The 72,089-nt window shown below is 44.1% G+C and overlaps 3 protein-coding genes and 1 pseudogene across 3 annotated transcripts; all 4 read left to right on the forward strand.

Moving 5' to 3' along the window:
• The first annotated feature begins 2,249 nt into the window (after window positions 1-2,249).
• LOC123080887 (60S ribosomal protein L38) lies at window positions 2,250-3,536 on the forward strand. The gene is made up of 3 exons (XM_044503829.1): window positions 2,250-2,390; window positions 2,492-2,675; window positions 3,306-3,536. Exons 1-3 carry the CDS (start codon window positions 2,388-2,390, stop codon window positions 3,326-3,328), a joined length of 210 nt encoding a protein of 69 aa, XP_044359764.1. The 5' UTR covers window positions 2,250-2,387; the 3' UTR covers window positions 3,329-3,536.
• A 13,328-nt stretch (window positions 3,537-16,864) lies between these two features.
• Window positions 16,865-17,624, forward strand: LOC123080883 (abscisic stress-ripening protein 1). Its single transcript, XM_044503825.1, has 2 exons — window positions 16,865-17,118; window positions 17,232-17,624. The coding sequence occupies exons 1-2, from the start codon at window positions 16,990-16,992 to the stop codon at window positions 17,394-17,396; spliced, it is 294 nt and encodes a 97-aa protein (XP_044359760.1). The 5' UTR covers window positions 16,865-16,989; the 3' UTR covers window positions 17,397-17,624.
• Window positions 17,625-27,095: 9,471 nt separating this feature from the next.
• LOC123075845 (abscisic stress-ripening protein 1) lies at window positions 27,096-27,937 on the forward strand. The gene is made up of 2 exons (XM_044498352.1): window positions 27,096-27,448; window positions 27,539-27,937. Exons 1-2 carry the CDS (start codon window positions 27,311-27,313, stop codon window positions 27,701-27,703), a joined length of 303 nt encoding a protein of 100 aa, XP_044354287.1. The 5' UTR covers window positions 27,096-27,310; the 3' UTR covers window positions 27,704-27,937.
• A 2,825-nt stretch (window positions 27,938-30,762) lies between these two features.
• On the forward strand, window positions 30,763-30,901 carry LOC123081193 (uncharacterized; annotated as a pseudogene).
• The last annotated feature ends 41,188 nt before the right edge of the window (window positions 30,902-72,089 follow it).

Raw genomic sequence — 72,089 nt, forward strand, 5'->3', positions numbered from 1 at the left:
CTAGTGGCTATAAATAGCCCACCCCCTACACCATAAATTGGTGGCTGCTCAGAGTTCGTGCACGGCTTTTGTTGTTTGAGAGCAACCCACCTCCGAAGCTTTCGAGAGAGAGAAATCCTTGCGAGGACAAAACCCAAACACCCAGAGCCAAAGAGTGTTAGGCATCACTAAAGTCTTTCTGTCCGCGTGACCTGAAGACTTGTTACACTTGACGACTGTGAATCCTCCAGCCGGTTAGGCGTCGCATTCTGAGCATCCAAGAGTCATTGTGGATCGCCGGTGAACGAAGTCTGTGAAGGTTTGGAAGTCTACCTTGAAGACTTACCAGAGTGATTGGGCGAGGACTGGGTGTGCTTAGCTCAAGGGGGATAAGGTGAAGACACGGTCTTCTGAGTTAAATCTCAGCCTCCCTAACCAGATGTACAGTTGTCACAGCAACTGGAACTTGTCCAACAAATCCTTGTCTTCACCAAGCGACTGGTTCTATCGTCTCCCTCTCTTTACTTACAGTTTGTCTTCGTGAAGTCATTGCCTGTTTGCATTACCTGTTTGACTTCACTGTGTGACTATTATTGTTGTTTGGCTTCATACTATCTTTCATCCTGATCCCTACTACCTAGCTGCTATTAGTCTTCGTGCTTTCACTTCATTGAATACTTGACTATGGCTTGTCTAGTGTAGTCTACCTTCCGCTGCATATCAATAGGTTCATTCTATTGTTTGTCTTCAAAACTCTCATGTTTTGAAGACTTTCATAAAAATCGCCTATTCACCCCCCCTCTAGTCGATAACTAGCACTTTCACAATCAGTTGGCAAAAGCTTAGCGATACAAGGTGGGCAATTCTGCAGCCAACAGCCGTGCTACACTGTAACCTCCCATAGTTTGTGAGGCAATCTGCTACCTTGGTTTGGCTTCTAGAAAATTTCAAAGGAAAAAACTCTCTACCGACTAAAAGAAACTTAATCTCTGAGATTAAATGACCTTATGCTGACCAGTCCAAAATATCTGAGGCTAATGAAGAAAGAACCATAGAGGAATAAAACTGTATTACCACCGGTAGGTTTGATCGTTCCATGGTGATCGCAAGACCTTCTCTCAACGCATCTGGTTCCGCTTGAAGCTCATCGTTACAGAAGAAAAGGTAACGATAGGCTGCAAAGATCAGTCCACCATCTGAATTTCTTAGGATCATCCCTGAACCCGCGGTTCCATCAGAGGAAAACGAGCCATCCATCGACAAGGCGACTTGCCCAGTAGCCGAAGCATGCCATGGATTAGACCGTGAAAGTGTTTTATTCCTCTGTTCATGTGCGAACTCATACTCCACCATCTTGCATCTTATCATCTCCTCTACGCTATACTTCTTTGCATGCCATATAGGGTGCAAGTAGCTGTTAAGAAAATCAACAGAAATATGTACCGGGACGTGGTATTTACCATGTAGCACGTCCGTCCTCAAATTCCAAATTCTCCATATTAAAATAAGGACCATGTCTCGCACTCGTTCATTACTGTTTGCAAGCACATTAAGCAACCATTCCTGTCCCGAATCAATAAGATTTTCGTTACTTGGGAGCGGCCAGATCGTCCGCATGCCTTCCCGTAGTTGCACTGCTGCTATACACGACACCAAGGCGTGGAAAGAGCTCTCATCTTCGACACCGCACAACGGGCAAGTTCTGCGAGTATGAAGGTGTCTATATTGCATGCATTTAAAAGTAGCGAGAGCACCCGTCGCTGCCTACCAAGCCATAACTTTCATTTTTTTTGTGGGACGTTTGCTTGCCAAATAAGACTCCAAATTGGTCTTGTACCACCATGTTGAGCACTAGAAGCGCTTGAAGAAAAGGTCTCCTCATGATTTTGCATAGCCAAATGGTAGGCACTTTTCACCGTGAATTGCCCACTTTTCTCTGGCTGCCAGGCAAGGAAATCATCACGCTGCCTCGACGAGGTGCGAATCTTACGAATTTGCAAAATATCCATAGGCCAGAAGTACCCGATGTGCAATACTTAGGGCATATCTAGATATCTCTTAGAAAAACCATTTAAAAAGTAAAGTAAAAAAATTAAAACAGAAAACCGAATAAACCAAAAATAAACAGGAAAATAATCCAAGCGAAGGAAGCTTATGCAATGCTCCCAAACCGAAAGAACATTCACTGCTGCATTCCCTTATATGGGCCGTCCCCGTCCCGTTTAAGAATACCCGGCCCGGGTTTGGCCCATCCATACCACGGCCTGATGGCCCGAGGTTTCTCTAGGTATAAATTCGCTCGCCAGGCATCAGCCGTGCCTTCTCCTCCCCCCTCTGCTCCTTTCCCCGCCGCCGCCGCCGCCGCCGCCGCCCCCTAGGATTTGCGCAGCCGACCTCCGCCGTCCACCATGGTGAGTTGAGCCCCTCTCCTCCGACGATCTGCGTGTCTCTTTCGTCCGTAGCTGCTGGATGATGTGGTAACGAACGAGCGAACGAAATCATTGTGATGCAGCCGAAGCAGATCCACGAGATCAAGGACTTCCTGCTGACGGCGCGGCGGAAGGACGCGCGGTCGGTGCGGATCAAGAGGACCAAGGACGCCGTCAAGTTCAAGGTGCGCTGCTCCAGGTACCTCTACACCCTCTGCGTCCACGACACCGACAAGGCCAACAAGCTCAAGCAGTCCCTCCCCCCAGGTCCCTTCCGTTCTCCCCCACCCTCTTGTCCAGCTCTATCTTTGTTCATTGATTAAGTGTTCTGATGAGTTCTTACTAATTACGCACAGAAAATCACCCGCGAGCAGTAAATCTTGAGCGATAATCATAGTTATGCAAATAATTGTTTTTATTTTGCAACAAACCCATGCCCAATCAGCTAGAAGCATGTTGGCAGGCCTGGTTGCACACATCACTGCTGCGCTGGCTACCACCAGTTACCTGTTCCTTGTACTACTTCGTAGTAGTAGTAGGACTGCACAGATCAGTTAACACTTGGTCAGGTGTATGTTGTTCTTGTTTGTCCTAATTTGTTTGCATTTCCAGCGATGTTTTGACCGCATAATGCAAACATAGCCTTGTTAATCTCGTATATCTGCAATGTGTGTGGTCAAACGCCATTCAGTTTTGTACATGACTACTGTATTGGGTAGGTATGCTCAAATTGTGGTAGTACTACGTCCTCAGTTTACGCATTCATTTCTTGCATCTTATATAGTCATTGTCACATGTATCTCTTGTGCCGTTCTTCGCTGACCCACTGTTGCTCAAATCTTACAGCCAGCCATTTTTTGTTAACACTTACTAACTGCGCTGATCTTTTCGCTGCAGGTTTGAATGTCCAGGAGGTTTAAGAAGCATCAAGCCAGATCATGCCTTTACCAGTAGCGGGAATGTTGGATTTAGCAACGTCTGTGTTCAGTAAACGAGTTCGCCATGAGTATGTTCTAGACTGAAATGTAATGTTTGGGACCTGTGAGGATTCTATGTTATTTCACTTGCTGGAGAATGGAGATATGTTACTCCCTTATATCCTATATAAATTGATTGGATTGCACACTATTTTTCCTCCTTGTTTGTTTTGCATTTCCTTGAAGCCATTCATTGTTTGTTCTGAGATGCCATTTGTCTATGGTTTTTGTGGTTGTGATGGTGAAACCAGTTGTTCTTCTGGTTGGAGGATCCAAGGAAGTTGTTTTACTTATCTATGGTTTAAGCCGTGCTATATATGTTAGTTTTGGTCCTAAATGTTTTAATCTACAGGTCCAGTATAATAGTTAAGGAAAAATATACTTGTTTCGTTGCTTGACATACCCATATGAATGGTATAAGTTTGTGGATAGGCCATGTAGATAATTTTGATCACAACTTGTATGGTTTCTGATTTCTTGTTTCTTGGGTATTTGGATTTCATCAGGTATTTTATGTACGTATCAGTCATTTGGTCTATTGTTGTCAAGCTTAATTGTTGTTGGTTACTATTGCGGTTATCAACGAACAACAATGATCTACAAGGATGCCCTACTATGTGCATGTATTGATAATCTGATTTCACTTATAGAATAACGGGCTTGCAAACGCCGTTGTATGTAGTTATGGAGTTAATTGCACAGAAGTACCACAATTGGGGCATCACATGCAGATTGGTACCATGATTGCTAATTTTTGCATGTCAGTACCAACATTGTTCCAGGTTGTTGCAAATAAGGCTAAAAGTGTGTTTTATATGTATTGACGCTATATCCGACAGCTCTGGCCCACCCGTCAGGTGCCACGCTGGCCAATCGGCGCGTGCCCGCGCGCTGACTAGGACGAGCCGCCCTCAACACCCGGTCTGGTCGCACCGGTTCGCCCCCACCGCACCATTCCCCTCCCCTCCTCCTCGACTCGTTCCCTCCATCGCCGCCGCCCGCGTTCCCGAATGCCGGCCGCCACACCGCCCCGCCGACGCCATGGTTTTGGAGGACGAAAGCAGCGACGACCAGTCTAGCCTCCCATACATGCACTCTTCCTCCTCCACCGACGGGCTCAACCAGGTCAGTACGGTGAGTTTAGGGTTAGGGTTTCAGATTTGGGGTTTCTTGATTTGGTTGATTTAGGTAGGTTTTGATTTAGCCATTGTCCTTGTGCGAGTTTCTGCAGGTCCCTTTCAGCCTTGAAGATCCAGATTACAAGGGGCTTGAGCTGGATTTGATGTCCCCATGTGAGAAGCACTGAATGACATCTGAGAGGCTTGTTGCCTTTGAAGGAACAGACACAGGCAGGAGGTTTTTAGCATGTGCACAGCCGGTATGAATTGTAGGCATAGTGATATTTTTCTTAGTTTGTCAGTGGCATATTGAACTCGAGTACAATGGCATAGTCATTTTGGTTCATAGTGGTACTAGAGTAGCTTATTTAGGTCAAGCATGAGTACAGTGCCTTATTTAGCATAATGGACTAAATGAATAAGAACCATTTTCACACTGACCATATATTTTGCTTGCTGGAGTACTCTGCTTGCTGTGAACATTTTTGAACTGACCATATGTTTAAAAATGGTTGAACACTCCTTGATATGAACACTCCCTGATGTACGCATCTTATATTACTCAAAGATTTTAAACTGTTTATATGGAGTAGCATACAGATTTTGCACTACACATGGAGATCTGATAACACTGAAGCCAAGTGATGATCAATGAAAATGAAGCTCATTGTTTCCCCATTATAAATCAGTACTCTATGTATAAGTCAACTATGGCTTGGAGTACCAGTTGCAGAGTTCAGATTCATTAGTTTTTCAGAGTACTAGTTGGTGAAAATACTAAAATGGAAATTAGAGTAATTACCACTAGAGTAACTAACCTAGTCAGTCAGCTACTCAAGTGGCTGCTCCTCTTGTTAAATGTAGTGGTCTTCTTGTTCTGATGCTAAATGTAGATATTCTTGTTGTTCTTGCAGTGATCTTGCTCTTACTCTCTTGTGTAATTACTTGGTGTATGAACTCTTCTTGTTCTGATGCTAAATGTAGATATTCTTGTTGTTGTTTTTGCAGGAAGGTAACAATTATGGCTTTGTTGAATGGGTTGATCACCAGTGGCCCCAACAATGCAGAATGCATTGTTGAAGCTATGGGCAATGGTTGAGGATGCCAGAAGTGCTAGGGTCAATGACAATCTTGAAAGTGCTTTAGCTATTCTCTGACAGAAGAGAAGAACAAGCTAGAGGCCAACTATGACAAGTTAGTCCAGGATGTGCATGAACTTATGAACTTCCAGGAGGAAAGGGTGATTGATTTCAGTTATCTGCAGTCTAACATTACATATCAACAGGAGGTAAGAAAAGAACTGATTGCTGATATGAAGGCACAGATGGCAACTGAGATGGCAAATAAAGATGCAGAGACCCAGAAACTTACTCAGAAGTATGATCTGCTGGTCAACCTGACAAGAGCTCAAGCAACAGTCATTTAGAACTTGAAGTTGAACAATATGAAAGAGAAGCAAGTGCTGATTGAAGCTAGGATGAATTTGGAGCTGAAGAATGCAGAGCTAACAAAGTGTCAGGAGAAGCTCACCCAAGAGAAGCTAGAGTTGAAGCTTTAGGTTGCTGATCTGCTTAAGGGAAAGGAAAAGCATATTCAAGAGAAGTGCCAGTTAGAGCTTCAGAATGCTGAGCTCATGATGGGAATGAAAAGCTGAAGGAGAAGTTCAAGGGGAATTAGGCCATCTTGGAGAAGTGAAGAAGATGAAAATGAGATTAGTGGCATTGCTGACCTTTTGGGAATGATGGTTGTGTAATGACCTAGCATCTAGGAACTAAGGTTGTGTACTGTATGCTTGTACTAATTGTGAACTATGGCTGTGTATGTATGTAGTAGTTATGCTATTCATCCTTTTGTGAGAAAAGGATGAATTATGCATTTGAACTTGAACTCCTCTATGTATTATGAACAATGGTTATGTATGGCTATAATGAGTTGAACTCCAGTAACTAATGTGTGTTGTGATTGCTAGACATGGATCAGTTTCTTATTTTATAGTGCCATGTCTGAAAAAAATTATATGATTGCTAGACATGGATCAACCTTGAATACATCATGTTGATGGATATGCTGATTATGTAGATGGATATGTTGATGATGATACATTATGACAATGTTGCAGCAAAACACTCATGTCATACAAAATAAAAGAGGATGAAGACTGACTCAATCTCATTGCATCAGAAGATAATTTCACTGATCCATTACACATTAAGCAAGAGCATACACAAGACAACTTGGCTTAAACTAGAGCAACTTAACTTGTCCAGTACATTGCATTTAGATTGGCTGCAACTAAACCAACTACCTAACTTAAGATTTTGCCTGCAACTAAGCCAAGCACAAATATAGTGAAAAGAAACAACACATCGTGAAATTTGGCCCTAATCCCAGCAATCTCTGCATTCTTCTCTGTCAGTTGAGCTTGCAGAGACAGAACCATGGCCTCCCTTGTGCCATCATCATCACTGGGAGTTAGCATTGGAAACTGATCTTCAGATCGAGCAACAGTAGCACCTTTAAGCCTCCAGACTTCATCACGCAGATCCCCAATGAGCTCACTCCAAAATTTGGACAATGGATCATCATGCCATTCCACAATCCACAGCTACCGTGCTATTAAGATGCACAAACAAATTTCCAAATATATATAATTTCACATACTATTGCACAGAAGAAAAAGGAAGAAAATTAGGCAAAAAACCACACTCACCATAGCATCCACGCAGCTATAGCACCTCCTACCAGGGTTCAGCTTGCTCCAGGAGATCCATCTTGGCGTCTTCCTCGGAGTTTCGCAGTGGCACATCACTGGAGGCTCGTATGCCATTGGGTTCTCGCGGTAGCGCACCGGCGAGCGCGACTCCTCCCCCTCCTTCCTGCAGCTCGACGGAATTCAGGAGCGGACCCGGCACTTGACGACCACGACATCTCTCTCTCCGCCGCCGGCCCCAGCTCCCCCCTCCACGCTCAGATCTCTCCTTCGCTGTGCTCCGAATTGACACCGCGTGGACGAACCCTAGTTTCGTTCCCCACTCCCTCGATACAAGCTTGTGCTGTCCCATTAATAGTAGGAGAGGTATCGGTCCCACCTGTTAGAACCCCCAAATGTGGTGCTGCATGTTATTGTGATGCCCCAATGTTGGTACTGACATGCAACTAATAGCACCAGTATTGGTACTGACTTGCAACAACTATCCCCAAATGAGGTACTGCTTTGTAAATATTGGTACTGGATTGTGCCAAACAAACAGCCACAATTCAGGCACCACATCAACATGCACTAGCACTGGCAACAGCATACATGCTTGTATATAATAATCAACATATGAGCTCCAATTTGTAGGATTATGCATGGCAAACATAATCATCAACATATGCATCCAAAATATGCATCAACTAGAGTACTCCACCTGAAGTTCAACATTACAATAACCAGTAATGGATTGTGCCAAAATATGCATCAAGTGGCAACACCACATCAACATCAGCATCAAGTTTAACCAAAATAACACCACTTCAGTTCAAATTACATGGCCCCTCTTCCTCTGCTAGCATTGAAGTAGGACATCCATCCAGTGTGTGTACCATCAGTAGGAATGTGAGCATAACTTGAGGCACCATATTGCCTGGGGGCAGTGAATGGCCTTGGAGCACCTCTTCCAGCTCCTCCTCTGCCATCTCCTCCTCTGCCAGCTACTCCTCTTCCAGCTCCTCTGCCAACTATTCCTCTGCCAGCTCCTCCTCTTCCAGATGGTGGTGGTGTAGTAGAAGTAGCAGCAGCTCTTCCTCTGCCAGCTCCTCCTCTTCTAGATGATGGTGGTGTAGGAGCAGAAGCAGCAGCTCTTGCCTGTCTTGCTGTTGGTGTAGGAGAAGGACCAACAACTCTTGGCTGTGAGTTGCTTGGAGTAGCCTTGCAAAGAAAACGAAAACATTTAATAATACTAGAAAGAAATGTACAAGAAAGGAAACATTAGTATATTTCAAGGTGAAAAATTATTACCACATATTTATTCTTCCTCAAAGCTAGCTCAGGCTTCAACTGTTTAAGACAGTTTGTGTACCTATGCCCTTGGAGACCACAATTTCCACATGTTATGGTGCCCATTCTTGAAGTATCTTTTGGCTTTGGTACTTCAAATTTGCCCTTAATCCTCTTTGCTTTCTTTCTTCCTCTCTTGATTTTGAATGCAGGTGATTCTATGTCTGGACCAGGGGTCCTTGTCCAATCATGCTCACCAGGCATAGGAAAGATCATTGGTTCATAAGCTGCAACATAAAAAATCTTTCTTGAAGAATTTGCTGACATAATCCTCTGGTTTCCTTTTAGCCTTGTTTATTGCAGAGATGGCATGGTTGCAAGGTATGCCACTAAGGTCCCACTTCCTGCATCCACAAGTCTCAAGTTCCAGGTTGACAGCATGTGTTTCCTGCCCACTTGTAACTTGCCATAAGTTGACCCCATCCTGTATTGGCTTGCAGTATCTGGCCCTCTCCTTCTCAACCTCTAGATTCTCACTGTAATGAGGTGTTATCTCCCATCTTGCTGCCTTTCCACTCTCCCTGTTCCTGTGCTACCTCACCATTTGCTTATCTTTTATCCCATCACACATAGTCCTTATAGGTTTTCTCCTAACATCTAGAATGTACTTGCTGAACACCTCAGACAAGTTGTTCACTACCAAGTCAGTCTTGCAGTTTGTGTCAAATGCATGCCTTGCCCATGTGTTTTTTGGTATTGCAGTAAGCCACTCCCAAGCTTCCTCACTTTCAGCTCTAAGATCATTCATTGCAATATTAAATTTGTGTTCATTGCAGGCATAGCTAGCATTATCCATGCACTTCTTAAGATCTTCACCCCTAAACCCAGCATTTTGGAAATTTGCATATAAATGTCTAAGGCAAGAATCTTTGGTTGCAATTTGGAAACACAGAATTCACTGCATTCAGTAACCCCTGACACAAACAATTTAACAAGTCTAAGCTACAAGCTAAAGAAATATGCACCAATGAAACTCTAAGCTACTGTAAACACTTGTGCAAAACAGAATGAAATATGCAAACACATACCTTTTGTCTATCTGACATTATAGTATAAGGTCCAAACTGGCCCACTTCTCCCCCTAGGCAAATTTTCAGTTGGTGTAGAAACCAACACCAACTAGGTGTGTCCTCTTGTCCAACTATGCCAAATGCCAGTGGATATATGTTGTTGTTGCCATCTCTACCAGTGGCAGCAAGGAGTTGAGCACCTGTAGTGAGCTTAATGAAGCATCCATCAACACCTGCATAATCAACATTTGCAAACATTAAATACATTCAAGTGAGATACAATATGGAGTACTCTACAATATGTAAATGGTGCACAAGGTTCAGGAACTAACCAATGAATGGCCTGCACCCCTTGAGAAACCCCTCCCTTGCTCCATTCATGCAAAAGAACATGACATGGAATCTTGGGCCTGGGTGGGGTATTTTTGGAGTTGCTACTGGAGTAACAGTAGTGACACTAGTAGAAAACAGGGCTCTGGTCACAGCTCAATATACACATTAGTCCCGGTTGCATTACGAACCGGGACTAATGTGAGCATTAGTCCCGGTTCGTGCGGCTAAAGGCATTAGTCCCGGTTCAAATGAGCCCTTTAGTCCCGGTTTGAGACACGAACCGGGACTAAAGGGTGCGATGCCCTTTAGTCCCGGTTCGTATCTCAAACCGAGACTAAAGGGTGCGATGCCCTTTAGTCCCGGTTCGTGTCTCAAACCGGGACTAAAGGGCTTCGTTTCTCAAACTCTACCCCCCCCCCCCCCCCGTGTATCGCCATTCCAGTTTTGAGAAAAACAAAAGAAAATGATAAAAACTTCAAAAAATAAAATCCTTCGAGATGTAGTTATATTACTACATCTACTAGTTAGGAAAATTTAAAAACTTAAATTTGGGCATGTTTTGCAAAAAAGTGTTATGAAAAAGTAAAACGGCTATAAGTTCTGCATACGATGTCGGAAAAAAAGTATAATATATCAAAATTTTCAGCCCAAAAATCCGCATCCAATTTTGACCGCCGTAGGCCTGCTTCCAAATTTTAGAATCCTTAAATTCTAAAAGGAAAAAAAGTTATGCTCAAATTTCAGTTTTTTTGAATTTTGGTTTAATTCGGTCAAAGTATGGTCAAACTACTTATTCAAGAAGTATTAGTGGTACTAAATAATTATTCAAGAATATTAGTGTTACTTAATAATTATTTTAGTTTTTTTGAATTTTGGTCAAATCTGGTCAAACCGTGGTCAAACTGTGGTCAAACTATGGTCAAACTATGGTCAAACTACTTATTCAAGAAATATTAGTGTTACTAATTTTTTTTAATAATAGTTTCAAACTCAAACAGTGAAACGTGTGATTTCATGCTCAAGCTAAACTCCTGAGGGTTAATAGGATTGACATCTTACTATTGTCAGGAAAACAACAAGTGCAGACTTGGAAACGAGGGGAATAGAACCCGGAAGATAAGAGTACTCAGGCTGGAGTAGTGAGAGGATGGGTGACCGACCGGGAAGTTAGATGATTTGGAATGATGAGGGGTGATTAGAGATTAGAGGTTAAATTGAGCAGTGATGAGTGGTTATTAGATATTAAATTGTAAAATAATTTAGAAATTTGAAATCGGAAAAAAATTAAAATAAAAAATTCAAAAAATAAAATTTTGTAAAATTCCTTTAGTCCCAGTTGGTGTTACCAACCGGGACTAAAGGTGGAGCTCCAGATAGCGGCCACGTGGAGGACCTTTAGTCCCGGTTCGTATAAGAACCAGGACTAAAGGGGGGGGGTGTGCTTTAGTACCGACCCTTTAGTCCCGGTTCCAGAACCGGGACTAAAGGCCCTCTAGAACCGGGACAAATGGGCCTTTTTCTACTAGTGTGACTATTACTCTACTCCCAGGGTTTGTGTCCATGACAATCTGAGCATAGTCTTTAAGCCTAGGATATTGCTTCTTGTGATCTCCTAACACAACTTCAATAGCTATGTTCTTTGCCCTATATTCCATGCACTTGGGCACATCTACACCATATTTTTCCATGCATGCATCAATTATAGTCTGAATACCAGTAGTTATATCAGATCTGAACAGATGCTCATATTTCTGTGCTAGCCACTTAGCACTAACCCTGGTGGTCTTAGTACTACTAGGGCAAGTGTGCTCAAGTCTCATCTTCTTAATTACAAAGGTTTTCTCCCCTTTTATAACTGATGCCACCATAAAGAACTGACATTGTTTATCTGCACACTGAACAATTATCCTCTGATCTGAATTCCTATGATACTTGAAATTCCTGGCCTGAGTGATGTGCAAATTCAACAAAGCATCTCTGAACTGATGCTGATCCCTAAAACACAACTTTAGACATAGTTGTTCATGTGGTTGCTCCATTTTCTCATTGTACCACTTCCTAGCAGGCCTTTTCTTTGCCCTACTCTTCCTTTTTTTTGGTAGGACAAATGAGGGTGGCTCAAAATCATCATCATCACTCTCCCTCAACAACCCCTTCTCTTCTTCATCTGATGATGGTCTGAAATCAGGTTCAACCTCAGGTAGCTTACTGGAATGTGACCTAGTTGTCGGTCCTCTTCTAATTGGCAGCTTCTGCTTCTTTACAGGTACAACTATATTTTGTTCTTCTTCTTCAAATGTCCTATCTTCCTCTACCTCAAATGGGTCCTCAACTTCAGTGTCACCCTCATAATACAGCACTGGTTCCTCCTTTGATTGCTCATCATCTGATTCTTCCTCTTGTACTTCTAACTCTCTCTGTCTCTTCCCCTCTTCCACCTCTACATCTTCATCATCAGACATATAATTAGGCTCACTTCCAATTTGACCATCCTCATCAGAGGCAGAAGCATCACTGTCCTCATATACCTCATATCCTTGATATCCCTCTTCTTCTTCTTCCAAAACAGCTTTCAACTTGGCATTTGCATTCTTGCTTTCTTGTGTGCAACCACCAGGAGGATGGGGTGTGCTAGAGCTGCTAATTGACTCTCAAAAACTACTCCTTGCTGATCAACAGCTAAGATAGGAGGCTCACTCAGATCATAAACAACAGGCTCTTGGTACACAACAGTGGACAGATCTGGCCTTTCACATTGATGCATCTCAAAATCTCTATCAGGGGGTGGACAAGCCCTAACTAGCAAATTAAGCTCCAATTTGTCCTGGATCTTTCTCTTTATCATCTGTAGTTCTGCATGAATGTCTACCAAATCCAGCCTTTTCTCTCCTAAAGATGGATTTTCAATGTAATACAAACAATCATATGCATTAAATCCTTGGGTTTCCATCACTGCAACCAGATTCAGATAAGTAATATCTGAACTACACAGCTTCATCTCCAATGGTTCTCTTGCATCAAAATGGATCCTTACTTGCCAAATGTCTTCATCCAAACTACAGAACGAATTAAATTTCATGTATTCATTACCATAACTCTAAATTTGGAGAGCAACAGTACAATACAGGAAATTTTGGATTAACTTTCCTACAAGTCTTTAATTTACTATTACTATTACAGATGACAGAACATGAATCAATGTAGCTTCGACCATTTTAGCACAATAGCACATTCAAGGAGAAAGACAAACACAGAATACTTCAATTAGTGAAACCCTAATCCCAAATTGTTACTGTAATTGAACTAATTTGATAGTGCACTACACTAGGTTACTAGGTTACTGTAATTGTCCTACACTGCTCACTTTAATTGAACAAACCCTAATCACCAACTGGATAAAGCAGAAGATGAACAAACCCTAAAAATCCCCAATTGGATAAATCAGAGGAGGAGGAGGAGAAGGATACGTACAGCACGCCGCCAAGTCCATGCGTCAACTCATGGCTGCTGCTAGGGTTCGCCACCCACAGCTGCGCCAACCGCAAACACTGCTCCATGGAGAGTAACATCGACTCCTCCTCGTCGTCGCTCGAGTACGCGGAGCTGGAGTCGTCGCCGCCGTCGCCGTCAACGCCAGCCGGGCCGCTAGGCGGCCATAACGGTAGGTCACCGCCGCCGCCGACGCCCTCGCCGCCGCCTGCCGGAGTCGCCGACACCATGGACTAGGGTTCGAGTCGAGGAGGAGGAGGGGAGGGGAATGGTGCAGTGGGGGCGAACCGGTGCGACCGGACCGGGTGTTGAGGGCGGCTCCTCCTAGTCAGCGCGCGGGCACGCGCCGATTGGCCAGCGTGGCACCTGACGGGTGGGCCAGAGCTGTCGGATATAGCGTCAATACGTATAAAACACACTTTTAGCCTTATTTGCAACAGCCTGGAACAATGTTGGTACTGACATACAAAAATTAGCAATCGTGGTACCAATCTGCATGTGATGCCCCAGTTGTGGTACTTCTGTGCAATTAACTCGTAGTTATGCTATGATGATTGCCATTTGCTCCGAGAAAGGCATCGCTATTCCCTATAGGTATATTCAGGTATACCTAGTTAATATGTTGAACAACTACACAAATCTGCCATGTACTAGTAGACATGACAGTTTGGCGAGGTATGGCCATACTAATGAGCAAAGCCAAACAAATGCAGCAGTAACTCGTGACGCGATCCGAACAATGCTCTCCTGAAGATACCTGAGCCTCCTAGACCTGGCCGGGTCCTGGTGTAGTTGATACTTTTACTGAAACCATAGTTATTCTGCTCTCCAGCTTGCACTGAAGGTTCCATCTTTCTTGAGCCCTTCGTGCGTTACAAAATACGTACTCCAGTATGCAGCGGTCTATATGATATTCTTAGTTTGAGTACTGCAATTCTGCTTGTGTCGCCAAGGTTAGGTTCAGGTTAGCACTCAACAAACGAAAAGGAACAAACAAATGTCTCCGTTTTCTTTTGCCACGTGTAAGGTTCAGGTTCAGGTTTATGTTGATGCAGTCAGGAGCCCCTGGTCAGCGCCTTAAGTGCCCAACTCGCTCCTGCTACCCTTCGCTCGCTCTCTAGGAAGGTTGACAAGGTACTCAGCAGTTCACATGTTGACCAGATGATGTGGATAGTTCTACCAGTTGACCAATCGACTATTTCTAAAAGTTCACAAAAATTAAAAAAAATCATGAAACTTGTAAAAGTTCACCATTTCGAAAAAATTCCATGAATTTGAAAAGGTCACAAAATTCACACAAAAAAGGTTAAAAATTCGAAAACTTTCAAAAAAGTTCATAAAACCGAAAAAGTACATGAAGTTTAGAAAAAATGTTCACGAAATTGGGAAAAGTAAAATAATTTGAAAAATAATTAAGACCTGGGAAAGTTTGTAATTTGGAAAAAGTATGCCAAAAAAATAAAGTTCACAAAAAATTGAAAAAAAGGTTTCACGAATTTTGAAAAAGCTCATGAACTTTCAAAAAACTCTATTTCGAAAAAAAAAGTTCATGTGTTTGAAGGAAAAAAAGAAAAAGACTAGACAAAAAGAAAAAAAGATATGAAAAAAAACATTGGACAATAACCGAGTGAAACCAGAAAACATGAAACCATAAGACACATAGAAACGGTTGGGAAGCTTCTGGATACTTCCCAAAACCGGAGGGGCTTCTGAAAAAATGAACTCTGAACTACTCTTATATAGGCTGGCCGGTTGTAAATAACCATGTAAGGCGCTAGGAGGGTTTGATGTCACGGACACAATTATGCCCAAAGTTAGGCCTAGCAAGTATACATGGCCCAACAACTTTGAGGCTTATCAAGCCCTTTTCCCATCTCATGGGCCTCAGGAAGTCTAATCCATCATGCATTTTTGTTTTGTTTGTGATGGTAATCTATCATGAGAAAAAAATCAGGAGATTTTTTTGGGAAAACTTTCGATCTATTCAGCTTCAATCATGGTAGTATGACAAACACCAGAAATAATAAAATTACAACTAGATCCGTAGACCACCTAGCGACGACTAGAAGCACTGAAGCGAGCCGAAGACGTGCCGCAGTCACCGCCCCTTCCTAACCTGAGCCAGACAAAACTTGTTGCAGTAGACAGTCAGAAGTCGTTATGCTAAGCCCCTATAGGACTAGCGCACCAGAACTACAACTGCCGCCGATAAAGAGACACATAGATTGGAAGGATCCAACTTAAAGACACTCGAATGTAGACGAACGAAGACATGATCCGACTAGATGCACCAAATACAACCACCGATCGAATCCTGCGAGATCCATCGGAGACACACCTCCACACATCTTGCGACGATGCTCAACGCACCACAGAAACGTGGGCTGTGCGGGAAGAACCTTATTCCATCTTCAGGGAGCCGCCGCTATCTCATCATCCCGAGCAGGACACAAACCCTGACAAAATCGAAAGAAACATCAAGAAACGGAGCCCTCCCATCGGCAAAGGCCAGGATCCACCCCGCCCCCATGGCCCTAGGATCACCGGAGACGAGACGGACCCGTGGCAGCGCCGGCGGGAGACAAAAGAGCCCTAGCTTCTTTTTGGGGCTTTTTTCCAGCTTTTGGGTTTGTGCATAGTTTTTCCTATGTTTTGGGAGAAAAATTGCGAGGATTTTTTGCGTGGAAAAAATAGGTGCCTCCATCAGAAGTAAATGTGCTTCTCGAAAAGGAATTTGTTTTTTGAAAACCACAGCCCTGCTACCGGCTCCATTTCTTTTCTTCCATTTTTTCGTCATTCATTTTTTCCAGTTCCCATTTTTATCAGTATTTTTTGGTTTTTCCATGAAAAGAGTTCGTCGAAATCTATTAAAATGACCGTCTTCTTGCTGCTACTTTTGAAAAATACAAATAAATTACCGTCACTATTCTTTGTCAATTTTTTTTGCATGGCGGGCTTTTTGTGTGGGTAAACATGGATGGATATTGGAGATGTGACTTCAAATACGGTTCGTTGCTGGGCGTAGTTGGCACGTTGATGGACGTACGCGTTGCTTAGTAACAAGTTAGCCGGGTCGAAAATTCCTTAGCCGTGTTGCACCGACCGGTCGACCGACGCGGTTAAGCAAGCTAGCTGCATGCAGACTCGGTCGTCTTCGAGTATTTTTCGTTTTTACTGCCTGCAGAGATGTGGCCGTGTGCGTGTCATTTCCCATCTGAAGAAAATCGAGAGAGCGATTGATCGAGGCACACTACGAAAGCGAAATATATCTGAGATCGGCCGGTATCGATCCGTATGAACAAAGCTAGCTTTGCCTTAATTCTGTGACGTGAGTACCCAAGCAAACCCAATTACACGTCGAAAATTTAACGCGCAAGAGGAAGGCGCCACTTACGTGCGAGTCAGCGGCATTTCGCGCCCGTACACGATCTTCTCTCTCCATCCTATATAAAGAGACATGCATGCCCTCATGTCAAGCACATATCACAAACACACATACACAGATCCTCATCCTCCATTCCTCCGGTACACACATCGATCACGCAAAGCAAGGCACGAGTGCGTAGTACGCACGCACGGACGTACTCCGTTGAGAGCTCGGAAGGCTAATTGGTGATGGGGCGCCACAGCAGCAGCGGCAAGCCGGAGGCTGGCGGCGAGCAGTACCGGAAGGAGGAGAAGCATCACAAGCACATGGAGAACCTGGCCAAGCTCGGCGCCGTCGCCGCCGGAGCATACGCTAGGGTACGCCCCAAACACCTCAGCTTTACCTATTACTCGTACTTACGCAGTTACGCAATTGATGGCAGATTATTCACGGTTAGCTATAGTGCTGATAATTACTTAACAATATGCAGCACGAGAAGCACGAGGCGAGGAAGGACCCGGAGCACGCAAGGTCGCACAAGATCAAGGAGAAGATCGCCGCCACGGTCGCGGCCGGCAGCGCGGGATTCGCCATACACGAGCACCACAAGAAGAAAGAGGCCAAGAAGAACGCTCGTCATGCCCACCGCCACTGATACACTCATGGATGCATATGCACACATAGACCCTAGCTAGTTATCTTATACAGTATATCTTATATGTACGGCCGGTTACATTCATTCATTTTGTTGTCTTGTTCCATAGTATTGAATTGCTGTTTGGTATGTGTATTCTCGTGACATAGTCGTATAGTATGTTGGTACATTCTTGTAGTCCATGTTTGGGCACATCTCCTCTAATAATAATCTACACGCCTTCTTTTCTCTCGAAATAGCAGGGGTCTCCATTGAAAATGCCCAACATTACAACATTACTAGATGTCATGGACTACTTTCTTGGGTTCGCGTCACCGCCACCCAAGGGCGTGAACCACATGATAAATCTTTGTCTCCATGATTCGTGGTTACTTTCTTCTACCGAGCCTTATTATTTGGTGGAGTGTTGCATTCTACCGTAACATGTTGGTATTGTTGCAAGATCTATTGCCTCACATAGGTTGAAGTAACTTAGTTGTATTTAAACTTTGGAGAACTTATACTTCCACTGTCTCTAAATCAACTAGGAAATTTAAAATATGTAGTCGGCTATTGACCCCACCTCTAGTCGTCATCTTTGATCCTTCGCATGGGGATTCGAAATTTGTGTCTTCTGACCCATAACTAGAACAGTCTTGCTAAGTCTCAATCAACTGAGCTTCGTTAAGTCTCACTCGGTGCTATATCCGTGAGATCTTACATTGAGATCCGTGCAAATTTTTTTTTTAGATTTTCCTTTTTCTCGATTACATGTTATCACTTGACTGAGACTTGGTTAAATCTCAGTCAACTGAGACCAAGCTACACCCAAATTAGAATGAACCAAATCTTGAAGAAAAACATCACCTTGAGTTAAATGAAGAAGCTCACCCATTTCCTTTATCAACATCAACTCTACCCTTTATTGACAGCTAGGACAAGGTTATTACTACCTGGACTATCTAGCTCAAGGCGACTACAATGAAATTGTGCATGCTCATGAGAAAGAGGGTGGAGTTGCACACCCCAACGTTGTATGCAAGCGTTTAGTAATGCGAAAATTCACTGGCGTGGACGAGCTCGCGCGATCTCGGTATCGCGAGGCGTCCGTTTGTTTCGTGATATGAGATGTCGCCGGTATTCCAGGAAGCAGTTGTCAGCATATTTAATGAGCATACGGGACCGGAAGAGACGGCGTTTGGGATTGTGGCGACGGACGTCCAAGCGACATTCGGTAGGCCCACCACATCCACTTAACCCAGCCCATCGTCGGTGTGGTCCTCATTCGATCCCCAATTGGCTCCAACAAACCCTAGCCGCACGCTGCATCTCAATCGACCCCCAAATCGAACCAAGACACCCTAGCTGATAAAGATGGCAGATGCAGTTGCTGATCCGGTCGCCCTGCTAATCGTGCCTTGCCCGGATTGCGGCAGGAACGTCGTGACCTATGTAGCTCGTCACTGCCAGAACGGCGTCGAGCGTTTCTACAAGTGCCGCAGTCACATCGTAAGTACAGCTTTTTGGATGTTTTTCGTTGTTTTTTTCTTCTTGATTGGTTCAATGTCTCATTCCGTAGCTTTCCCCTACAACCAATGGCAGCCAGCACGTGGTGGATGCGACTTCTACAGGTGTCCGCAAGCTTACGCCGGGTCGCTTGCTGCTGCAGCAACTCCGTTGGCGCAAATCGTGCTTGGACAGGAGCAAGCTGCCCAAGCGTTAGGAGTTGAAGTTCCGGGCCAGCAGAACGGACCGCCGGAGGGCACGCAGTCCACATCTTCTGCCAGCGCCGTCGCAGGATACATGGTTGCCGCATCTGTTTGTACGTGAGCAAGAACTGGAAGACACATGGCTAACAGAGCCCCCGCTCGAACTAGGTGCAGGCATCTCTGCTCGCACACGCCTTGATGTTTTTGGCTTATCGTCCTCATTCTTCTGGCTCATATGGTCCACACGGCCACAATGCCCCGGACGTCCGCCGGCGGCGACCGGCCATGGCTTCGCCGGAGTCCACCGCTGGCGATGGAAGCTAAGACCGGCTTCCGCTTCCGATCACTCTCTCTGCCGAGCAAGGACGCCCGCATCTGACCTGTCCGTCCCTGGAGTAAGCTCCGAACCCTCCTCCGTCCCTGGTGGCTGGAGGTAGATGCTAGTTTTTGAGGTCGGCGAAGGTTGGATTGTTGTACACTCTACAGACAGAATGGATCCATTCAGTTCTGTTTCTGAATGTGTTTTTTCCTAACTTCCTATGCTTATTGAGGAGATAATAACAGACCAAAGGTAATGTAAGTTGCAGAGGTCTATGCTTATTAGCAGGGATGCGATTTTGCAGAGGAAATTCGACTCCCCATCTTTGTCTTGGATGGCAATGGTGAATTATGTAAGAATAGGAAACCAAGTCTGCACTGGGTTTGGCAGCTTCTGGTGTTGGTCGATGCAATCAACAATGGACACTGCTGGAAGGAAACCAAGAACAGGAAGTTTGTCTCTGCCTGCTCGGTATAACATCATCTGTTTTAGATGTCTTCTAGCTTGTACTCCCTCCATCCCAAAATTCTTGTCTTAGATTTGTCTAGATACAGATGTATCTAATACTAAAACGTGACTTGATACATCCGTATTTAGACAAATCTAAGACAAGAATTTTGGGACGGCGGGAGTAGTTTTCTTGTAGCTTCTGTGTGGTACAAAACTGAATTTTGGAAATCTACAGAATGAGCAAGCTAAGGGCTGCAAATGTCCACAAGGCTTCAAGGGTGACGGCATACACGGCTGCAAAGGTATCGCCAGTACAAACATTGATCTGCAACCTTGTGGGCAATATTGTTCCATGTTTGCATGTGCTTATGTACTCCCTCAATACAAACATTGTTTCTTGGAGTATATTTTAGCATCATTTGTGTTTCATAATTGGTTCAAGACTGATACTGTGGATGGGGCAATGATAGAAATTCACCATATGTGTAAACTAGCACCGACAAACCTGGAACAATGGCGGAAGTACTGAACTGTTCGAGCTTCTTAATTCAGTAAGATTTGCACTGTACTTGAACTCTGAAATTTGGTTTTGACTGAAGATAGTAAGATTTTGACTATGATAGTGACAAAATATCATGTTCATTCTTCAATCAAAATTCAGTTATCTGATAGTGACTTTGATACATTATGTTTGTTTCACTATTTAGGCATCACCAATTTTCATGAAAAGGATGATGAAAGAGTAGATGATCATCAGGAAGAAAACTTGGCATTTTTCAGTACTGACACAATTCAGGCATGTTTGCATGACATTTAGGCATGTTTGCATGCTTTCAGTACTGTCACAGTTCACATGAAAACTGACAGAATGTAAATTCACATGGCACTCTGAATGTAAATTCATTCATGGACCATTTAATCATTTCATCCCAAGTTCACTTAATAATCTTTTTTTTGCATGGAAGTTCACTTAATAATCTGACTTTCAAGTTAACCAAGTGAGAATTTGACCCCATCTGTCTTTTTGGTAAATTCACATGGAAGAGTAATTCTTTTTGGTGCCATATTTGAACCTTCAGATGGAACAGCTGAAGCTCGAATTATTGTTTATCACAAGGGTTGTTCAAAACTGCAGTTATCATGCAATTTGACTGATTTTTGTTACTCCCATAAAGCAAATGTGAAATACTGCAAGGGCCAAGGAAAACAGTGTCATTGCTTGGGAATGATGTCAAGCTAGAGAGTGGTGTTTTTCTTCCACTTTCTATATGCTATCCTTGAATAAAAGTTTCCAAAAATTATATCGATTGTTTCCAAATACTCCTCACTGATTGTTTCCAAAACTATATTGATTATTTCCAAAAACTCTTCACTTGTTGATTGTTTCCAAGAATCTTTCCTTGTATCCAAAAACTATATTGATTATTTCCAAAAACTCTTCACTGATTGATTGTTTCCAAGAATCTTTCATTGTATCCAAAAACTATATTGATATTTTCCAAAAACTCCTTACTGATTGATTGTTATCTAGGATTACCTACAAGAGGCAGTCTGAGGAAGGAGCAATGATTGGAGTCACAGTAACAGCAGAGGCGATGGTGGGGAAGGATCGATTCCGCCACTCAGGTGGCGATTCCACCAGCACTGCTACTAGCTCGATCCACGGAGTGGCGATTCTGCCACTCAGGTGGCCGGCGGCTGCGGCGGGCAGTGGAACTGGAAGATTAATCGCGTAGGTAGGTGGCGGCGCAGATGGGCGCCAAAATCGCGCTAGTGGGCGGCGGCTACCCCCGGAGATGCGCGGGCGACGGACGGGGACCTATTTCAAACAGTTTTGGAAGTAAGAGTTCTTTTTTTGCTAAAATGCCAGTACACTAGGTGCGCAACAATCTTTTGTCGACGGATGGGGGTATTAATATTATCTTGTGAAATTCTGATCTGAATTCCCTGTGCTTTGTGTAACACAGACTAAGATCTTCTTTTGCCTTCCGCACGTGCCACTTGCACGTGAGTGGTGTCTGGCATCACTTTCTCTATTGCTATCTCCATTGATCTGCATATACATGACAGGATACAATACATTCTATCTAAATAACATACCGAAAATAGAGTCTTATGAACAAAAGAGCCTGCTGGTGAAGCAAAAAAAATTTAGGCATCATTAGCGATCAGAGAATGGGTGACACTCAGGGTGGACGCTAAAGAAAGTTTTCACTACTAGACACATCATTATTTCTCTTATGTGTGAGCACGTTTTGCGGTTGCTTTCCGACTTTCCGCTCATCACGCTGAAACAGCCGTGTACAAACGGAACACATGCAAGGTGGACCACCCACCACCGTTAGCTTAGACGCCGTTGTCTGTGTATGCCACGTTTGTATTGGGCGTATCAATCCTGTTTCTATACGGTTGCATTTAATACAAGCTGAAACATGTCGCTGTCCCATTGGTACGCCTACCAGGAGCAGGCGAGCTCGTCCATACCATCGCCGCTCTCTTAGTAATGCTCTTAATGATTGCAGTCTGGATTATCTTGGATATAGTGGTGATATTTTCTTGTGGCGCTGGGTCATATGCGTGAACGGCTAGACTCGGAAGTGGGCAACAGTGGATGGGTTGGTTTGTTTCCCTGCTTCGATGTGTCAAATGAACGCTTCGACAAATCGGTACCATCGCCCAATTCTGGTGGACATCGAGTTCCAGTTAGGCCTGCAACCAAGAGGGTCTAGTGGAACGTTGTCTTGCCGAAGAGGACCTCAGAGAATTGTCGAAACTGCATTAATGTGGGAAGATGCATGGTGTGGCGCCTCTAGCACAGCTCACATCGGTTATTCACTCTGCGCTACACCGCTAGGACAAGGAGGTTTTGAAGGGGCCTCATACTAGAGTCCAAGAATTAGAAAAGAAACTGAATGAAGTAACGCCCGGCCACTAACATGAAATTCATATGAAATGGAGAACCTGCTAGAACAGGAAAAAAATTACTAGATCCAAAGAGGCGTGCTGATTGCAGCGACGGGACGACGTAAGGAATTTACATTAAACGATTGAAATGTGATCCATGTGATTGGATTGAGGACCAAGACATTATTGACAACGTTAAGCCCAGTGTGACCGAATATATGATTATTTTTTGCGAGAAACAAAATATATAAATTAGGAGTTAAACAAAACTTACACTAGAGATGAGGTTTGAAAAGCTATGTATGATATCAACAAATTAAAGGTACCAAGCCTGGATGGCCTACATGTTGTTTTCTACAAGAGTTTTTGCCACAAAGTCGAGGAGAATCTCATTGATGAAGTGTTGTTGGCAGTAAACACTAGGAAGATTCCGGATGGCTAGAATAATACCACTATTTTTCTCGTCCCTAAGATCGACAATCCTGAGGTCATAACTCAGTTTTTTGGCCCATAAGCATATGCAACGTGGTGTATAAGGTGATTTGAAAACTGCTTATTAACCGTCTGAAATTTCTTTTGTTGGAGATTATTTAGCACCAAAGTGTTTTTTTCCGGGAGGTCTTATATCAGATAATTTGCTGATGTCTTTTGAATCTAATCATGCTATTAAAAAGAAGAATAAAAAGGTAAATATGGAACTTGTGTGGTGAAGCTTGACATGCACAAGGCGTATGATAGGGCCAAACGGATTTATCTAGAGAGGATCTTATTACACCTGGGTTTCACGACATATTGGGTGTCACTTATTATGTGTTGGAAATATGCCTTAGAGACAATAATATTGTATTATTATATTTTTATATTCATAATTAAGAGTTTACATTCTTTGTTATAACTGCTATGATCATGGAATATGAGATTCAATGGGAAACTCGTATGCACATGTGGAATTATAGATGGTAAAATAAGATTCCTAGTCTGGTCTCTAAGACTAGCCGAAGTGTTGTTGGTGATCACGTTTTTCAGATCTTAGGATATCATTAAGTGTAACGATAGTTCTAAAACAAAATTAAGAGTATGACGTTAGAACGATCATATTGAATCGACCCAAACTTGTTTGTTGTACTTTGAGATAATATCATCGGAACAAAACCGGTAGCAAGGAGACCGGTATAGTGAGCATGTGTATATGACTCAAGAGGATAGCGATATACCTCACCTCGGGTTTTGTAAAGTATCACAAAGCAAAGGGAATAGCACATCATAACCAAAGGTTCACTCGAATGTCATCGTGTACTCATAGGGATCGATATGGATGTCCACGGTTCCGCTATCAGTCATTGAACGAAAGGGGTTTTGTTCATGTCTATGTTTTACTAAACCTACAGGGTCACAAGCTTAATCTAATCACGAACTGTTGAGTGTTAATAGGATAGGAGTAATGAGAAAATATTTATGAAATTGTTTCATTAATATTCAGGATAGTTTCGAGAGGAACCAGAAGCGCTTCGGGGTTTCCGGAAGGGTTTCAGAGTTTGTCGGACAATACGAGGTATTACCGATAAAATATATATACGTGGAAAATGTCTCTGGAGATATTAAATTAATAATAAAATACTCTAATAATAGTTATGAGGCTTTTATATTAATTAAATATCAACAGATCTTAAAAGGCCAAGTGGTGGAAGGAGAATTGGTCCACAAGGGCCCAATAGGGGAGGCGCCCCCTTCTCCTCATGGAAAGGAGGGAGGCAGGATTCATCACTGCACGGTAAACAAACATCACATAATCATGCTATAGATGTTCTTGCGAAGGGTGCAACGCCGGTTAGAATAAAGTTACTCTTGTTCTCCCCTTCCTGTGATGAATCCTTACGCGGTAGTGCCACAAAGCCAGAGTTATCATGACTTCATAAGTCCAATCTTGCGAAATTTGGGTTTTTGTTCTCACAGATGCGTTCATGTGGATATGATGAGTTTGTTTTAGCGCCTGGTGCTTTTGTTGGTCTGATCCCTTGTGGCTTCAGTGTGCTTATCGAGCATCTTGGTGAATATTTTGTATTTTGACAACCTACATTTCTAGGGGGTCAACCCGGCCTAAGAACGTTCAACGCACACAATGTTCCATCTTTTCACATGGACGACTCATGGGGATGTCAAAAACCTTTGAAGGTAGTTAATAAGCTCATGCAAGTATACGGTTGGCGGTACCACGACCGAGGTGTGATTGCATTATCTTTACTAATGCCTTGCTAGTAGGTCATGTTGCAAGGATTGTCACCATGGAGAATAAGTCTCCAAGAAATATCTTTGTAATTCATAGTAATAGGAGTTATTTTGTAATTTTCTTGGGTCTATGATCCAAGGCATTGTACCTCTAATGGATGTTGAGCTTCAATAAAACTATTGGTGATTCTTAAAATAAAATTAAAAAGGAAAGCTAAGGGCATCTCCAATGCTGACTCGCAAATTCGCTCCGGCATCTGTCCGTAGACATGGGGACCAGTCCGCGTATAAGGATGCGGGAGACGGCCATCCAACCATAGCCGCATATATTCAAAACATCTGACGAAACATTTGGCTAAATGAACCTACTAAAAGCACACTAAGCAAGGCTATTAAGCACACCACCATGACGGAAGCGAACCTTCCGCCAAATCAAAGCAAGGCTACTAAGCACGCCATGCCATGGCGGAAGCCAACCTTCCGCCAAATGATATGAGCACATTTCGCCAAATAAATGCCTAATTTGATTAATTAAAATACTAATTAGCACATTTCACCAAATGTAAATGTATTATTCAGTACTACCTTCCGCCAAAGCGCTAGCTATTCACTGCAATTATCACATTGCATTCCACTAAATACTAGCCATCATGGGCAGACGCAGAGTAGAGACGATACATGGCGGTTTTTTGTTGGTCATCCAGATGTCAGGACTCTTGCAAAGCCCACCTACGTTTGGTTCCGATTTACGGGAAAACAGACGTCCGGACCCGTCGACGGACCGATGCAGAACCGCGTTGGATGGCACAGTACATCCACACAGCACAGTCCGAACGTATGCGGACGGTTTGAAGGTTGGCGTTGGGATGCCCTAACTCATCATGTGACTTTTTAATGGTAATCCATCATGAGATTACTGGCAATAGAAAAGTCAAAGGGTGTCTAAGAAAAGGCTTCTCGTGAGGAGAGTACTTTGGCAGCTTACCACATGTGCATGTGGCGAAATTACTAGTTTTTTTTATGTTGAAAACAACAACTGCTACTTAATTGAATGCGAAAAATGACCGTCTTCTTGCTGCTACTTTTGGACATAGTACAGACGCAAATGCTCATACATATGTACATACACTCATCCTACTCTTATGAGCATCTTCGAGAGACTGAACCAGAACCTCATCTTGCGATTGACGAAGTCGCTACAGACGCCTTCGTAATCGACGGGAACGTCTCCTCTTCCTGAACACACAACGCCGAAGGACGTGAAATAAATCCATGAAAATACGAGCACCGGTGTCAAATTTTGGACTTGAGTCCTGGTGCGCTAGAGATAATACCGTCCTCCTAACCTTCCTACTACAGGTTGGTTCGCCTTTGGCTCCTTTTTGTTCTATGGATGGATACTGTAGATGATACTTCAGGTACGGATACGTTTTGAAAAGAAAAATGTTACTCCATTTGTAAAGAAATATAAGAATGTTTAGACCCTATCTTATACTTTCTTCGTTTCAAAATAAGTGTCTCAATTATAGTAGTACTTTGTACTAAAGTTAGTAAAAACTTAAGTCACTTATTTTGGGCCGGAGAAATATTTCTTTAGAGAGGAATGACTTTTAAGGTAGATGCACGTACGTCCACACGAGCTAGCGACACGTAGGTCTTGCTTTTTTTTTGGAAGCACGTACGTCTTGCTTAGTTACAAGTTACTTAGTCGGGTCGAAAATTCCGTAGCCGTTCCGGGCAAAAAAATAAAAAAATAAATCCTTAGCCGTGTTGCACCGACCGGTCGGCCGACGCGGTTAAGCTAGAATGCAAACGAACTCGGTCGTCTTCGACTAGTTTCCGTTTCTACTAGAAATCTAGCCGCGTGAGTGTCATTTTCTATCTGAAGAAGAAAACGCGAGGGCGATTGATCGAGCCACACTACGAAAGCGAAATATATCTGCGATCGGTCGGTATCGATATGAACAAGGCTCAATAATTGCTTGAAAATTGAGAACGCGTAAGAGGAAGGAGCGCACGTACGTACGCGCGAGCTGCATGTTGCGCCCGTACACAGATCCTCCTATATAAAGAGCCATGCATGCCCTCATGTCAAGCACATATCACAAACACACATACAGTCATACACGGATCCTCATCCTCTATTCCTCCTGTAAGTATACCCATCGATCACACAAGGCACAAGTACACAAGGCACAAACACACATACAGTCATACACAGATCCTCATCCTCCATTCCTCCTGTACCCGTGGACTACACAAGGCACGCGAGTGCGTACGCACGCATACGGACGTACTCCGTTGAGAGCTCGGAAGGCTAATTGGTGATGGGCCGCCACAGCAGCAGCAGCAGCAGTGGCAAGACCGAGGCCGCCGGCGAGCAGTACCGCAAGGAGGAGAAGCATCACAAGCACATGGAGAAGTTGGCCAAGCTCGGCGCCGTCGCCGCCGGAGCATACGCAAGGGTACACCCCAAACACCTCACGCCTTCCTTATTGCCTACGTAATCTCACGTAATGGTTAACTACAACTGATAATCACTTCATGGTATACAGCACGAGAAGCACGAGGCGAGGAAGGACCCGGAGCACGCAAGGTCGCACAAGATCAAGGAGAAGATCGCCGCCACAGTCGCTGCTGGCAGCGCGGGATTCGCCATCCACGAGCACCACAAGAAGAAAGAGGCCAGGAAGCACGCTCGTCATGCCCACCGCCACTGATGCATTCATGGATGCATATGCACACATAGACCCTAGCTAGTTATCTTATATGTACGGCCGGTTACATTCATTCATCTCGTTGTCTTGTTCCATAGTACTATATTGCTGTTTGGTATGTTTATTATTTTTGATTCATGCTAGGCCATTGACGTCGTTGTGGCATAGTATGTTGGTACATTCTTGTACATGTTTGGGCACATCTCCTCTAATAATCTAAATGTCTTCTTTCGGGCACATCTCCTCTAATAATCTAAATGTCTTCTTTCGAAATAGCATGTATCTTTTTTTTGCGAGTTCAGAAATAGAATGGATCTCCATTGTAAAAGGCCAACATTATTACAAGATTTACTTAATGTCATGGAGTACTTTCTTGGGTTCACGTCACCACCGTCCTAATTGAGTGTTTGCTTTGCTACCGTAACATGTTGGTCTTGTTACCGAAAAAGGCTTTCGTCCCGCTTTATATATAAAGCAACCACCAAGCAAACATCCAGCATACAATCGAAAGAACAAAACGACAAAGATACAAGACACTACGGAACAACTAACAAGATTCGAATGCACCAAGCAAGCTTGAGCATCGAAGCCTTCAGCGAGCTCCAGCTCGTGCCATGATGAGATGAGGCCAAGGAAGCAACACAACGCTGGAAGAACACACTCCGTCAACTCCCATGAGGTCAACACTGCTGATCCGCCCTTCACCGCCAAAGAAGGCCCCCTGCCTTCTCGTCCCGGATCGGAGGACGCTACGCCGTCGGCTGGCAGAGCCGCTCACCCCTGAACACTCATGAGCAGGTCAAGCCGGTTGCCAAGGAGAAGACACAAGCATGGCGACCACCCCTCGCAGAGCTGCAACCCAGACCACACCACCATCGCTGGAAGGAAACATGACGCCCACTGCAAGCCGCCGAGCGGGAACACCACTGAAGAACACTGACGACCCAGCACCAACGTCGCAGCCCCAGCCATCACCTCCACCATCCCAAGGCGGCGCCTTCAAGAAGAACAACGACGCCGGTGCGCCGTCACCGCCCAATCCAAAGATTTTGGGCTTTCACCCGGGGTATGTTGGTGGAGTGCAGGAGCAGGATCTCGATGCCACCTACAAGAGAGGGGACGACGCCCGGAGCGTCGCTGACACCGTGGCCACCGCCGCCGGCCAAGGGGTTACCCCGAACCAGAGCTCCTAGCACCACCAGCCACCAGATCCAGCAAAAGGAGGCCAGCCGCCGGCATCTAGGACTGGAGGGCAAGATGAGAAGCGAGGGGGAGGGAACGCCATCTTCAGATCGGCTCCGAGGGGCAAACGGGGATCCCCTGGAACCAGCTCCACGCCCGCCGCCGGCCCGCCGCCCACGCGACCAGGCACGGCACACCGCAGCATCCGAGCCTACCACCCGCCAAAGGGTAGGAGGCGCCTTCCCCACCAGTGGCCGCTGCCACCAATCTAGCGCTCCACGCGCAGCCCGCACCTCACGACGCCAGATCTGTTGTCTCATATAGGTTAAATCATATTAGTTGTATTTACATTTTAGAGAACTTATAATTCTGCAGTCGCTAAATCAGCTAAGAGCCATAATTAGAATCAAGCAGATAGACCAAAAAACATCACCTAGAGTTAAAAAATGAAGAAGATTCACCCATATTCCGTTATCAACATTATCTCTTCCCTTAATTGACAATTAGGACAAGGTTAATAATCCAGCTCAAGGTGACTTCAACGTAATCTCGCATGCTCATGAGAAAGAGTGGGGAGTTGCACGCCGCCAACGTTGTATGCAACCATTTAGTAATGCCCTTAATGATTACAATCTGGATTGTCTTGGTTACAGTGGTGATATTTTCTCGTGGTGCAGGGGGTCATATACATGAATGAGCAGTGGGAATGGTCGATGTGTGAAATGAACCCTTTCACCCGCAAGAAAAAAGAACCCTTCGACAAATCAGATCATCACCCGATTTTGGTGGACGAGTTCCAGCTAGGCCTGCAACAGAGAGGGCCTAGTGGACCACGGAAACTCGAAGCGTGGTGGCTTGCCGGAGAGGACGTCAAGACAATTGTCCAAACTGCATGGGAGGGCGGGAAGATGCATGGTTTGGCGACTCTAGAGCAGCTCACATTGGACGTTCACAGTACACTACACCGCTGGGGCAAGGAGGTTTTGAAGGGGCCTCGGACTAAACTCCGGGAATTAGTAAGTAAGGTCCAGCCCGCTAACATATGAGGCTATTTCACGACAACATGAAATTCATATCCAAATGGAAAACCTGCTCGAACAGGAAGAAATCTACTACTTGTTGAAGATATTCAAGTCTCCTGGACCGGCGCATATAGGAAGTAGTTAGAGTTTGACTTAAAGATAAATTCTGTAATCTAGTTTAAGTTCATCTCTATCTCTCCATACCTTGTATTTCAAGATTTGTATGCCGGTTATGGGATAAGCCCCATCGATCAATAAATAGAACGCGGCCCTCCTCATGAGGGTAGAACGCTTCCTGCAAAACTTACATGGTCATCAGAGCCAACTCTTCCCGTACGTTCTGAAAACAAAAATCCCATCTACCAAAAGAACCTCTCCCATGGCGTCCTCCTCCTTGAACCCACCTTCTCCGGCCTTGGTCAGGTCGCAGAGAAGCTTACCATGGAGAATTACCTTCTCTGGAGGGCACAAATAGTGCCTCACTTCCTTGGCGCCGGCCTGTACGGCTACCTCGACGGATCCATCGAGGCATCAGCGAAGCTCATAGTCACCAAGGACAAGGATGGGAAGGACCAGACCGTCCCCAACCCAGCCTACGACGCGTGGGTTAGACAGGATCAGCAGGTCCTCGGTCACATCCTCAACAATCTGACGAGGGACGTGCTGGTCTCTGTCATCTCCATCAGGACATCATATGCCTTGTGGACCTCTCTCGGTAACATGTTTGCATCGCAATCTTGTTCCCGTATAAATAATCTTCGCATCTCCCTAGCAAATACCTAGAAGGGAAACCAGTCTGCCCCGGCGTACTTCGCACGGATGAGGGGGCTTGCGGACGAACTAGCAGCCGCCGGAAGGCCCTTGGACGAGGATGAACTCGTCTCCTTCATCATCGCTGGGCTGGATCTTGACTACAACTCGTTAGTCTCGGCTCTCGACGCCCGCACGGATCCTGTCACCGTCGACTTCCTCTATGCGCAGGTCTGTAATTTTGACTAGCGCGTGGAGCTCTTCTCTGGTGGGTCCGGCAGGGGGGGGGGGGGCTTCAAGTCCTCTGCAAACACTGCTGCACGCCGCGGTGGTCCTCCCTCGTCGCAGAAACCAAGCGGCGGCGGTGGCTACAGAAAGCAGAACGGCGGCGGGGGCGGCTACAAGAAGAAGCAGACGGGCGGGCGTCCTTTCTACCCCAACAACAAGGGGGCTCGCCCGGCTCCAGGAGGTCCAGGAGGCCCCGCACTCTCCAACAACAATCGGGCCAATGAGCCCATCCAGTGCCAAATCTGTGGAAAACTTGGCCACAGCGCCAAAGACTGCTGGTACCGCTTCGACGACGACGCGCTTGAAGAGAAGGTTGTTGCTGCTGTGCAATATGGCGTGGACACAAACTGGTACGTGGACAGCGGTGCAACCGATTATCTCACCGGTGATCTAGAGAAGCTTGCAGTCCGCGAGAAGTATCGCGGGCAGGATCAAATCCATGGCGCCAATGGATCAGGTATGAGGATAGAGCATGTTGGTCATTCAGTTTTCAAAACCCCTAGCCGCCATCTTCATCTTAGGAAAATTTATTTTTCTCCTCATGCCGACAAGAACCTTCTCTTTGTTCATCATATTGCCTTAGACAATCATGTCTTTCTTGAGTTTCACCCTTTCTTTTTCTTGATTAAGGATCAGGCAACGAGGAGGGTGCTATACAGAGGTAGATGCATCGGTGGGCTCTATCCATTGATCCCACACTTTAGGAGGTCAAATAAACAAGTTTTTGTGGTCACCAAGTTATCTTCGGCAAGGTGGCACGATCGATTAGGTCATCCGTCTTTTACTATCGTTCAACGAGTGCTTAGAAAAAATAAACTCCCCATTGTTGGTGAGCATAGCTTAGAAACAGTGTGTGATTCTTGTCAACAAGCAAAAAGTCATCAATTGCCTTATCCAGTGTCCACAAGTGTTTCCTCCAAACCTTTAGAGCTCATTTTCTCTGATGTATGGGGGCAAGCACCCACTTCTGTTGGTAGACACAAATACTATGTAAGCTTCATTGATGATTATAGCAAGTATACATGGATCTATCTTATCAAACATAAGTCTGATGTGTTTCAAGTTTTTCAAAATTTTCAAGCACTTGTTGAACGCAAGTTTGATAGTAAAATTATTTCAGTCCAATCGGACTGGGGTGGTGAGTATGAGAAACTCAACTCGTTTTTAAAAAAAATGGGAATTTCCCATCATGTGTCTTGTCCGCATGCCCATCAATAGAATGGTTCTGCCGAACGCAAGCATAGGCACATTGTTGAAGTCGGCCTCGCACTTCTTGCCAACGCCTCCATGCCATTAAAATTTTGGGATGAGGCTTTTCTCACCGCTACTCATCTCATTAATATTCTACCAAGTCGTGTCATCAATTATCGAACTCCTACAGAACGACTCTTCCATACCAAACCTAATTATACCTCTCTTCGAGTTTTTGGGTGTGCATGTTGGCCCAATCTTCGCCCATACAATGCTAGGAAACTTTCTTTTCGCTCCAAACAGTGCGCGTTCATTGGCTATAGTCCCCAACACAAAGGTGTCAAGTGCCTTGATGTCAGTACCGGCAGGGTTTATGTTTCTCGTGATGTTGTTTTTGATGAGACTGTTTTTCCCTTCAAAAATCTCCATCCAATGCCGGAGCCCTCTTGCGCAAAGAAATTCTTCTTCTTCCTAGTCATCTTTCCGGCTTAGATCACGGGGGTGATGATACTACTGACCACATGACTAACCCTCATAACCCTGTTTTTGAGTCTCCTGATGGTGCAGATAATGAAGGGGATCACACATGATTTTTTGACAGAGAAATAAGAAAACACTCAAAATAGCCCTGTATTTCATGTGGCAGAAGAAGACAGGGATACGAGACGCGAGGCAGATTCTCCTGCAGCTGCTACCTCGGGATCCTCAGGACCAGCTGGCGGTAGATCCCAGGGATCTGGGGCGACAGGTGACAGGGCATGGGGGCCCGGCGTGGAGTGCTACCTCTTGAGCACTGCGTTGGTTTTCCCTTGAAGAGGAAAGGGTGATGCAACAAAGTAGCGTAAGTATTTCCCTCAGTTTTTGAGAACCAAGGTATCAATCCAGTAGGAGGCCATGCACGAGTCCCTCGCACCTACACAAACAAATAAATCCTCGCAACCAACGCGATAAGGGGTTGTCAATCCCTACACGGTCACTTACGAGAGTGAGATCTGATAGATATGATAAGATAATATTTTTGGTATTTTTATGATAAAGATGCAAAGTAAAGTAGAAGCAAAATAAAAGGCAATGGAAATAGCTTGTTGATGGGAGATTAATATGATGGAAAATAGACCCGGGGGCCATAGGTTTCACTAGTGGCTTCTCTCAAGAGCATAAGTATTACGGTGGATGAACAAATTACTGTTGAGCAATTGACAGAATTGAGCATAGTTATGAGAATATCTAGGTATGATCATGTATATAGGCATCACGTCCTAGACAAGTAGACCGACTCCTGCCTGCATCTACTACTATTACTCCACACATCGACCACTATCCAACATGCATCTAGAGTATTAAGTTCATAAGAACAGAGTAACGCTTTAAGCAAGATGACATGATGTAGAGGGATAAACTCATGCAATATGATATAAACCCCATCTTGTTATCCTCGATGGCAACAATACAATACGTGCCTTGCTGCCCCTACTGTCACTGGGAAAGGACACCACAAGATTGAACCCAAAGCTAAGCACTTCTCCCATTGCAAGAAAGATCAATCTAGTAGGCCAAACCAAACTGATAATTCAAAGAGACTTGCAAAGATAACCAATCATACATAAAAGAATTCAGAGAAGATTCAAATATTGTTCATAGATAAACTTGATCATAAACCCACAATTCATTGGTCTCAACAAACACACCGCAAAAGAAGATTACATCGAATAGATCTCCACGAGAGAGGGGGAGAACATTGTATTGAGATCCAAAAAGAGAGAAGAAGCCATCTAGCTAATAACTATGGACCCGAAGGTCTGAGGTAAACTACTCACACATCATCGGAGAGGCTATGGTGTTGATGTAGAAGCCCGTGATCGATGCCCCCTCCGGCGGAGCTCCGGAACAGGCCCCAAGATGGGATCTCACGGGTATAGAAGGTTGCGGCGGTGGAATTAGGTTTTTGGCTCCGTATCTAGTAGTTTGGGGGTACGTAGGTATATATAGGAGGAAGGAGTACGTCGGTGGAGCAACAGGGGGCCCACGAGGGTGGAGGGCGCGCCTGGGGGGGGGGGGGTAGGCGCGCCCCCCTACCTCGTGCCCTCCTGGTTGATGTCTTGACGTAGGGTCCAAGTCCTTTGGATCACGTTCGTTCCGAAAATCACGTTCCCGAAGGTTTCATTCCGTTTGGACTCCGTTTGATATTCTTTTTCTGCGAAACTCTGAAATAGGCAAAAAAACTGCAATTCTGGGCTGGGCCTCCGGTTAATAGGTTAGTCCCAAAAATAATATAAAAGTGTATAATAAAGCCCAATAATGTCCAAAACAGAATATAATATAGCATGGAACAATAAAAAATTATAGATACGTTGGAGACGTATCAAGCATCCCCAAGCTTAATTCCTGCTCGTCCTCGAGTAGGTAAATGATAAAAACAGAATTTTTGATGTGGAATGCTACTTGGCATAATTTCAATATAATTCTTCTTATTGTGGCATGAATGTTCAGATTTGATATGATTCAAGATAAAAGTTTAATGTTGACATAAAAACAATAATACTTCAAGCATACTAACTAAGCAATTATGTCTTATCAAAATAACATAGCCAAAGCAAGTTATCCCTACAAAATCATATAGTCTGGCTATGCTCCATCTTCCCCACACAAAATATTCATATCATGTATGACCCCGGTTTTGGCCAAGCAATTGGTTCATACTTTTAACGCGCTTCAGCCTTTTCAACTCTTACGCAATACATGAGCGCAAGCCATGGATATAACACTATGGTGGAATAAGGTATAATGGTAGGGGTTATGTGGGAAGACAAAAAAGGAGAAAGTCTCACATCAACGAGGCTAATCAACGGGCTATGGAGATGCCCATCAATTGATGTTAATGCGAGGAGTAGGGATTGCCATGCAACGGATGCACTAGAGCTATAAGTGTATGAAAGCTCAAAAAGAAACTAAGTGGGTGTGCATACAACTTGCTTGCTCACGAAGACCTCGGGCATTTGAGGAAGCCCACCATTGGAATATACAAGCCAAGTTCTATAATAAAATTTCCCACTAGTATATGAAAGTGACAACATGAGAGACTCTCTATTATGAAGATCATGGTGCTACTTTGAAGCACAAGTGTGGTAAAAGGATAGTAACATTGTCCCTTCTCTCTTTTTCTCTCATCATTTTTTTCTCTTTTTTTTATTTGGGCCTTTTCTCTTTTTTTATGGCCTCTTTTTTTATTTAGTCCGGAGTCTCATCCCGACTTGTGGGGGAATCATAGTATCCATCATCCTTTCCTCACTTGGGACAATGCTCTAATAATGATGATCATCACACTTTTATTTACTTACAACTCATGAATTACAACTCAATACTTAGAACAAAATATGACTCTATATGAATGCCTCCGGCGGTGTACCGGGATATGCAATGAATCAAGAGCGACATGTATGAAAGAATTATGAACGGTGGCTTTGCCACAAATACAATGTCAACTACATGATCATGCAAAGCAATATGACAATAATGGAGTATGTCATGATAAATGAAACGGTGGAAAGTTGCATGGCAATGTATCTCGGAATGGCTATGGAAATGCCATGATAGGTAGGTATGGTGGCTGTTTTGAGGAAGATATAAGGAGGTTTATGTGTGATAGAGCATATCATATCACGGGGTTTGGATGCATCGGCGAAGTTTGCACCAACTCTCAAGGTGAGAAAGGGAAATGCGCGGTACTGAAGAGGCTAGAAAATTGCAGAAAGGTAAGTGTGCGTATAATCCATGGACTCACATTAGTCATAAAGAACTCATATACTTATTGCAAAAATTTATTAGCCCTCGAAGCAAAGTACTACTACGCATGCTCCTAGGGGAAGGGTTGGTAGGAGTTAACCATCGCGCGATCCCGACCGCCACACAAAGGAAGACAATCAACAAATACTTCATGCTCCGACTTCGTTACATAACGGTTCACCATACGTGCATGCTACGGGAATCACAAACTCCAACACATGTATTTTTCAATTCCACAATTACTCAACTAGCACAACTATGATATTACTACCTTTATATCTCAAAAAAATTATCAAGCATCAAATTTCTCATGATATTAATTAAAGCAAATTGCCATGCTATTTTAAGACTCTCAAAATAATATAAGTGAAGCATGAGAGATCAATAGTTTCTATAAAATAAATCCACCACCGTGCTCTAAAAGATATAAGTGAAGCACTAGAGCAAAACTATATAGCTCAAAAAATATAAGTGAAGCACATAGAGTATTCTAATAAATTCCGAATCAAGAGTGACTCTCTCAAAAGGTGTGTACAGCAAGGATGATTGTGGTAAACTAACAAATAAAGACTCCAATAATACAAGACACTCCAAGCAAAACACATATCATGTGGTGAATAAAAATATAGCTCCAAGTAAAGTTACCGATGGAAGTAGACGAAAGAGGGGATGCCTTTCGGGGCATCCCCAAGCTTTGGATTTTAGGTGTCCTTAGATTATCTTGGGGTGCCATGGGCATCCCCAAGCTTATGCTCTTGTGAGGGAGTCCTGGATTAGGGGGTCCTCGGACTGCCGGACTATATACTTTGGCCAGACTGTTGGACTATGAAGATACAAGATTGAAGACTTCGTCCCATGTTCGGATGGGACTCTCCTTTGCGTGGAAGGCAAGCTTGGAAAATCGGATATGTAGATCTCCTCCCTTGTAACCGACTCTGTGTAACCCTAGCCCCCTCCGGTGTCTATATAAACCGGAGGGTTTAGTCCGTAGGACAACAACAATCATAATCATAGGCTGGCTTCTAGGGTTTAGACTCTATGATCTCATGGTAGATCAACTCTTGTAATACTCATATCATCAAGATCAATCAAGCAAGATGTAGGGTATTACCTCCATCGAGAGGGCCCGAACCTGGGTAAACATTGTGTCCCCCGCCTCCTGTTACCATCCGCCTTAGACGCACAGTTCGGGACCCCCTACCCGAGATCCCCCGGTTTTCACACCGACATTGGTGCTTTCATTGAGAGTTCCACTCTGCCGTCATGATAAAGGCTTGATGGCTCCTCGATCATTAGCAACGATGCGATCCAGGGCGAGGTTTTCCTCCTCGGACAGCTCTTCTTATTCGGCGGCTTCGTATTGCGGGCCAACTCGCTTGGCCATCTGGAGCAGATCGAGAGCTACGCCCCTGGCCATCAGGTCAGGTTCGGAAGCTTGAACTATACTGCCGACATCCGCGGAGACTTGATCTTCGACGGATTCGAACCCATGTCAGGTGCGCCACACAGTCACGATGAGCATGACTTAGCTCTGTCATCGGACGGTGTTCGGGAGATCACACCTGTAGCTACTCCGGCCCTCAATCTGGAGCAGATCACGCCGTCCGAGGACGGGTGGATGGACCCTGCCACGGAGGCCACACACTCAGCGGCGATAGAGCCGAATACTGACTTCACCTCCTATGAGACCTGTGTTTCCAGACACTTGGATTTGTCCCCGGCCACGGGCTCCGAACCGCCTGCGTCTGTGCCTATCGAATCTGATTGGGCACCGGTCATGGAGTTTTCCTCCGCGGATGTCTTTCAGCACTCGCCTTTGGGCGACGTGCTAAATTCATTAAGGTCTCTCTCCTTGTCAGGAGACCCTTGGCCGAACTATGTCCGGCTTGAGTGGGAAGCGGACGACGAAGAAATTCGTTCCCCACCCACCACCCACTTGATAGCCACTGTCGACGACTTAACCGACATGCTCGATTTCGGCTCCGAAGACATCGACGGTATAGACGACGATGCAGGAGACGAACAGGAACCACCGCCCACAGGGCACTGGACTGCCACCTCATCATAAGATATATACATGGTGGACACCCCCAAAGAAAGCGATGGCAATAAGGCAACGAAGGATAATCCCCCCGAGAAGCAATCTAAGCACCGGCGTCATCGGCGCCGCTCTAAGCCCCGCCATAGCAAAAGCAGCGATACCGGCACAAGAGACAATAACGCCGCAGATAGTGCCGAAGACGAAGACAATCCCCTCCAGCCAGGCTTCGAGCGGGAGGATGGGCAAGCTAGCCCTAAGGAACAGGCAGCAGACGGAGAATCAGAGGATGACAATTACATGCCCCTCTCCGAAGACAAGGTGAGCCTCGGCGACGAAGAAATTATCGTGCCCAAGGATCCCGTCGAACAGGAGCGCTTCAAGCGCCGACTTATAGCCACAGCAAAAAGCCTGAAGAAAAAGCAACAACAGCTTCAAGCTGACCAAGATCTGCTAGTGGATAGATGGACTGAGGTCCTGACGGTCGAGGAATACGAACTCGAGCGCCCAACCAAAAGATACCCAAAGCGCAGGATGCTACCCCAACTCGAGGAGGAAGCATTAAAGCCTATGCTTCCAGCGTATGATGCGGCTGACTGGCCACCTCGTGGCCGAGAAAAAGCGGCATATCAAGCCGAAGTCCAGCCCTCACCCCGTCGCCAGTTAAGCAAAAATACCAAGGCCTGGGCTAACACGCAGGACCTGCGAGACGTATTGAAAAACAAAGCAGGACACGCAAGATCGATCTACGGATCACGGGGGCGCGCCCCAAAGCGTGACGACGCTCGTCACGCCAGATATACTAAAAGAAAATCCGGCCGGGCCAAACACAGCAAACAAGACTTGTATGAACTGCGTCATGATATAGCCCGGCACAGAGGCGCCGCACACCCCCCATGCTTCACTAATGAAGTAATAGATCATGAATTCCCAGAAGGATTTAAACCCGTGAACATTGAACCATATGATGGCACTACAGACCCCGCGGTATGGATAGAGGATTTCTTCCTCCACATTCACATGGCCCGCGGGGATGATCTACACGCCATCAAGTATCTCCCGCTAAAACTCAAAGGACCGGCTCGGCATTGGCTGAATAGCTTGCTAGCAAACTCCATCGGAAGTTGGGAGAACCTGGCAGACGCATTCCTGGACAACTTCCAGGGAACTTATGTGCGACCACCGGATGCTGACGATTTACGTCACATAACACAACAGCCCGGAGAGTCAGCCAGGAAATTCTGGACTCGGTTCCTAACTAAAAAGAACCAAGTTGTCGACTGTCCGGATGCCGAAGCCCTAGCGGCCTTTAAACATAACATCCGTGACGAGTGGCTCGCCCGACATCTTGGCCAAGAGAAGCCAAAATCCATGGCAGCCCTCATGACACTCATGACCCACTTTTGCGCGGGCGAAGATAGCTGGTTGGCCCGTAGCAACAACACAACAAGCAACCCTGGCACACCAGAGGCCAGAGATAGCAACGGCAAACCCCGACGCAACAAACACAAGCACCGCAAAAATGGTGAAAACGCCGAAGATACGGCAGTCAATGCAGGATTTAGTGGCTCTATGTCCGGTCAGCGGAATGGGCCACTCAAAAATGACAATTCGGGTCTGTCCAGTCTGGACCGCATACTCGACCGCCCATGCCAAATCCATGGCACCCCAGGAAAACCAGCCAATCATACCAACAGAGAATGCTGGGTCTTCAAACAAGCCGGCAGGTCAGGCGCCAAAAACAAAGATTAGGGGTTCCAAAGCGATGATGGCGACGAGGAGCCCAGATCACCGAATACTGGAGGACAAAAGAAATTTCCCCCGCAAATCCAAATGGTGAACGTGGTAAACAACACTCCCAACCCGGACCGGATGCGCACCCTTAGGGATGTTGACTTAACGGAGCCAGTCGTCCCACAATATAAACCAGGGCCGATCAGCTTCAACCGCACGGATCCTCCGGTTAACGCCAATCCGGGCAATCCAGCCGCACTAGTCCTCGACCCAATAATTGAGGGGTTCCACCTCACACGAGTCCTTATGGATGGAGGCAGCAGTCTAAACGTGCTTTACCAGGACACAGTGCGCAAGATGGGCATCGATCATTCGGTGATCAAGCCCACTAAAGCCACCTTCAGAGGTATTATACCAGGTGTGGAGGCCAGCTGTACAGGCTCCATCGCCCTTGAGGTAGTCTTCGAATCACCAGACAATTACCGTACCGAAGAGTTAATCTTCGAAATCGTCCCGTTCCGCAGTGATTATCAGGCACTGCTCGGACGAACCACGTTCGCTCGATTCAACGCTGTGCCACATTACGCCGACTGCAAGCTCAAGATGCCCGGTCCATGCGGCGTCATCACGGTTAATGGCAAGGCCGAACTTCCCCTTGGCACCAAGGAGTATACCGCTGCTTTAACAGCGGAAGCAACGAGTGGCACCTTCCAATCGAACCTCGAGTCGACGGCCCGGCTCCCGGACACCGCCAAAGGACTTCGAACTACTTCGCGGCAGGATAGCCCGGCTCGTGCAGAGCTCAATTAAACACTCTGGCGAAGGCCAGGACAGGCCGCATATAGCGGCTCAACCGCTCTCCGGCACACAAACATTCCTTACATTTCCTTTGCAGGTTCACCTTTGCGCTGACCAGGCCTGGTGATAGGGAAGCAGCTCGAACGCGCAAGGGAATCCTTAGATATTCCCCGCAATGACCATCCGACTATACTCCGGATCCGCACACAACTTCTTTCCCCCTGATCTCAGCAGGTTCCACAGTCATATCCTTTTTTTATCTCATTACCTGTACTCATACGCATCGACGTACTATTCAAATACAACATATGGATTTATATGACGCTTATCTGCTGTTATTTCTTAGGTGAAATTCTTTTGTCAAGTGGCATCCGTACATCGCGATATGCCTTAAATATGCCAGGGGCTTCGTTTTACCCATAATACGGCAATAAAGTCCGAACACCTTCATGGAAGTTCGGCACCCCGAACTTATAGCATTATATGCATCAGCTCCGAATCATGTCTTGGGTCAAATGTTGGGTTTGCCCGGCTCCCATGTTTTGCTGCCTTACGTTCCGCTATATCGGCTAAGGCGGCACAGGGAGAACTACTGCGATTGTGTCCCGGTTCTTCCGGACGAGCACCTCAGTAGAGAAAGCCGAAAACTGATTGTCATGATACAGCGAGAGCTGGTCAGCTGTTCGAGAGGTTGTAAAATCTTTAAGGATTTCTCCCGCATAATGCCATAACCAATGCAGCGTGCGATGGATCGGCTTTTCTTCCGATCAGGTGCTTATAGAGCCCCTCGTGCGGTCTTCCGAACACCAGGGGCTGCGCCTACCTTCCTTTCTAAAGCTCCTATGGCTAAGTGAGAGTGATAAAGCCCTATAGTCCGATTGCCTGGTTCGTTGTGCTGAACACCTCCTTCGAAGGACCCAAAACTGGGATAAAGAGTGATCAGGTTTATCCCGAACACCCCCGTACTTCCTACGTGGGGGCAGAAGCCGACGACTGGCCAACTCTCAGGATTAATATATAAAACGGCCGCGCAGGAGGATAAACTTTTATATAACAGGCAATAAATAATAGAAATGACCTTGTTCAACATTACAAAGGACAACATGATTTGCATTCATGGAAATATAACGTCCTTGGTGCATAGCTCCGCTGCAAGGTAGGATCCTTTCAGGACACTTTCATAATATAATTCGGGCTTGCGGTGCTCCTTCCCCTCTGGCGGTCCCTCGGTCATCAGCTTTTCAGCATCCATCTTCCCCCAGTGCACCTTTGCGCGGGCGAAGGCCATTCGCGCACCCTCTATACAGACCGACCGCTTGATGACGTCAAGTCGAGGGCAGGCACTTACAAGCCGCTTCACGAGCCCGAAGTAGCTGCTTGGAATCGGCTCGGCGGGCCATAGCCGGATAATCAAATCCTTCATGGCTAGTTCGCCGCCTTATGCAGTTCGATCAGCTGTTTCAGTTGATCGGCAAAAGGCACCGGATAATTCGGTGCCAGATACTGCGACCAGAAGAGCTTATCCGCAGTGTTCCTTTCTTCGGCTCGGTAGAATTGGGCGGCATCCGATATGCTGTGGGGCAGCTCCGCAAATACCCCTGGAGAAATCCGAATTCAAAATTAGAAACATGATTTTCTCCTCAAATACTTGCTTTACATGGAAAAAAGCCTTACCCGCCACGATCTTCCTCGCCTCTTGGATCTCCTGCAGGGTGCTTTGGGCTTCCCCCTGGGCATCGCTTGTGGCCTGATGAGCCTTGGTGAGTTCGGATTCTTTCTCCATCAAACTCTGCTCCAAGGCCTCGCATTTCTTCACGGCCTCTTGAAGCTCCTGCTCAGCTTCAATAACCCTGGCCTCGTGCTTCTCACGAAGAGCCTGCTCTGCGGCTGCCTTTCTTTCGGCCTCGGCCACAGCCTTCTTAAGAGCTTCGACTTCGGTCATCATCCCTAGCGCAAATCATGAAACATATTTTATCATACTGGAAATTTGTTCGCAATAAACGCGAACAAGACTTGCGCATACCTTGTTTATCTCCCAACTGCCTTTTCAACTGACCAAGTTCTTTGTTGGCCCGCTCCAGACTTTGATTCAGTCCGGAGACCTCCGCAGTATGAGAGGCAGCAACCGCTACAGACGCCTGCTTATAAAGGAAGAGAGATAGATGTCATCAAGTGAGTCTTCCTGCGAACATAAATTTGATCCTCTGTCCGGTTCTTTCTTTCACCGAACAGTGTATCAGGGGCTACTATCCATACCATGGCACTCTTCAAAACCTCATAAAACATACCTCAAAGCCTCTCATAAGGCTGATACAGGCTTCATTCAGTCCACTCTCAGCAGACTGAATCTTCTCAATCACCGCACCCATAAGGGCACGGTGTTCATCGATGATGGACGCGCTCTTCAGCGCAGCCAACAAAGCATCCGGCACCTCTGGTTGGACAGAGATTGCCAGTGGAACAGGCACGCCTGCTTGATTCTGGAGCCGTATTGGTCTCCAGAACTGCGTCCGGCTGAGGGCCGAATTCAAGATGGCCCCCGCCGTCGACTCCCATGGGAATCTTCTCCCCCGTGTCTCCGGCCCCTGAAGTTTGACCTCCAGGCGCCGCCTTCACGATCTTTTCCTCCCCTCCTTCGCCGGGGTCCTTCTGGGACGAAGCCTCGGTGTTATTCACGTATTTTGGGGAAGGGGCCTTCGGGGGCGTCCCGCTCTCCATAGCATCCGAGCTCAGCAAATCCTCTGATGAGGATCGTTCGGTGCGGGACCTCGCCGGACTACAAAGAATATGGCTCAGGTTAAAATACTATGCCATGATGAGTCTGGACGCATAAACATGTTCAGATTTTATATACTCACGAGTTTACCAAGGGTTGCGCCCTGGGATCCCACGCCGTGCTGCTGTCAGCGGCGGCAGAGGACTCTTCTGGAAAAGGAGCTTTTCCCCTTTTAGGCGACTCGGCCTCCAAGTGTACGGAGGCCGTCCTCTTCTTTCTTCCCCCCGCTGGGGATTCGTCTTCCTCCTCCTCCTCGTCCTCTTCGAAGGCAGAACAGGCATTGGAGCCTTCAGATATTGTGTCCGAAGTGCCGCAGCGACGAAGGCCGCCCCGGGTCTTTTTGGCCTCCTTCTCGGCCTTCTTGTTCGGCGCCTTGTAAGGCGCCGGGACCAGCATCTTCGTCAGAAGTGGGCCGGTCGGTTCTTCGGGCAGCGGAGCCGGACAGTGGATCCGCTCCGCCTTCTTCGTCCAGCCTTAGGAGAGTTGTGGAAAACACATTAAGCATTTCCCTTGGGTTATGCGGATAAAACATATGATGACTTACCAAGCTTGCAGGGCGGGACAGTTGGTTCCCGCGGTCCTCAGCTGAGTCCGGCCATGATTTGCCGGACTTGAAAAGCACCTTCCAGATGTCTTTGTGCGAGGAGCCAAAGAGCTCTCGCAGGGTCTGGTGCTTGGCTGGATCGAATTCCCATAGATTGCAAGTCCGGTGTTGACAAGGCAGGATCCGGCGAACTAACATCACCTGGACTACATTGACAAGTTCGATGTTCTTGTCTTCCATATCTTTAACGCGCGTCTGGAGCACCGACAGTTCGTCGGACGAAGACCAGTTCAGGCCCTTCTTGGGCTAGGACGTAAGCCGCAGAGGGGCTCCGGATCGAAATTCGGGAGCAACAGCCCATTCCGTGCCGCGCGGCTCAGTGATGTAGAACCACTGCTGTTGCCACTCTTTGACGGAATCATTAAAAGTACCTGTTGGCCATGTGACGTTGGGCATCTTGCTCACCATAGCGCCCCCACACTTGGCGTGCTCGCCGCCCACTACCTTGGGCTTCACATTAAAAATCTTCAGCCATAAGCCGAAGTGTGGCGAGATGCAGAGAAAAGCCACGCACACGACAATGAATGTCGAGATATTGAGGAAGGAATTGGGGGATAGATCGTGAAAATCGATCCCGTAATAATACATGATGCCGCGAACGAACGGGTGGAGGGGAAACCCTAGCCCGCGGGCAAAGTGAGGGAGGAATACAACCCTCTCGTGGGATTCCGGAGTAGGGACGATCTGTCCCGCTGATACGTCCATTTTGCATCATGCTTTTATATGAATATTTATTGCATTATGGGCTGTTATTACACATTATGTCACAATACTTATGCCTATTCTCTCTTATTTTACAAGGTTTACATAAGGAGGGAGAATGCCGGCAGCTGGAATTCTGGGCTGGAAAAGGAGCAAATATTAGAGACCTATTCTGCACAACTCCAAAAGTCCTGAAACTCCACGAAAGTCATTTTTGGAAATAATAAAAATTATTGAGCGGAAGAAGTACGTCAGAGGGGGCCCCACCTGGCCACGAGGGTGGGGTGGGGGGGCGCCCTACCCCCCTGGGCGCGCCCCCTGCCTCGTGGGCCCCCTGTTGGCTCTCTGGTGGCCATCTTCTGCTATATGAAGTCTTTCGTCGAGGAAAAAATCATAAGCAACCTTTCGGGACGAGACTCCACCGCCACGAGGCGGAACCAATCTAGGGCTTCGGCAGAGCTGTTCTGCCGGGACATTTCCCTCCGGGAGGGGGAAATCATCGCCATCGTCATCACCAATGCTCCTCTCATCGGGAGAGGGCAATCTCCATCAACATCTTCACCAGCACCATCTCCTCTCAAAACCCTAGTTCATCTCTTGTATCCAATTCTTGTCGCCAAGTCCGGGATTGGTACTAGTAGGTTGCTAGTAGTGTTGATTACTCCTTGTAGTTGATGCTAGTTGGTTTATTTGGTGGAAGATCATATGTTCAGATCCTATATGCATATTAATACCCCTCTGATTATGAACATGAATATGCTTTGTGAGTAGTTACGTTTGTTCCTGAGGACATGGGAGAAGTCTTGCTATTAGTAGTCATGTGAATTTGGTATTCGTTCGATATTTTGATGAGATGTATGTTGTCTAGCCTCTAGTGGTGTTATGTGAACGTCGACTACATAACACTTCACCATTATTTGGGCCTAGAGGAAGGCATTGGGAAGTAATAAGTAGATGATGGGTTGCTAGAGTGACAGAAGCTTAAACCCTAGTTTATGCGTTGCTTCGTAAGGGGCTGATTTGGATCCATATGTTTCATGCTATGGTTAGGTTTACCTTAATACTTTTGTTGTAGTTGCAGATGCTTGCAATAGAGGTTAATCATAAGTGGGATGCTTGTTCAAGTAAGAACAGAACCCAAGCACCGGTCCACCCACATATCAAATTATCAAAGTACCGAACGCGAATCATATGAACGTGATGAAAACTAGCTTGACGATAATTCCCATGTGTCCTCGGGAGCGCTTTTCTCTATATAAGAGTTTGTCCAGGCTTGTCCTTTGCTACAAAAAGGATTGGGCCACCTTGCTGCACTTTATTTACTTTTGTTACTTGTTGCTCGTTACAAATTATCCTATCACAAAACTATCTGTGACCACTTATTTCAGTACTTGCAGAGAATACCTTGCTGAAAACCGCTTATCATTTCCTTCTGCTCCTCGTTGGGTTCGACACTCTTACTTATCGAAAGGACTACGACAGATCCCCTATACTTGTGGGTCATCAAGACTCTTTTCTGGCGCCGTTGCTGGGGAGTGAAGCGCCTTTGGTAGGTGGAATTTGGTAAGGAAAATTTATATAGTGTGCTGAAATTTACTGTCACTTGTTACTATGGAAAGTGATCCTCTGAGGGGCTTGTTCGGGGTATCTTCACCCCGACCAGTATAGCAAAGAGTTGCTCCTCAAGCTACTGAACCTACTGAAAATGAAAATGTTCCCTTTGAAGTTCCTTCGGGTATGTTAGAAAACTGCTAGCTAATCCATTTGTAGGAGATGGAACAAAGCATCCTGATGAGCACCTAATATATGTGGATGAAGTTTGTGGATTATTTAAGCTTGCAGGTATACCCGGTGATGTTGTTAAGAGGAAGGTCTTCCCTTTATCTTTGAAGGGAGATGCATCGACATGGTATAGGCTATGTGATGATACGAGATCATGGAACTATAAAAGATTGAATTGGAATTTCATCAGAAATTTTATCCTATGCATCTTGTTCATCGTGATTGCAATTATATATATAATTTTTGGCCTCGCGAAGGAGAAAGCATCGCTCAAGCTTGGGGGAGGCTTAAATCAATGTTATATTCATGCCCCAATCATGAGCTCTCAAGAGAAATAATTCTTCAAAGTTTTTATGCTCGGCTTTCTAGTAATAATCAATCCATGCTCGATACTTCTTGTGCTGGCTCTTTTATGATGAAGACTATTGAATTCAAATGGAATTTATTGGATAGAATTAAACGCAACTCTGAAGATTGGGATGTCGACGAAGGTAAGGAGTCAGGTATGACACCTAAGTTTGATTGTGTTAAATCTTTTATGGATACCGATGTTTTCCGTAAATTTAGCACTAAATATGGACTTGACTCTGAGATAGTAGCTTCTTTCTGTGAATCCTTTGCTACTTATGTTGATCTCCCCAAGGAGAAGTGGTTTAAATATCATCCTCCCATAGAAGTAAAAGTAGCTGCACCTATTAAAGTTGAAGAAAATACTATCACTTATAATGATCCTATTGTTCCTACTTCTTATGTTGAGAAACCACCTTTCCCTGTTAGGATAAAGGATCATGCTAAAGCTTCAACTGTGGTTCGTAAAAGCAATATTTGAACTTATACACCTTCTGAGCAAGTTAAAGTTGAACCTAATATTGCTATTGTTAAAGATCTCTTGGCTGATAATATTGATGGGCATGTTATTTATTTCTGCGGTGAAACTGCTAGAATTGCTAAACCCTGTGCTAAAGATAAATGTAGACCTGTGGTAGGCATGCCTGTTATGTCTGTTAAAATAGGAGATCATTGTTATCATGGCTTATGTGATATGGGTGCTAGTGCTAGTGCTATACCTCATGACTTATACAAAGAAATTATGCATGAAATTGCACCTGCTGAGATAGAAGGTATTGATGTTACCATCAAACTTGCTAATAGAGATACAATATCACCCATTGGGATTGTTAGAGATGTTGAAGTCTTGTGTGGGAAAACTAAATACCCTGCTGATTTTCTTGTTCTTGGTTCCCCACAAGATAGCTTTTGTCCCATTATATTTGGTAGACCCTTCTTGAACACAGTTAATGCTAGGATAGACTGCGAAAAGAGTGTTGTTACTATAGGCTTGGGTGATATGTCTCATGAGTGTAATTTCTCTAAATTTAGTAGACAACACCGTGAAGAATAATTGCCTAGTAAGGATGAAATTATTGGTCTTGCTTCTATTTCCGTACCTCCTAGTGATCCTTTAGAACAATATTTGCTAGACCATGAAAATGATATGTTTATGAATGAAAGAAGGGAAATAGATAAAGTATTCTTTAAACAGGAACCTATCCTGAAACACAATTTGCCTGTTGAAATCCTAGGGGATCCTCCTCCACCCAAGGGTGATCCCGTGTTTGATCTTAAACCGTTACCTGATACTCTCAAATATGCTTATCTTGATGAGAAAAAGATATATCCTGTTATTATTAGTGCTAACCTTTCAGAGCATGAAGAAGAGAGATTATTGAAAACTCTGAGGAAGCACCGTGCTACTATTGGATATACTCTTGATGATCTTAAGGGCATTAGTCCCACTGTATGTCAACAAAATAAATTTGGAAGAAGATGCCAAACCAGTTCGCGATCATCAACGAAAGCTGAATCCTAAGATGAAAGAAGTGGTTAGAAAAGAAATAATAAATCTCCTCGAGGCAGGTATAATTTACCCCATTGCTGATAGTCAGTGGGTAAGTCCTGTCCATTGTGTCCCTAAGAAGGGAGGTATTACCGTCGTTCCTAATGATAAAGATGAATTGATTCCGCAAAGAATTATTACAGGTTATAGGATGGTAATTGATTTCCGCAAATTAAATAAGCTACTAAGAAAGATCATTACCCCTTACCTTTTATCGATCAAATGCTAGAAAGATTATCCAAACATACACATTTTTGCTTTCTAGATGGTTATTCTGGTTTTTCTCAAATACCCGTGTCAGCCAACGATCAATCTAAAACTACTTTTACTTGCCCTTTTGGTACTTTTGCTTATAGACGTATGCCTTTTGGTTTATGTAATGCACCTGCTACCTTTCAAAGATGCATGATGGCTATATTCTCTGACTTTTGTGAAAAGATTTGTGAGGTTTTCATGGACGACTTCTCCGTCTATGGATCCTCTTTTGATGATTGCTTGAGCAACCTTGATCGAGTTTTGCAGAGATGTGAAGAAACAAATCTTGTCTTGAATTGGGAAAAGTGTCACTTTATGGTTAATGAAGGTATTGTCTTGGGGCATAAAGTTTCTGAAAGAGGTATTGAAGTTGATAAAGCCAAGGTTGATGCTATTGAAAAGATGCCATGTCCCAAGGACATCAAAGGTATAAGAAGTTTCCTTGGTCACGCCGGATTTTATAGGAGGTTCATTAAGGACTTCTCAAAAATTTCTCGGCCTCTGACTAATTTATTACAAAAAGATATACCATTTGTCTTTGATGATGATTGTGTAGAAGCATTTGAAATACTTAAGAAAGTATTGATCTCTGCACCTATTGTTCAGCCACCTGATTGGAATTTACCCTTTGAAATTATGTGTGATGCTAGTGATTATGCTGTAGGTGCTGTTCTAGGGCAAAGGGTTGATAAGAAATTAAATGTTATTCAATATGCTAGTAAAACTCTAGACAATGCTCAAAGAAATTATGCTACTACTGAAAAAGAATTCTTAGCAGTTGTATTTGCTTGTGATAAGTTCAGACCTTATATTGTTGATTCTAAAGTAACTATTCACACGGATCATGCTGCTATTAAATATCTTATGGAAAAGAAAGATGCTAAACCTAGACTTATTAGATGTATTCTCTTGCTACAAGAATTTGATTTGCATATTGTTGATAGAAAGGGAGCTGAGAACCCCGTTGCAGACAACTTGTCTAGGCTAGAAAATGTTCTTGATGACCCACTACCTATTGATGATAGCTTTCCTGATGAGCAATTAAATGTCATAAATGCCTCTCATAGTACTCCATGGTATGCCGATTATGCTAATTACATTGTTGCTAAATTTATACCACCTAGTTTCACATACCAGCAAAATAAAAAGTTCTTTTATGATTTGCGACATTACTTTTGGGATGACCCACATCTTTATAAAGAAGGAGTAGATGGTGTTATTAGACGTTGTGTACCTGAGCATGAACAGGAACAGATCCTACGCAAGTGTCACTCGGAAGCTTATGGAGGACACCACGTTGGAGATAGAACTGCACATAAGGTATTGCAATCTGGTTTTTATTGGCCTACTCTCTTCAAGGATGCCCGTAAGTTTGTCTTATCTTGTGATGAATGCCAAAGAATTGGTAATATTAGTAGACGTCAAGAAATGCCTATTAATTATTCACTTGTTATTGAACCATTTGATGTTTGGGGCTTTGATTATATGGGACCTTTTCCTGCCTCTAATGGTTATACACATATTTTAGTTGCTGTTGATTACGTTACTAAGTGGGTAGAAGCTATTCCAACTAGTAGTGCTGATCATAACACGTCTATTAAAATGCTTAAAGAAGTTATTTTCCCGAGGTTTGGAGTCCCTAGATATTTAATGACTGATGGTGGTTCACATTTTATTCATGGTGCTTTTCCGTAAAATGCTTGCTAAGTATGATGTTAATCATAGAATTGCATCTCCTTATCACCCACAGTCTAGTGGTCAAGTAGAATTGAGTAATAGAGAGCTCAAATTAATTTTGCAAAAGACTGTTAATAGATCTAGAAAGAATTGGTCCAAGAAACTTGATGATGCATTATGGGCATATAGAACTGCATATAAAAATCCTATGGGTATGTCTCCGTATAAAATGGTTTATGGAAAAGCATGTCACTTACCTCTCGAACTAGAACATAAGGCTTATTTGGCTATTAAAGAGCTCAATTATGATTTCAAACTTGCCGGTGAGAAAAGGTTATTTGACATTAGCTCACTTGATGAATGGAGAACCCAAGCTTATGAGAATGCCAAGTTATTTAAAGAAAAAGTTAAAAGATGGCATGACAAAAGGATACAAAAGCGTGATTTTAATGTAGGTGATTATGTATTGCTATACAACTCTCGTTTAAGATTTTTTGCAGGAAAACTTCTCTCTAAATGGGAAGGCCCTTACGTTATCAAAGAGGTCTATCGTTCCGGTGCCATAAAAATCAACAACTTCGAAGGCACAAATCCCAAGGTGGTAAATGGTCAAAGAATCAAACATTATATCTCAGGTAATCCTATAAATGTTGAAACCAATATTATTGAAACCGTAACCCCGGAGGAATACATAAGGGACACTTTCCGGAACGTTTCAGACTCCGAAAAGGAATAGGTATGTGGTACGGTAAGTAAACCGACTCCAAAACAGTTTTTATGGCAATATTTCTCCATTTTGGAATATTTAGAAAAATAGAAAAATAAGAAGCAGTCCGGGAAGGTCACGAGGGCCCCACGAGGGTGGAGGGCGCGCCCTACCCTACTGGGTGCGCCCCCTACCTCGTGGGCACCTCGTGTGCTCTCCGGACTCCGTTTTCTTGCACGATACGTATTTTGGTCGGTAAAAATTCATTATATAATCTCCCGAAGGTTTTGACCCCTGTATCACGCAATTATCCTCTGCTCTTGTTTCGAGCTGTTTTTCTAACAGATCTAGATTATCATGACGTCTCCAAGCGCCCCCAAGGACAAGTTCTTCGAGAAGGTCATCAACCCTTACCTCGCGGAGGTGCTGCGACACCCTCAAACCATTAAGATGCGTGATGGGTTGCTGCACATCCGCGATGTTGAGGGACCGAAGGGGACCGGAAGCGTGGAGACGAGGCTCGAAGCAATGGAGCAACAAGTTTTCAAGTGCCAGGGGATGGCGGAACGTGGACTCAACTCCAACCACATGATGATCGCGAAGTTCACCAACAACCACAAGCTGGATGCCGACAACATCGGGGAGACCATCTTCAAGCTTCACGAGAAGATCGAGCACCTTCAAGCCCAAATCTATGACCTGCAAAACCAAAACTGTGAGTATGAATATAGATTCAAAAGGATGAGTTTGGCTACAGATTTGAGGATCCTGGAGACTCGATCATCCTTCTATGATGGTGAGCCTATACCTTGGAAGATGGACGACAAGCCCGCATCATCAACAACACCTCCACCTTCTTCACCAGCAAAGGAGACATAATCACATGGTTATGGGCACTCCACTTGGCAACTGCCAAGCTTTGGGGAGATGCCCCGGTATCGTATCACCATCACACTCCTATCTTTACCATTTTTCTTAGTTCAATCCTATTAGTAGTATCTTGATCTAGTAGAATAAAGTTTATGGCATGGTCTAGTTTTGAGTTTTGCTTTATGATCTCTCTATATAATCGTGTCCGTGAGCTATATAATAAAGATTAGTGTTGAGTCAAGGGCTTGATTATCTTGCTATGATCTTGCATGAATAAAAGAAAAGAAAAAAGAATAAAAAGAAACAAAGAGATCATGTTGATCTTATTGAGAGTAATGACTTCACATAGAAAGAGTATGATGATTAAAAATTGTTGAGAGTTGACAAGCATAGCTTTGGTCATCGTTGCAATTAATAGGAAGTAATAAGGAAAGAGAGGTTTCACATATAAATATACTATCGTGGACATCTTTTAAGATTGGGAGCACTCATTAAAATATGACATGCTAAAGAGTTGATGTTGGACAAGGAAGACAACGTAATGGGTTATGTTTTCTTATATCTGAGATAAAGTATATTGTCATGGATCATCCAACATGTTGAGCTTGCCTTTCCCCCTCATGCTAGCCAAATTCTTTGCACCAAGTAGAGATACTACTTGTGCTTCCAAAAACCCTTAAACCAGTTTTGCCATGAGAGTCCACCATATCTACCTATGGATTGAGTAAGATCCTTCAAGTAAGTTGTCATCGGTGCAAGCAATAAAAATTGCTCTCTAAATATGTATGATTGATTGGTGTGGAGGAAATAAGCTTTATACGATCTTGTGATGTGGAAGGAATAAAAGCGACGGACTGCATAATAAAGGTTCATATCACAAGTGGCAATATAAAGTGACGTTCTTTCGCATTAAGATTTTGTGCATCCAACCCTGAAAGCGCATGGCAACCTCTGCTTCCCTCTGCGAAGGGCCTATCTTTTATTATTATATTCTACCTTATGCAAGAGTCATGGTGATCATCACCTTTCCTTTTTATATTTTATCCTTTGGCAAGCACAGGGTGTTTGAAAGATCCTGATAGATATATGTAATTGCATATAGGGGAGCATGAGTTATTATTGTTGACATTACCCTTGAGGTAAAAGGTTGGGAGGCGAAACTATAAGCCCCTATCTTTCTCTGTGTCCGGTTAAAACTCCATAACCACAAGTATTCCGTGAGTGTTAGCAATTATGAAAGACTAAATGATAGTTGAGTATGTGGACTTGCTAGAAAGCTCTGACATAGACTCTTTCTGATGTTATGATAAATTGCAATTGCTTCAATGACTCAGATTATAGTTTGTTGGTTCTCAGTAAAGTTTATGATTCGTACTTTTGCATTGTGAATAGATTATTACTTGAGCATAAGAAGTCATATGACAATACCCATATATGTTGCTGTTATGAGAATAATCATGATGCCCTCATGTCCATATTTTATTTTATCGACACCTCTACCTCTAAACATGTGGACATATTTATCGTTATCGGCTTCCGCTTGAGGACAAGCGAGGTCCATTTTGCATCATGCTTTTATATGAATATTTATTGCATTGTGGGATGTTATTACACATTATGTCACAATACTTATGCCTATTCTCTCTTATTTTACAAGGTTAACATAAGGAGGGAGAATGCCGGCAGCTGGAATTCTGGGTTGGAAAAGGAGCAAATATTAGAGACCTATTCTGCACAACTCCAAAAGTCCTGAAACTCCACGAAAGTCATTTTTGGAAATAATAAAAATTATTGAGCGGAAGAAGTACGTCAGAGGGGGCCCCACCTGGCCACGAGGGTGGGGTGGGGGGGGGGGGGGCGCCCTACCCCCTGGGCGCGCCCCCTGCCTCATGGGCCCCCTGTTGGCTCTCTGGTGGCCATCTTCTGCTATATGAAGTCTTTCGTCGAGGAAAAAATCATAAGCTACCTTTCGGGACGAGACTCCACCGCCACGAGGCGGAACCTTGGCGGAACCAATCTAGGGCTCCGGCAGAGCTGTTCTGCCGGGGACACTTCCCTCCGGGAGGGGGAAATCATCGCCATCGTCATCACCAACGCTCCTCCCATCGGGAGAGGGCAATCTCCATCTACATCTTCACCAGCACCATCTCCTCTCAAAACCCTAGTTCATCTCTTGTATCCAATTCTTGTCTCCATGTCTGGGATTGGTACTAGTAGGTTGCTAGTAGTGTTGATTACTCCTTGTAGTTGATGCTAGTTGGTTTATTTGGTGGAAGATCATATGTTCAGATCCTATATGCATATTAATACCCCTCTGATTATGAACATGAATATGCTTTGTGAGTAGTTACGTTTGTTCCCGAGGACATGGGAGAAGTCTTGCTATTAGTAGTCATGAGAATTTGGTATTCGTTCGATATTTTGATGAGATGTATGTTGTCTAGCCTCTAGTGGTGTTATGTGAACGTCGACTACATAACACTTCACCATTATTTGGGCCTAGAGGAAGGCATTGGGAAGTAATAAGTAGATGATGGGTTGCTAGAGTGACAGAAGCTTAAACCCTAGTTTATGCGTTGCTTCGTAAGGGGCTGATTTGGATCCATATGTTTCATGCTATGGTTAGGTTTACCTTAATACTTTTGTTGTAGTTGCGGATGCTTGCAATAGAGGTTAATCATAAGTGGGATGCTTGTTCAAGTAAGAACAGCACCCAAGCACCGGTCCACCCACATATCAAATTATCAAAGTACCGAACGCGAATCATATGAACGTGATGAAAACTAGCTTGACGATAATTCCCATGTGTCCTCGGGAGCGCTTTTCTCTATATAAGAGTTTGTCCAGGCTTGTCCTTTGCTACAAAAAGGATTGCGCCACCTTGCTTCACTTTATTTACTTTTGTTACTTGTTGCTCGTTACAAATTATCCTATCACAAAACTATCTGTTACAACTTATTTCAGTACTTGCAGAGAATACCTTGCTGAAAACTGCTTATCATTTCCTTCTGCTCCTCGTTGGGTTCGACACTCTTACTTATCGAAAGGACTACGATAGATCCCCTATACTTGTGGGTCATCACCCGCCGTCGGGAGACGGTGGCTGATTTTCTTGGCCAGATACCCGGCCTCCCGAAGCTTTTTGATATCCTTCTCCTGGACAGTAGAGGCCATCCACTTGCCTCCTGCTCCGGATCCGGACATTGTCGGAAGGCCTTTGTGGGCCGAGAAGACGAACGCTCAGACGCTGGAGCTCGATCGAAGGGGAATGGATCGGGAAGAAGAAAGCGTGGGTGCGAAAGGGAGTCCTTATCCCCTTATAAAGGCAGCAGGGATTCTGCGCCTCCCCACTTGCCCGGTAAGCTTGCTTGTTCCCCAAGCGCCGTGGTCGATGGCGCGGTTGGGTTACCCACACCCGTATTGTTGAGAATCCTGTGAGAAGGGGACACGATCTCTGCTTCGACAAGACGTGCCCGGAAAACCGCCTCGCGATATGTGCAGTGGCTGGTTGAGAAAAATGGTTCGAGTAATAACCGGGCCGTGGCATGGTGTCACACTATGAAATTTGTTAGCAGATTAGATTTGTGGGATATTGTGCTCTCTACGGTGGTATGTGGAATTTGTTTTGCAGAGCCGGACATGGTCCTTGTGTTCAAAATCTTCTATGGAGTATTCGGAGGAGGAACCTGCCTTGCAATGCCGAAGACAATCTGCATGCCGGACTCATCGTCATTGAAGCCTGGTTCAGGGGCTACTGAGGGAGTCCTGGATTAGGGGGTCCTCGGACTGCCGGACTATATACTTTGGCCGGACTGTTGGACTATGTAGATACAAGATTGAAGACTTTGTCCCGTGTCCGGATGGGACTCTCCTTTGCGTGTAAGGCAAGCTTGGCAAATCGGATATGTAGATCTCCTCCCTTGTAACCGACTCTGTGTAACCCTAGCCCCCTCCGGTGTCTATATAAACCGGAGGGTTTAGTCCGTTGGACAACAACAATCATAATCATAGGCTAGCTTCTAGGGTTTAGCCTCTACGATCTCGTGGTAGATCAACTCTTGTGATACTCATATCATCAAGATCAATCAAGCAGGAAGTAGGGTATTACCTTCATCGAGAGGGCCCGAAGCTGGGTAAACATTGTGTCCCCCGCCTCCTGTTACCATCCGCCTTAGACGCACAGTTCGGGACCCCCTACCCGAGATCCGCCGGTTTTGACACCGACATCTTGCCACTCCTTGTTCCATAATCCATCAAATCTTTCACCCAAAACTTGAAAACTTCACAACACAAAACTCAGCAGAAAATCTCGTAAGCTCCGTTAGCGAAAGAAAACAAAAGACCACTTCAAGGTACTGTAATGAACTCATTCTTTATTTATATTGGTGTTAAACCTACTGTATTCCAACTTCTCTATGGTTTATAAACTATTTTACTAGCCATAGATTCATCAAAATAAGCAAACAACACACGAAAAACAGAATCTGTCAAAAACAGAACAGTCTGTAGTAATCTGTAACTAACGCAAACTTTTGGAACTCCAAAAATTCAGCCAAAATAGGAAGACCGAGACAATTTGTTTATTGATCAGCAGCAATTGGAATCAATATTTTATCACGTTCTGATGATTTTTAACAATTATTTTCGTGAACAGAAAGTTTCTGGAATTTACAGCAAGATCAAATAACTATCATCCAAGAAGATCCTATAGGTTTAACTTGGCACAAACACTAATTAAAACATAAAAACACATCTAACCAGAGGCTAGATCAAATATTTATTCCTAAACATAAGCAAAAAGCAAAAAACTAAAAATAAAATTGGGTTGCCTCCCAACAAGCGCTATCGTTTAACGCCCCTAGCTAGGCATAAAAGCAAGGATAGATCTAGGTATTGCCATCTTTGGTAGGCAATCCATAAGTGGCTCTCATAATAGATTCATAAGGTAATTTTATTTTCTTTCTAGGGAAGTGTTCCATGCCTTTCTTTACTGGAAATTGGAATCTAATATTTCCTTCCTTCATATCAATAATTGCACCAATCGTTCTAAGGAAAGGTCTACCAAGAATAATATGACATGAAGGATTGCAATCTATGTCAAGAACAATAAAGTCTACGAGCACATAGTTCCTATTTGCAACAATAAGAGCATCATTAATTCTTCCCATAGGTTTCTTAATAGTGGAATCCGCAAGGTGCAAGTTTAAAGAGCAATCATCATATTCACGGAAACCTAATAAATCACATACAGTTTTTGGAATCGTGGAAACACTAGCACCCAAATCACACAAAGCGTAGCATTCATGATCTTTAATTTTAATTTTAATAGTAGGTTCCCACTCATCATAAAGTTTTCTAGGGATAGAAACTTCCAACTCAAGTTTTTCTTCGTAAGATTGCATCAAAGCATCAACGATATGTTTGGTAAAGGCTTTATTTTGACTATAAGCATAAGGAGAATTTAACCCGGATTGCAACAAGGAAATAAAATCTATCAAAGAGCAATTATCATAATTAAATTCCTTGAAATCCAAAATAGTGGGTTCATTAATATCTAATGTTTTGATCTCTTCAATCCCACTTTTATCAATTTTAGCATCAAGATCTAAAAACTCCGAATTTCTGGAACGCCTTCTAGGTAAAGGTGGATCATATTCAGTACCATCATTATCAAGATTCATATTGCAAAACAAAGATTTAATAGGGGACACATCAATAACTTTTAGATCTTCATCTTTATTTTCATAGAAATTTGAAGAACACACTTTCACAAAGCAATCTTTCTTAGCACGCATCCTAGAGGTTCTTTCTTTGCACTCATCAATGGAAATTCTCATGGCTTTGAGAGACTAATTGATATCACGCTTAGGAGGAATAGATCTAAGTTTTAAAGAATCAACATCAAGAGAAATTTTATCAACGTTCCTAGCCAATTCATCAACTTTAAGCAATTTTTCTTCAAGCAAAGCATTGAAATTCTTTTGCGAATTATAAATTCCTTAACACTAGTCTCAAATTCAGAAGGCATCTTATTAAAGTTTCCATAAGAATTGTTGTAGGAATTACCATAATTATTAGAGGAATTACTAGGATAAGGCCTAGGATTAAAGTTTCCTCTATACGCGTTGTTACCAAAATTATTCCTACCAACAAAATTCACATCCATAGGTTCATTATTATTCTCAATCAAAGTAGACAAAGGGATATCATTAGGATCAGAAGAAACACTCTTAGTAGCAAATAATTTCATAAGTTCATCCATATTTCCACTCAAAACATTAATTTCTTCTATCGCATGCACTTTTTTATTAGTAGATCTTTCAGTGTGCCATTGAGAATAATTAACCATAATATTATCTAGGAGTTTAGTACCTTCTCCTAGAGTGATTTCCATAAAAGTGCCTCCCGCGGCCGAATCTAAAAGATTTCTAGAAGCAAAATTCAATCCGGCATAAATTTTTTGTATAATCATCCACAAATTCAAACCATGTTGTAAGTGCATCTAGTGCCCCTTAGTGATTTTGGTGTATTGAAGACTTATAGGTTAAGGGACTAATGCGTTTGTGAGTGTACACAGATCTATAAGTCTATGAGGAGTTTGATAATTACAGAGAAAGTCGACCCCTAAAAATGAAGTTCTTCGACTGAATACTTTGGTTTTCTGAAGAATTTCTGAAGACTTTGAAAGTGAAGAAATTGGTGTGACCTTGAAGACTTGGTATTCATTTGAGGAATATGAAGCGTGAAGACTTTTGTTTTCGTAGTTTCATTTTCTCTTTCTTGAGTCATAGGAAACACCATACTGTTAAAGGGGGTCGTGGAAATACTAAGGAAAAATTTCCATGTGATGCTCAACTCAAAATCCTACACCTACCAATCCCTTCGAGTGAAGCCATTGGAAATCTCATACAGTTCAGTCATATTCTTCAGTGATAGAGACGAAGTTCTTCTGGTCTCTGAGGAATTTGTTCTAACTGAGGAGTTAGAAATTCGCCAGTGCGGATTGCCTACACAGTGAGGAACATGATAGCCCTGAGGAATTTGAACCTCAAATTTCCGGCCGTTGCTATGCTATGCGCGAGCTATCCCAAAATATCTACCCACCTAACGGTCATATCATTGAAGGGAATTTATGTCTTATCATGTGGGCTGCTCCCTAGGCTATAAATAGCCGCCCCCTACAACCACTAGCTGGTTGGCTGCTCCGAGAGAAACTGACACTTGTCATTTGAGAGCATCCCATCCTCCGAGGACTTTGAGCGAAAATCATCAAGTAAGGAAAAACCCCAAACCCAAACACCTTCAAACCCAAAGTGATTGAGCATCACTGAAGAGATTGATCCTGCGTGGATCCGACGCCTGTTACCTTTGAAGACTGTGCTTCTTCCAGACGGTTAGGCGTCATGGTCTAGAGCATCCAAGAGGAAATTGTGATTCGCCGAGTGACCGAGTTTGTGAAGGATCGGAAGTCACCTGAAGACTTACCACGAGTGATTGGGCGAGGTCTGTGTGACCTTAGCTCAACGGGAATACGGTGAGGACTAAGCGTCCTGGACTGCGTGTTCAGGACTGGGTGTCCGGGACTGTGTCTCCTCACGTTTAAATACCTAGCCTCCCTAACCAGACGTACAACTGAGACAGCAGTTGGAACTGGTCTACCAAATCATTGTCTTCACCAAGCCAACTGGTTCTATTTCCTCAACTATTTCATTTCCTCATAAATGTGTTGTGCACTTGTTCATATCTGTGTTTGAAGACTTTGACTGAAGACTTTCTCAATTTCCTCAGTTCAATTTCCTCAGTCTATTTGTCTTCATCCTGTGTTATCATGTGTTTACGCTTTCTGTACTCTGTGCTTGTTTTCATTTCATCATGATGACTATGCTTGTGTTCTGCTATGCATACTTTTGAGTACTTATTCCGCTGCAAGTAGTTCTTCGCTAAGGAATTTCCTCACCCACAAATTCATCAGTGAAGAATTTATAAAAATCTCCTATTCACCCCCTCTAGTCGATATAACGCACTTTCAATTGGTATCAGAGCAGGGTACTCCCTTGTTCTGTGTGATTTTGGTTTAACCGCCTGGAGTTTTAGTTATGTCGACGGCAGGTATGATCAAGGTCTCTGCTGGGTGTCCTACCTTCGATGGGACGGACTACCCCTACTGGAAGAATAAGATGCGAATGCATCTTGAGGCAATTGATAACGATCTCTGGTATGTTGTGGAAAAAGGTGTTCCCTCTGTCTCACCCTCACTGAACGCTGCCGATGTGAAGAGATTCAAGCAACTCGATTCTCAAGCGAAGAATATCATATGTGGCCATCTGAGCAAATGACGGTATGGAAGAGTGAGTGCTTTGGAAACTGCTAAGCTTATCTGGGATAGGCTGTCCAAAGTAAATGAAGGAGTCTCAACACAGCGTGACTCTCGAGTTGATGTTCTTTGCAATCTCTTCAATCGCTTCAAAAGACTCGACAAAGAAAATGTTCAACAAACCTTCGATTGCCTCACTGACATCTCAAATGAGCTTAAAGCACTTGGTGCCACTGACATCACCGACCACGAGGTGGTGAAGAAACTGCTGAGATCGCTTGATTCCTCAATTGATACTCTGGCCTTGATGGTACAAGAGCGTCCTGATTACAAGTCACTTGATCCCGCTGATATCCTCGAAAGGCTAAACACTCATGAGTTCCAGCTTGCTGAAAAGAGAGATCTGTATGGTTCGAGCTATGGCAGATCACGTGCACTGAAGGCCAAGGCAGTTTGTGAGTCTGAAGATGAAGACTCTGAAAGCAGTCTTGCTGATCCTGAAGAACTAAGCCATGATCTAGCACTGCTTGTGAAGAAATTCCAGAAGCTCTCAAGACGTGGTCGCTTTGGAAGACCCTCAAGGAGCAATGATTCCTCATCCAGTGACTACAAGAAGAGGCTTTGTCACAAATGCAAGAAACCAGGACACTACATTCAAGATTGTCCTCAGTGGGAAAAGGAATCAAAGAAGAAGAAATACAAGGATTACAGTTCTGATGATACGAAGAAAAAGAAGAAATCCTCAAAATCTTCATCATCAAAATCCTCAAAGTCTTCATCTCACAAGAAGAGTAGCTCCAAGAAGGCTCGGGCATTCATTGGCAAGGAAATGGACTCTGAGGCTGAATCTGAAGAAAATGAGGAAGAGGAGGCATCTGAGGATTCCGAATCCGGTCTGGCGAGCCTAGCCCTCACTACTGCATTCGTCAGCAAGTCTATCTTCAAATCTGAAGAAAATGACCTCACCAACAAGGTTGATGAAGGCAATGATGACTACGCTCCCACCTATTGCTTCATGGCAAAGGGTGCCAAGGTACTCAAATATGCCTCATCTGAATCAAGTGAAAATGAATCTGATGAAAACCTTAAGCCTAGCTATTCTAAACTTGCTAAGATTGCAGTGAAACAACAAAGGGCCCTTGAAAAGGTTCAAAACATGCTAGACAAAAGTGATGATATGTTGGGTGAAGAAATGGATCGCACTAAAACCTTGACTGAAAATCTTCAGAGACTCCAGACTAGGTTTGACAACCTTCAAGGTCATCATAACACTCTCTTGTCTGATCATGAGAAGCTTTCTTATGAATTTCTTCAAAGAAAGCAAGATCTTGAGAAGCTAAGAGTGAGTTATGAAGATCTTCAGAAGGAGCGCGATTCATTACTTGCTCAACAGATCAGCGCTGCTCAGGAAGAATTTGTTCCTCCATGTTTGAAATGCATTGAACGTGAATCTGCTAATTCTTCACCTGAATGTTCAAATGCTTCTAATGCTACAAATTCCTCAACTGTCTCTGCTATCACTAATTCCTCATCTGAGGACATTGCTAGTATCACTAACGATGCAGGGCTGAAGGAATTATACATGACATGCATGTACAAAAGTCTCAAAGGGCATCAGACTCTTTGTGATGTGCTTAAAAAGCAGATCCTCAACAGAAACCCTAGGAAAGAGGGTATTGCCTTTGAGAGGAAACTCAATGCTCATGGTACATATTGGAAGCCTGAGCAGTACCCCAAAACCTCATGGGTTGCTGCAAAGGGACCTCCAGTTGATCCATCTAACTTATCTGGCTTTACATGTGAATCTCCTCATTCTTCTGATAAGTCATTTGACTTCAACTATAAACTGTTCAAAAATCAGAATGGTGAAGTATTTGCTAGATATGTTGGCACTAACTGCAGGAACGGTTCTCCTATGAAGAAAATCTGGGTTCCCAAAAGATGCCTTGAAAGTCTTCGGGTGAATGTCCTCATGACACCACCTGTGAGGAATAGGAACCCCAGATCAAATTCTTCATATGGACCAAATTCTTCATATGGATCCAAGTCCTCATACGGACCAAATTCCTTACATGGATCAAATTCCTCAAGAGGATCAAAGTCCTCATATGAACATCATCGTGCTAACAACTCTGTTTCGCAGGGAGGAGCCAAGGGCTATGAATATGAGCATTATTCTTCTAATCATTATGTTCATAATTCCTCGAAGAATTTCTCTGCTTATTCATATGCTTACCCTAACTTCCCTTATGTGAAACGAAACGGATTGGCTTCTATGCCACCTTTCTCATATGGAGCTCGCAGAGTGATGAACTCTTTGCCACCCCTTCAGATGTGGGTGGTGAAGAAAAAGAACTAATCTCTTCTGCAAGGTCAGGTCTCCAGACGTACTTGAACGTCTGAAGAATTTGCTGGAGATCTGAAGTGTGCCTGAAAGGACGCAGGCTAATCATGAAGAAATGAACTTTCATTTCTCACGTCCTCATACTGCTTTATCTATTCTATTGCTTGATGAAATTGATCTGATGAATTGTGATGTCATATTCTTCACTGATGAAGTATATGAAGTTCGTAAGCTGCACTAATTCATCTGCAGGATGATCAACCCAAAGCCACTGAGTGGGTCCTCGATAGTGGATGTACAAATCACATGAGTGGTGACAAGAATCTATTGATGGATGCTCCCTTATCACCATCGCATCTGAAGCATATCATCTTCGCTAACAAAGGCAAAAGTCAGGTATTGGGTCTAGGTAAGGTTGCGATCACAAAGGATCGACACATGGACAAAGTCATGCTTGTCGAGTCCTTAGGATACAACCTCATGTCTGTCTCAATGCTTTGTGATCTTGATATGGTAGTTGTCTTTGGCAAGTATCGTTGTGTTGTGGTTACGGAAGCTGACAATTCCAAAGTCTTCGAAGGCATTAGGAGAGGAGACTTGTATATTGTTGATTTCTCTACAGGACCGCAACCAGCCGTGTGCCTACTTGCAAAAGCTTCAGAAGGATGGCTATGGCATCGACGACTTGGTCATGCAGGCATGAGGAATTTGCACACGCTTGCGAAGAAGAAGCATGTCATTGGCATTGAGAATGTCAAATTCCTCAAGGATCACCTATGTGGAGCTTGTGAAACTGGAAAGATGACCAAGGCTAAGCATCCAGCGAAGACTATCATGACCACTACTCGACCATTCGAATTGCTTCACATGGACCTCTTTGGTCCTAACCATTACTCAGCTGTCACAAATGACGCATCTCTCTATGGGCTTGTTATTGTTGATGATTACTCTCGTTACACATGGGTACACATTGTTACTTACAAACATGAAGTGCAGGAAGTCTTCAAACGATTTTCCTCGAGGGCTTCAACCAACTTTGGTGTGAAGATCAAGCACATCAGAAGTGACAATGGAACTGAGTTCAAGAATTCTGGTCTTGATGACTATCTTGATGAACTTGGTATTACTCATGAGTTATCTGCTCCTTACACTCCTCAGCAAAATGGCGTCGTGGAGCGCAAGAACAGAACTCTTGTGGAGATGGCTCGCACTATGCTTGATGAGTACAAGACGCCTCGTCACTTCTGGATTGAGGCAATTTATACTGTGTGCCACATCATCAACAGGGTATATCTTCACAAATTCTTCAAGAAGACTGCCTATGAACTCCTCACTGACAAGAAACCCAATGTGAGTTATTTCAAAGTCTTTAGTGCTAAATGTTGGATTAGAGATCCTCATCACAATGCTAAATTTGCACCGAAAGCACATGAAGGTTTTATGCTTGGTTACGTTAAGGACTCGCACACCTACAGAGTCTTCAACAACGTTCTTCACAAGGTTGTTGAAACTGTAGATGTGCGATTCGATGAAACTAATGGCTCGCAAAGAGAGCACCTACCCTCTATGATAGATGAACCAGCACCTGAGGAAACTATCAAGTTCAAGGCTACTGAGGATGTCATTCCTACCGAAGAATCTGCTGAAGAATTCATTCCTGAACGTGAAGAACGTTGAGCTAATGCACCTGAAGAAATTGCTGAAGAAAATGGTGCTAAAGAAAATGCTGATCAAATTCCTCGACGACAACCAACTCATCCTCGCGTTGCAAAAGAAGTGCAAGTTGAAAAGATCATCGATGACATTGAAGCACCAGGTCCTCTCCCACGCTTAAAAGCTTCACATTTATCTAACTTTTGTGGGCACTATGCTTTTGTCTCTATCTCAGAGCTCACTAAGGTAGATGAAGCATTTCTGGAGCCTGAGTGGATTCAGGCCATGCAAGAAGAATTACATCAGTTCGAGCTCAACAACGTTTGGGAATTGGTCAATCGTCCAGATCCTCGCAAACACAATATCATTGGCACAAAGTGGATCTACCGCAACAAGCAAGATGAAAATGGCCTTGTGGTGAGGAATAAGGCACGACTTGTAGCTCAAGGCTACACACAGGTTGAAGGAATTGATTTCGATGAAACTTTTGCACCTGTTGCTAGACTTGAAGCTATTCTCATATTACATGCTTATGCTAACCATCATGATATCACTTTATATCAAATGGATGTGAAAAGTGCATTCCTCAATGGTAAGCTTGAGGAAGAAGTATATGTTGCTCAACCCCCAGGTTTTGAAGATCCTAAGCATCCTGACAAAGTCTTCAGACTAAATAAGGCCCTCTATGGCCTCAAGCAGGCCCCTCGGGCGTGGTATGATACTTTGAAGGAATTCCTCATGAAGAAAGGCTTCAAACCCGGTTCACTCGACCCTACTCTTTTCACTAAATCATATGATGATGAATTGTTTGTATGCCAAATATATGTTGATGATATCATCTTTGGCTGTACTGACCAACGTTATAGTGATGAATTTGCCTATATGATGAGTGAAGAATATCAAATGTCTATGATGGGAGAGTTGAAATTCTTCTTAGGTCTTCAAATTCGTCAACAGCACAATGTCATATTCATATCTCAGGAGAAATACCTCAAGGATGCACTGAGGAAATTCGGCATGCAAGATTGCAAAGGCGTCAAAATTCCTATGCCCACAAATGGCCATCTGTGCACTGATGAAAATGGTATTGACTTCGATCAAAAGGTATACCGCTCCATGATTGGTTCTTTATTGTACTTATGTGCATCTAGGCCAGATATTATGCTTAGTGTTTGCATGTGTGCCCGATTTCAAGCTACATCGAAGGAATCACACCATAAGGCTGTGAAGCATATTCTTCGATATCTAGCTCACACACCAACACTAGGATTATGGTACCCCAAGGGCTCGGCTTTTGATCTCTTTGGATATTCTGACTCTGACTATGCTGGTGATCGTGTGGATCGCAAGTCAACATCTGGTACATGTCATTTACTCGGACGATCTTTGGTCTGTTGGTCCTCGAAGAAACAGAACTGTGTATCACTGTCTATTGCTGAAGCTGAGTACATTGCTGTTGGTTCTTGTTGTGCTCAATTGCTGTGGATGAAGCAAACTCTCAAGGACTACGGCGTCAACGTGAAGAATGTGCCTCTCTTCTGTGATAATGAGAGTGCCATCAAGATTGCTCACAACCCAGTTCAGCACTCGAAGACAAAGCACATTCAGATTCGTCATCATTTTGTTTGCGATCATGTGTTGAAGGGAGACATTTCTATTGAGCATGTGAAGACTGAAGAACAGCTAGCCAACATCTTCACAAAGCCCTTGGATGAGAAGAGATTTAGCAAGTTGCGGTGTGAGCTAAATATCTTAGAGTCTTCGAATGTTCTTTGAAAAGGACACTCATCCTAACACTTATGCAAAATTGATGACTTAGATGTGCAACACATGAAGAAACGTTTTTATTCAATCAATGAAGAGTAACACTCTAAGTGTGAAGAAATTAATGAAGAATTTGATTCTCAGAACCCTACGACAATTGTACGCGGTGTCTGAAATCATCATTCTTATACGGTGGGTCACGCCACCACAAAATTTGAAAATCTTCAATTTGAGTTTTTCCTCAGTTTTGAAATTCCTCAGTTGTTCATATTCTTCAACTTTGCAAAATCTTCACTGTTTCCGTCATTTCTCTTCATTGGCTATATATATATATATGGATTGACTATTCGTCACCCTGGGTGAGGAATAGTTATTCTTCACCCCCCTCTATTTTACCATCAATGCATCGTAATTTTACGTTTCGTAAGTTTTGTCTTATTTCTGACGTAAAAAGAGACCATAAGAAAATATATAATCGTCGTAAAAAATATTTTATGTTATGTAAAATTACAAACGTAAAAACATAGTGTAAAATACACATAAACTGCAAATTTTCTTGTCTTATGCCCTATATTTTTATTTTTTTATGCCAAATTTTACGTAGTGAATCAATAAGAATGTAACTATTTGAATTCCAAACGTAATTTAATTATGAAATGATCGTAAGATTACCTCGGGTGAAGAATAATTTATTCTGCACCCTGGGTGATGAATAGTAACACTATATATATATATAATAGTGAATGCTGTAGAGGACATAAACTCATATATATATATATATATATATATATATATATATATACAGCATTCACTTATGGCTAATTCTTCAAGTTGGTTTTTCTGCTAAGTGAATGTGATCGGACCCTTCCCGCTCTATGCTATACTCAACCCAATCTATTCACAAATTCTTCATGTGCATTCTATTTGAAACTCGTTCAAAATCTTCACTGTGTCCTTGTCAGCTGAAGAATTTGCGAACGGAACTTTTAACTTATCTTATCAAAATCTTCGGCTTTGCCGCTCAAACCGTTCCGCTTCCCACGATATACTTATCTATTCACCCACGATCTAACACGATCTCCACTTCTCAGTACGTGGGTGACACATGTCATGCGAATGAGAAGGGTCAGGGGCACGTTCGTCCAATTTCCTCGGGCGAACCGTTTTTCACCGTGGCTATAAATACCCCATCTCCCCTTCCTCACTTCTTTTACTCCCGCTCGACCTCTCTCCAAGCTCGAGCTTCTCAAACCCTAGCGCCGCCGCCACATCATCGTCGCCGGTGAGGAAGAGCTTCACTGCCTCGACCTCGTCGCCGCCGTACTCACGCCGGCCTCGGAAATCTTCACTCCGGCGTCGCCGTAGCCGTCTTCCTCTGCCAAGTTAGGGCGTGGAAGATCTGCACAGACGAGCTTCACTTCTCCACATCCCAGTTCGTTGTGTTCTTCGTTCAGGGTAATTAAAAGTTACTTTTACTGCCCACTTTGATTCAAATGTTTACTACAAAATCAAAGGTGTTTTTCTTCAAATCCTCACACACTAAACACCTCACATGTCATCTGTTCTTGATTCGTTTCTCTAAGCATCATTTTTCTTCAAGATTCCTCAATTGTGTGGATCTTCGATCTATACAACTCTGGAACCTAAGACAAAGAACGCTTAGTGAAATTCTTCAAGACTCATCTGGTCAAATTCCTCAAACTTGTTCTTATTGAAAACCTTCTGAGAACGCATATGGCCTCTCCAAATTCCTCGCAACTATACTCTGTTCACAGGTACTCATGTCCGCTGCTGAATCACTAGGTTCTCATCAACTTAACTCATTTGCAGCGTTCCTTGAAGAAAAGTTGCATACTTCTTCAGAGAGTTCAATTTTTCAAATTCCTCAACTGAAGAAAATGGCTAATGAAAAGAGGCCACAGAAAGGAGGAAAGAGGCCTGAGGTCAATACTGCCTTTGAAATCCCTGAGGACATTTATGCTGGGTACTGCACACCCCCTGAGGAAGATAAAAATCAGCGCAAGGTGCGCATTCAGAGGATAGAAAGGAGATGGGCAAAAGAGTGGAGGGAGTACAGGTATGTGACTCCAAAATACATGAAGAAATTCGCTGTTACTCCTCCATGCTCAAGACCTCCATTGGCACCTGGCCAAGAGGCAGATCCCTCTAGCATCAAGCGCGGTGAGGAATTTCCTGAAGAATGGGCCAAGCGCCAGGCCAAGTTGGCCAAACAGGCAAATGATGCAGTGAGGAAATTCAACGAAGATTCCACTACTGCTGCTGCTGAGGCCTCTGTAAGGCCAAAGAAATCCATGGCAAAGAAGCCTGCGCACAAGCCAAGTGCTTCATCTTGAATGCCATCACGGCCAATTTCCTCAGCTAAGCCCTCACGGCCAATTCCTCAAGCCGCTCCTGCTCCTCCAAAGTCCTCAGCTGCTCCGACAAAATCCTCAACACCTGTGCATCTTGCCACGTGCCAAAGGACTACAGGCATCTACATGCCTCAGGAGCTTCAGCTAGTTCCTCAGCTGCACCATATTCTTCAACAGGACCCTCTTTGCTAAAGACAAAGACCACTGCTGGACGTGGCTCTCGCCCAAGTCCTCACAAGAAGCAGGTCGCCTTCCAAGTGCCGTCTGAAGAAGACGAAGCTGATGATGAAGAACTTGCTGAGATCATCAGAGATAGGCAAGTCAGGGCCGCTAGAGCCAAGGGCACAGAAGTGCCACTGCTTTTGGATCCAAAGCTGATCCTCGACTATATTGATCTCTGGCACAAGGACCCAAACACTCCTATGCCTGATTTCAAGTTGACACCTGGCCAAAGTCACATGCTGACCCATTTAATCAGTGAAGAAAAATGGAAATATGAGAAGGCCAGGCAACTTAAGAAAGCACAGTACAGAAAGGAGAAGTTTCTGAAGAACAATGTTGTCTCTATGACAACTGATGAACTCGTAAAGCTCCTGTCTGAAATCAAAGTCCTCAGCGATGATTTCAACGCTTACTATGCTGATTGGAAAGGAGCCAAGGTCAGGTTCGTCAATCTGACAAAGACACTCACTTCAAGTGCCGCTGCCCCTGTGCATATTGAAGTCACTCCGGCTGAAGCATCTGCTCAGCCAACTGAAGAACATGCCAGCACCGCTGATGACAATCAGGCTGCTGAAGATAATGTGAGTTCCAGGGCTGATGACTGCATTCCAGCCGCTGAAGAAATTGCCAGGGCATCCACTAGTGGTGCGCCTGAAGAAAATGAAGAGGTCAGGGCAACTGCATCAGTTGTGCCTGAAGAAACTGCACCAAATTCCTTTGCTCCACCTGCGCCTACTCCAACTCCAATCCTTCCATCTGCATCAGATGTGAAGAACACCAAAGCTGCAGAGCGTGTAGCAGTGAAGAAAAGGAAAGCATCAGCTTCTTCAGATTCTTCTGCTCCGAAGAAAATGAAACCTATGACCACCTCTTTTGCAAACCCGATTGATGCTGTTCCAATCTCAACCATGCCATCAAAGGACCTTGTTCCTTTTGATGAAGAATATGTGATCCATAGCGGATCTGATGAAGAAACTCCTTTTGCTGCTATGTCAGAGCAGATGGATGAAGAAATTGAAGTGGATGAAATCCCTTCAACCCCAGTTGTTTCCTCGCCTGTGCCTCAGTTTACTGCTGAAGAGGCCGGCGTTGAAGAAATTGAAGATGAAGATGTGGACATTGGCTGTACCACACCTGTGATGAATGATGACTTTTGGGAAAGTCAGCACACCAATTCTCCACTCTTCACTCCACTGCAGCAAATTCCTCAGTCCCCAGTCACTACAGTTCAAATGGGATCTGATGAAGCTCATGAAGACATTCCAGCCGCTAGTGCTGAAGAAACTGAAAATGAAGAATTCAAGAACCAGGCTGCCACTGAAGAGGAACCAGAAATTCCTCAGCCTGAAGAACTTGAGATTGCGATTCCTGAGGTTGTGATGCAACTCACTGACACTCCTCTGCCCAAACCAAAGGATCCATTCTCCAGGAAGCAAAAATTCAAGACTGATGCCTTCTTTGGCGAGCATGTATTCTTCACTGATTACAACCCTTATGACTCTGCTCGCATAAGGAAGAGGCGTTTCTGGACTGCCAGCCAGGCAAATTTCTATTCCTCAATGCTGTTCGACAAAGACAAAGTCTTCGATCTTGAGCACATTCCTCACGTGGACATGGAATCTCTGCCGTGCTTCGAGCCAGTCCTTAGTGTTCTTCACGACGCTGGACTGTTAAATTTCTGCACTGACATCTGTGATTGGAATGAAGAACTTATTCTTCAATTCTATGCAACACTGCACATCACCGGCAACTCTGAAGATGTGAATTCATGGGTGCTGGACTGGATGTCTGAAAACACTCACTACAAGGCACCAGCTACTGAATTGCTTCGTGCCTTACCTCTCAGTCCGCCCCTTGAAGGTGCTTATTGCGTCTACAATGAACATGAGCTAACCGATCACTACATGCAAGTGCTGATGAAGCCTTTGAAGCCAGGTCAGACCCCAAGAACTTAATTCCTTGTGAAGGAATTGCTGTATGTGCCTCGGACTGTCTATCGCATTCTGATGAAGACATTGAGTCCAATCAAGGGCCACGACTCAAATGAAGAAGAAGTCGTTGGCATCATGAAGAATCTGCTTTTCAATATCATTCATGGCATTCCCATCAACTTCCATGATTTCTTCATGAGGACTCTGGCTAATGTCGCCATGTCACCATTTTAGTTGAAGCCTTATGCACCTTGGATTATGAGATTCATCAGGACAAGGTCTTCACTAAACTATAAAGCTGATACACTGAACCATTGCAGCTACTTGCCCCCAATTGAAGTCCTCAAACGGACATTTTCCTCAGCTGATGAAAAGGGCAAGGCTACTGCTGTAATTGATGAAGGCATTCGTCCATTGGATGGACAATTTTGCTAGGCTGCATCCTACTCCACCAATGATGACTCTGCCACCCATGACTCTGCCGCCAATGCAACCAAGCCAAATCCTCAAGGCACAGCTCCCAGGGTGATGAATGACCGTGAGCTTCTCCTCAGTCTTCACCAGAAGGTTGATCGTAATCACAAATGGGTCAAGCGTCAGTTTGGTTCAATTCTTCACAACATGAATGCTAGCCACAATGCAGTGAAGAAAAACCACTACTACCTTCATGAAACCCTCAACCGCACCAGGGCTGTTCTGTCGCACATTTATAGCGCAGAAGATCTGAAGAAAATGGGTCTCAAGGAAGATTTTGACTGGCCTGCACCTCCTCCGAAGAAGTACAAGAAGGTCAAGGTTCCTTCCTTGGTGGCCAGCTCCTATTCTTCATCACATGACACTGATGAACATGAAGACTTGGACGACATTGCGGCAGGCCCTACTACAACAAACGACCCCAATAACGCTGACGCTCCTTCATCAACTTGATATTCTTCAGGGGCGTTAGTCCTCATTTTCGAACCTTTTGGTCATTCGATGACAAAGGGTGAGAAATTTGAGTTAGTCTTCAAGCGGGTCTATCTTAAATGGGCGTTTTTTTAAGTTGCAACTCTCGTTCTTTTGAAGACTTTGCTGGATCGAGTTGTAAACTTAAACTCTATGGTGACCTGATACTTTTGCTGTTTCTTCTGCATTCCTCGTTAATGTTATTGCACGCATGCTGAATTACATCAGTCACCATATTTCATCATGCATTTCAAATTCTTCATATATTGTGTCAAATGCGTGTATGAATTACACGATATAGGGGGAGATCTCCATGATTCAACTCTTCAAGTGTGCATTGCTTCAAAAGCAAATTCCTCACTATGCACATCTTCAGCGGGAGTTCTTCTATATCTTGTAATCAAATTCCTCAGTATCAGTATTTACACTTCATATGTTTATCCCCGTTGAAAACTTAACCTATATTGTCATCAATCACCAAAAAGGAGGAGATTGTAAGTGCATCTAGTGCCCCTTAGTGATTTTGGTATATTGAAGACTTATAGGTTAAGGGACTAATGTGTTTGTGAGTGTACACAGATCTATAAGTCTATGAGGAGTTTGATAATTACAGAGAAAGTTGACCCCTAAAAATGAAGTTCTTCGACTGAAGACTTTGGATTTCTGAAGACTTTGAAAGTGAAGAAATTGGTGTGACCTTGAAGACTTGGTATTCATTTGAGGAATATGAAGCGTAAAGACTTTTGTTTTCGTAGTTTCATTTTCTCTTTCTTGAGTCATAGGAAACAC

This window comes from Triticum aestivum, chromosome 3D, assembly GCF_018294505.1.
Source record: "Triticum aestivum cultivar Chinese Spring chromosome 3D, IWGSC CS RefSeq v2.1, whole genome shotgun sequence".
In the NCBI taxonomy this organism is placed as follows: domain Eukaryota; kingdom Viridiplantae; phylum Streptophyta; class Magnoliopsida; order Poales; family Poaceae; genus Triticum; species Triticum aestivum.

Bases quoted from the DNA above. Each gene is read 5' to 3' on its own strand.
- LOC123080887 (XM_044503829.1), top strand. The intron at 2,676-3,305 runs GTCCCTTCCGTT...TTTTCGCTGCAG, and splicing joins CAAGCAGTCCCTCCCCCCAG to GTTTGAATGTCCAGGAGGTT.
- LOC123080883 (XM_044503825.1), top strand. From the start codon at position 16,990: ATGGGGCGCCACAGCAGCAGCGGCAAGCCGGAGGCTGGCGGCGAGCAG. The intron at 17,119-17,231 runs GTACGCCCCAAA...AACAATATGCAG, and splicing joins CCGCCGGAGCATACGCTAGG to CACGAGAAGCACGAGGCGAG.
- LOC123075845 (XM_044498352.1), top strand. From the start codon at position 27,311: ATGGGCCGCCACAGCAGCAGCAGCAGCAGTGGCAAGACCGAGGCCGCC. The intron at 27,449-27,538 runs GTACACCCCAAA...CATGGTATACAG, and splicing joins CCGCCGGAGCATACGCAAGG to CACGAGAAGCACGAGGCGAG.